This window comes from Nicrophorus vespilloides, unplaced genomic scaffold (assembly GCF_001412225.1).
Source record: "Nicrophorus vespilloides isolate i.1.1-1 unplaced genomic scaffold, Nicve_v1.0, whole genome shotgun sequence".
NCBI classification, from domain to species: Eukaryota; Metazoa; Arthropoda; class Insecta; order Coleoptera; family Silphidae; genus Nicrophorus; species Nicrophorus vespilloides.
The window spans coordinates 1-57,184 of record NW_017099935.1 but is presented as its reverse complement, the minus strand read 5'-3'; the positions used below and the strand labels follow the sequence as shown (position 1 = coordinate 57,184).

At 31.8% G+C, this 57,184-nt stretch overlaps 1 protein-coding gene and 1 long non-coding RNA gene across 2 annotated transcripts; one reads left to right on the top strand and one right to left on the bottom strand.

Annotated features, from left to right (window-relative positions):
• Positions 1-19,928: 19,928 nt before the first annotated feature.
• On the bottom strand, positions 19,929-21,463 carry LOC108566187. The gene is made up of 3 exons (XM_017925945.1): positions 21,153-21,463; positions 20,739-21,100; positions 19,929-19,980 (listed from the first exon to the last, which is right to left on the bottom strand). Exons 2-3 carry the CDS (start codon positions 21,071-21,073, stop codon positions 19,974-19,976), a joined length of 342 nt encoding a protein of 113 aa, XP_017781434.1. The 5' UTR covers positions 21,074-21,100; positions 21,153-21,463; the 3' UTR covers positions 19,929-19,973.
• Positions 21,464-26,654: 5,191 nt separating this feature from the next.
• Positions 26,655-43,885, top strand: LOC108566188. Its single transcript, XR_001891201.1, has 3 exons — positions 26,655-26,955; positions 38,851-38,902; positions 43,794-43,885. It is a non-coding gene; the product is annotated as an uncharacterized LOC108566188 (long non-coding RNA).
• The last annotated feature ends 13,299 nt before the right edge of the window (positions 43,886-57,184 follow it).

Genomic DNA, 57,184 nt, shown 5'->3' with positions numbered 1-57,184 from the left:
TGGCTGTAATGCGCATTCGAAATTTAAAAAATGCTTAAAAAAGCAGTCTTTTCACATTTCATTGATTTTCTCGAAAGCTATAATATGTAGAATGAATCCAAAAGATGCATATGAAAGCGGAATGTTTGGGGAATGTAACAAGTATTCATATATTTCTGTGGTTTTATCCGTTTGGCTGTAATTCGCGTTCAAATTTTAAAAAATGCTTAAAAAAGCAGTATTTTCACATTTCATTGATTTTCTCGAAAACTATAATACATAGAATGAATCCAAAAGATGCATATGAAAGCTGAATATTTGGGGAATGTGGCAAGTATTCATATATTTCTGTGGTTTTATCCGTTTAGCTGCAATTGGCGTTCAAATAGATAGAATAGATCCTAAAGATGGAAATGAAAGTTGTATGTTTGGGGAATGTAGAGAATATTCATCTATATAAATAAATAAACAAACAGAAGAAAACACTAATGATAATACGTTAAGTAATGGAGTGTGTCTGGGTTGTTGTAATTGGTTGATTTTGTTCTTTGTCACCGGTACTTCGGCGGAGGCGCCGGGCATATCGAGTCCACCTGTTGCCATAGCTACCGCAGGATGTCGTCCTTCTCCTCCACCACCCCCACACCTCTAATCCTGCATCGTCGTTACGGGCGTGCACGGGTTTTAAACCCTTGCGGAATATTCGCGGATACGTATACAGTTTAATATGGTTACATTCAATTTGGCCCACGGCCGTCTCCGCATTAATATGTGTACCTGCAAATATCGGCCGCCGTCGGGCGAATTGTGGCTACATTATTAATTAATTAAATGCGTTGCCCCGCAAAAATGAATTAATTATTTTGCGGCGTGGGAATTAGAAGTGCGGGAGAAAACAGCTGTTTGCATTAGTAAATTTCATTCGAACATTTATAGAATAATCATAGTTTTGTATGTTAAATCGTGATTATACAGTAATTAAATCAAATCAAATTATAGAAAAGTGAAATCTACAGATATTATTAATTAAGGAATGCATTCGAACTGCAATTAAGGACGCATTTGTCGGATTCTGTTTGGAATCTTACGTGCATGAAATCAATAAAATCAAAATATGGATGCGAAGAATTAATCTAGAATTGGAATTCCTGAGACTATTGTTCGGAAAGCTGAGGATTGAATTAACCCCCGAAAACCCGCTAATTTTTGAGTATGCTCAGCGTTCAAAATATTTCTAATTGATTGGGCAAATATTGAAGGACTCGTGGAAAGGATCGACGAGAAAAAAAAATGGATATAAAAAAAATGAAAGCATTTGAGGGGTGATGGTAGTATGAAATACGAGAGCGAACTCTAATGGAGAGTAAATTAATTACGCGCAGATAGTTTTCGTGACTAATTTTGATGCGAAAATCGAAAAGCAATTAATTTCAACTACAAAACTTAACATCAAATTGAATCTAAAACTAATAATTACGTAGTTTATTGTTATTACATTGAAATGTTGTTTACTTGAAAAAAAAATTGCATGTTGAAGTTTGGTTGGTAGCCAAAGGGGGAATTCCGAGCGATGGTTTAAATTTAAACGCATCGCAGTTGGCATGTGTCACTTGTCAAAAATCCGCGACGCGTATATTTCTCAGCGACGCAACGAAGATTTATCAAAAGAATTTTGCATTCCTTTCCGCAATTTTGATGATTTGAAAATCCAGATTTAAATTAATGAAATTGTTTTATTTATGATATTTATATAATTAATTGTACTTAAATTGTTCTATTGAAAGAGCCAAGTTTGCAGGTAACAAACAGCCAAAAATGTAATAATTTTATGAAGGTAGATTAATCTGCATGCAAATTGCTTGAATTGTGCGAGCCAAGATTCTTTAAATTTTGATTCATTCACTTATTTTCAATTTAGAAACTATTCCAAACATTCACGCTCCTCTACATTTCATTTAAAATAAATTCGTTTTAAAATAATCTACGTTCTAGATGAAATTGAAAAAAAAAACCATCTAAATTTGCATGTACTACATAGTTTTAGTCGATATTCTACAAAATTAGTTATGTTTCTATGAGTTGTTAGTTTGCATTAAAAGTGTTGATTGTATATAATTAATTTCATATAAATAATGTTAAGTTTTTGAATAATTTGAACAATATTAGTTAATTTGTTTGAATTGATATGGATGAAACAATGATTTTATAGTAAGAATGTTATGTTTAATAGTTTAAAATAATTCAATGTATGGGGAACAACTATTGCCATCTATGGGCGAGTAGCCAGAAGATTTGTGTACCAAGCACAGGTATCTTGGATCGAAGGTGAGTACCTCTTCACCAGATGCACCCACCGGTATGGAAAACAACAAAATAAGCGCGCGCTCTTCTCGCAAAACCGATTTCGATTCAATTAAGCGAAGATTTTATGCAAATAATTAATAATAACTCACTCAAATAATACAGCTCCAGGCTGTCGAGGTCGTTGGATTTCTTCTCCGCAATCATGTTTTGCCACACTGTTAAAAATGAATAACAACAATGATCTTATGAACTTATGATGGTTGAAGGTAATTACGTCTCTTCAGGCATCCTAGGAATCCTCCAGAACCGTTGGATCTCTGCCTGCTCCGCTTCTTATCCTTAGACTTGGAGGACTTCGAGTCGACATCATCATCATCATCATCGAAGACGTCCAGCTCTATCGAATTCGTTGCTCCCTCTTCGCTGACGGCGGCAGTCTGCAAATGTTGCGCACTCCATGTTTCTCTGTACTCTCTTTCACACTCTCGATTTCGACTGGTTTTTCTTTATTTTCATTTACTTGAAGTTAAGCAATTCTTGGATTAAAACTACTCACGTTGCAGTTCATGTTCCGTGTCGTGGTTTTTGTTTACGATCTCGTCGCGTTTGGGCACTTCGGACGCATCGCCGCTCGTTTAACATGTGTGTGTATGTGACACGGATCCGCACTCAGGTGGTATTTTGGCACCGGACCAAGCCTATTTCGGAGAAGAAGACGAGAGAAAGAAAAAAGACGTGGAAATGCCTAGGATTACAATTATGTTGATTATGATGATGATGGAGTTAAGTTGCTGGGATTAGATTGGAAAGGAAGACCGTTCGGATGGAGATCTCGCATCGGACTCCTCCGCAACGTGCGTGTCTATCTGTCTACGTCCGCCTGGCCGTGAGTGTTCTGCACCAGCATTAAGACTATAAATAGACGAAAACTGGGGAGTTATTTAAAATAGGATTTATTAATACGTATATATATAATATACAACGCTCTGTAACCCGCCTGATATGTACCTGTACATCAAATAAGATCGCCTTCTTCCAAGCCTCATCTTCTTCATCATCAGCATTAGCATCATCATCATCGAACCTTTAAACGAAATTAGTGCGCTAAGTAGAAGGCGCCGCTCGTCGAAGCGTGTGCGATCTAAAAATATTGTATTCCCAAATCCATTCTCTCTCTGACTCTCACTTACACTCATTCCCAACCTACTATTTTTTCTTTCTTTTGCTAAATGGCAAAAGCGATTACGACTAGAAATAAATACACCGCGTTTCCTCCTACTTCACCGTCTCCCTACCACCATATTCCTCCTCCGCACTACTTATTTTAAGTTTAATTGCCCGAAGACTCAATCCATGTTTCCCATCCTATCAAAATATGCGAGAACAGTCTAATAAACATGCAATAAATTAATACTAAATCTTTCTGCCGAACATCCCAAGCCAACTAAAATAACTCCAAAATCACTGTAACAAAATCAACAGTTTTACGCTCAATTCATTCTCATTAATTATACTGAAAGACAATTTCTGTTTGTTCCTTCATTTAATAATAATTATATGAAATTCAATTTCAATTTTAAATATTTGTAATTTAAAAAAATGTAGAATTGTATGGATTTTGAAATATTTAAGGAATTCGTGGTTGTCGTGTGACCATCCAAAATTAAATCGATCAATCAGTGCCGGAGAGGCGCGTGTTTTTCTCTTCTCGTACTTCTTCCTTGATTAGGTCGAAAGGCTTAAAATAAAACTACAGGAGAGAGGAAAAAAAGAAAGATTGCAACACTCGTGGATGGAAAAAAAATAGTCTTGATCTCTCGTTGATTATTACAGGAAAAAAAAAAACTAAATATTGTATAGTCCGGAAGCCAGATGATGAAAGCTTCTATAAAAACTAAATATAATTACATAATTCTTGAAAAAAGAAAAAATTTTACCTTAAAACTTAGATAATTGATTAAAAGTTTATAATAATTAATTATTTCAATGATTACGCTACTAATTAAATAATTTAAATGTTTATGTGAATTGAAAATGTAAAATTTTGAGAGAAAAAAAAATAGTCTTGATCTTTCGTTGATTATTACAGAGAAAAAAAAAACTAAATATTATATAGTCCGGAAGCCAGATGATGAAAGCTTCTATAATTCTTGAAAAAAAGAAATATCTTCATAATAATTAATTTTACCTTAAAACTTAGATAATTGATTAAAAGTTTATAATAATTATTTATTTCCATGGTTACGCTACTAATTAAATAATTTAAATGTTTATATGAATAGAAAATGTAAAATTTTGAGAGAAAAAAAAATAGTCTTGATCTTTCGTTGGTTATTACAGAGAAAAAAAAAACTGAATATTATATAGTCCGGAAGCCAGATGATGAAAGCTTCTATAAAAACTAAATATAATTACATAATTCTTGAAAAAAAAAATGAATTTTACCTTAAAAACTTAGATAATTGATTAAAAGTTTACAATAATTAATTATTTCAATGATTACGCTACTAATTAAATAATTTAAATGTTTATATGAATAGAAAATGTAAATGTTTGAGAGACGAAACTGAGATTCGTGAAGAATTTAATTAGACAAATTTATGGGAGAAATGTTTTTAAAAAAAAAATTGAGTGTTTTGTAATTTGATGGATTAATTAATTAGTTACCGAAATGGTCAGCGCGAGATAAAGGAGTAATGAAATCAAAGGGAGGGTAGACCAATTACGGAATTAGTTGATACGGAAAGAGAGAATGGAAGAAATTAAAAGTAAGACGAAAGAGAGAAGAGTTTTGTGTATAATTTTATGATTCAATTTTAATTTCCCCCCGCATCGAACGGCGGGGAACGTTTAACGACGCAGTCGTAAATTGTCCAGAAATAAATTTAAAAAAAAAATAAAACGAAAGGAAGAGGAAGAGATGAAGAGATTTGGGGAGCGTGTGATCCAATTACGGGCGTCTCCAACTAACTAGTAAAGCTGCAAAAATTGCGGTGGTGACAAAAAAAGCAGATGATTTTTGTTGGAATAGTCATCATCTGAGTGTGTTTTTTTTTTTGGTTTGGTTTGGGTTTGCTCCAAATAATCACGTGCACATACGCCACAGGGGCTGCTGGTGCGGCGGCGACGGCCCCGGATCGGAATGTCTGCAACGGGTTCTTTGATCCCGAAAATCGTCCGGCGCAAATACCCTTGTTTCCAGCTATTAACACATATGTAATTATACACAAACACACATCGCCTTTTTTTTTATAGGTGTGTATATGAGAGAGAGTGTGTGTTTGGGATGAGTATGAGGAGGAGGAGGATGTGGATGAGATGATGAAGAAGAAGGTCGGACCCTCGGGGGGACCTTGGGACCCCTTTTCAATGGGAGCACAGCCTCCGCTGTGTGCAAATATGAACCGCCTTAATTTATGATCCTCGCCGCGTTTCGTTCAGGTATCTCCACTCTCCTCGTTAAATCCTTTCTCGGACGGATGGAAGGACGGTTGAAGGAGGAGAGGAAGAGAGGCGCACCGTCGAAATTACAGGCCAGATTATCGGCGATGACAGGGAGGGGTGAGAGATCGACGTGATTCATACACGGTGTTCCGATTAGGATTCGTGTCGGGGCGACCGTTTTTGGGGCAACGGCGGCGGCTTCGGCTGCAGCGGCGAAGAACAAGTGGATGAGGACCTCCTCTCGGTATCCTTTGATAAACAGCTCGAAGCTCATTCAACACACACACACTCATCCGAACATCATATTTCAAGGTTAATCAGACCACAAATTGGTGCGGCCCACCTGTAATACCCGAGCCAAAAAGGAGGAACGAATACAACAACAACAAGCGGCAGCAACAGCAGCAGCAGCAACAACAACAGCGCCAACTGAAAGAAGAACAAAGGGTGAAAGAAAAAAGCGCGGCCATTCAAACGCGAAAGAGATACGAACTGTTAAAAATATAAATTAAAAACCAGTTAATAAATTTTCATCCATCCATCCATACGAGGGTTATTTTTATGATTGAGAGCCGGTCACAAGCATGTGTGTGTGGCCGGGCCGTCATTAAAGAAGAAAAGAGGACTCTGGTCGGTTCATCGGGAGGAACATTTAACGAAAAGAAAGGAAGATTAACCACCACCAATGAAGTGGATGAAGAGCAGCAGCAGCAGCATTTCGTTTCGGAAATGCGGTGTGTGTGTGTGTGGTGGAAAAAAGCGCCGATATCTATTTAACAACTTATTCGACTCTTCTTCGCGTCGTCCGTCGTCGTCCAGCGAAGAGAAGAACCCATAAAGTTAATAGCCTTTTCCTTTAGCTTCTCCACTCCACTCTGAGACAAGAGAACAAGACAAGACAAGAGAAAGAGAGACGGCGCTCTCTCAACCCCTCATACCGAACATTCTCAATCGACGGCGATTCGAAGAAACGGAACACACACTTAATATTACATTTGTAATAATTTCACACACTACCTACATCAAAGAAAACGTTTCCATTCATCCCAGGGAGCTCGAGCGGCGAAACAATGTCTCGTTAAGACCATAGCAAACTATCACTGCTTCATTTTTCCTATTCTCTTTTTTTTTTACATCTTCTGCATATTCTTCATCTTTATATATCATTCTGCAAAAAGAAAATGTTCTCTATCGTTCCTTCGTTTACATCTTCATGTATTCTATATTCTTCATCAAATTCTGCAAAAGACAAACTATCTTCATCACTACTTTAATTTTTAGTGTCCTTCTTTTGATTCATCTTTATCAATTTCTTCGGCTTCATTTTGCAAAGTGACAAACTATAACTGTTTCATTTTTCTCTTCACTTCAGGTTACAATACATAATTTATGTTTTCTTCTTTTCTTTAACGTTCCTTTATTTTATTTACATTCTTCATAACTGTTTTAGTTTTTGTGCTCTTCCTTTTATTCATCTTCCTCAATTTCTTTGTTTTCATTCTGCAAAGAGACAAACCATCTTTCTTTCATTTTTACTCTCTGCTTATAATTCATTATTCTCTTCACTTCACTCTACAAGAGATAATTTATGTTTTCTTATTTTCTTTATCGTTCCTTCATTTTTTCTACATTCTTCATAACTGCTTTAGTTTTTGGTGTTCTTCTTTTGATTTATCTTTATCAAATTCTTCGGTTTCATTTTGCAAAGTGACAAATTAAAACTGTTTCATTTTTCTCTTCACTTCAGGTTACAATACAGAATTTATGTTTTCTTCTTTTCTTTAACGTTCCTTTATTTTATTTACATTCTTCATAACTGTTTTAGTTTTTGTGTTCTTCTTTTGATTCATCATCATTATTTTCTTTGTCTTCGGTCTGCAAAGAAACAAACTATCATTTTTACTCTTTGATTCTAATTCATATTTCTCTTCACTTCACTCTACAAGAGATAATTTATGTTTTCTTCTTTTTCTTAATCGTTCCTTTATGTTCTCTATATTCTTCATCATTGTTTTAAATTTTGGTGTCCTTCTTTTTATTCATCTTCATTAATTTATTTGTCTTCGATCTGCAAAGAAACAAACTATCATTGTTTCACTTTTACTCACTGCTTATAATTCATTATTCTCTTCATTTCACTCTACAAGAGATAATTTATGTTTTTCTTTATCGTTCCTTAATTTTCTCCATATTCTTCATTACTGCTTTAAGTTTTCGTGTCCTTCTTTTTATTCATCTTCCTCAATTTCTTTGTTTTCATTCTGCAAAGAGACAAACCATTTTTCTTTCATTTTTACTCTCTGCTTATAATTCATTATTCTCTTCACTTCACTCTACAAGAGATAATTTATGTTTTCTTTATCGTTCCTTAATTTTCTCTATATTCTTCATCACTGCTTTAAGTTTTCGTGTCCTTCTTTTTATTCATCTTTGTTTTCATTCTGCAAAGAGATAATCTATCTTTGTTTCATTTTTAGTCTCTTCCTATAATTCCTCTTTCTCTTCACCTAAGTCTACAATAGAGAAATTATATTTTCTTCTTTTCCGTTTCTCCTTTTTATTCATCTTCATCAATTTTTTCGTCTTCATTCTGCAAAGTGACCAACTATAACTGTTTCATTCTTGGTTTCAACCTTTTATACATTCATCTCAGTCTGAAAAGAGTAATTATGTTGTCTTCTATTCATCATTTTTGATCTTCCACTCTTTCTATATTATCGTTTTCATCTTCATCTTTCTCATTCTGCAAAGAGACAAACTATCATCTTTTCATTTTTAGTCTCTTCTAATTTATGTTTTCTTCTTTTCTTTATCCTTCCTTCATTTTCTCTATATTCTTCATTACTGCTTTATTTTTAGTGCACTTCTTTTTATTCAACTTCATCAATTTCTTCGTTATCATTCCACAATGTGACAAACTATAACTGTTTTATACTCATCTCAGTCCGAAAATATAAATTATATTATCTTCTTTTCTTCATTCTTTAACTTCTACTCTTTCTATATTTTCATATTCTATTTATTTCATCTTTGTCTTCATCTCATTCGCCAAAGAGACAAATTATCATTGATGTCTTCTTTACAAATTCATCATCTTCATATATTCTCATTATACAAAGAAATAACAGAGCTCAGAGATGTTTATCGGTGGCAAATCAACGGCAGACAGTGGCAATTACCGAATTTGCATATTTCGCACACTCCTAATTCGTGTTTACGTAGAAACATTGTAGCAGAACGTGCAATTTTCGGCACGGCTTAATTGCCAATAAAGATATTTAAAAATTTCGACACGTAACTAATCCACGACAACAACAATTTAATTTAAATATCGTTTAAAACGTTTCCCCTCAATCATTATTTACAAAAAAAATCAATGATCAAATTCGCAACTGAATCATTATGTAATCATTACTAATTACTCCATAATTTCATCAATACAAAGTACTAAAAATATGACTCGTTGCATTAACATCAATGAATATTTAAAAAATTAATGTTGTCTCTTTTATGCAGCATGTTAAAATTTAAATAAATAATTAACGGTAGTCTTTCGTTCGATTCTTTCTCGCCTATATTAATTAAGTATGATTTATGTACACCTTCTCAGTTTAATTGTCCATAAATCATTATAATATAAACAACGTTTACGCAAAAGAAAAACTTGATCATAATAATAATTATGCACTTGCAAAAATAAATGCGTAATATAGAAGTCATATTCTTGTCAAGATTTAGTTAAGATCTTAAAATATTTCAAAAGTAAATCTATACAGTTATTCAAAATACTTATATCATTCGTTAGTGTTTTAACTGAAATTTTCTTATTTACTAATTAGAATATTTTCATTAATTTTCATAAAAAAAAATCTTGGAAAATCAAAGACAATAAGTTTCAAATTTATTGTAGAATTAGTGAAAATTTATAAGAATCATTAAAAATCTACTATATTTATATCATTTGTTACAGTTTCAACTTCAATTTTCTTATTTACTAATTAGAATATTTTCAGTAGTTTTCGTAAAAATCATAAAAAAAATATCAAAGACACTAAGTTTAAAATTTAATGTAGAATTAGAGAAAATCCATAAGAGTCATTAAAAATCCAAAGAAACTAAGTTTTAAATTCGATATAGAATTACTGAAAATCTATAAGAATCATTAAAAATCTACTATACTTATATCATCTGTTACAGTTTCAACCTCAATATTCTTATTTACTAAAAAAATCATAAAAAAAATCAAAAACACTAAGTTTCAAATTTGATGTAGAATTAGAGAAAATCTAAAAGAATGATTGAAAATCTACTATACTTATTTCATCTTGTACATTTTCAACTCTAAATGTCTTCTTTACTAATTAGAATTTTTTCAGTAGTTTTCGTAAAATTCATATTAAAAAATCAAAGACTAAGTTTCAAATTTGATGTAGAATTAGAGAAAATCTATAAGAATCATTAAAAATCTACTATACTTATATCATCTTTTAGAGTTTTAACTTTAATTTTCTTATTTACTAATTAGAATGGTTTTACTACTTTTCTTGCAATTAATAAGAAATCAAAGATTCCATTTTGTTTCAAAATTGATGTAGAATTAGAGAAAAAAAATCTATAAGAATCATTAAAAATCTACTATACTTATTTAATATGTTACAGTTCTTATTTACATCTTAAAATGTTTTCAATACTTTTCTTAAACTTTAAATCAAAGTTTTACAGTTAATGTAGAATTTTTGAGTAATTCATGAAAACCTTTAGACCATAAGTTTCACTTTTTATATAGAATTATAGAAAAAACTATAAGAACTATACTTTATCTGTAATTAGTTTAACTATCATATTTGCATATTTACTAATTAGTATACTGATCTTGATTTTCGAGAAGTTAACTTAAATCTAAATATTCTCACACGCGAAATAATCACAATCAAAATTAATGTATGTAAATGCAAATTCTTGATACAAACGCAAAGTTCTAACAGGAATATTCGTATTTGACCTAATTTTATTCTGAAATAATGAAACTATTACTATTCATAACATAATTATAGTGTTACCTGACTTATCTACAATCAAATGTTTTATTACTATGTTTTATTTATATTATTTCCACTTTAATAATCAAAATTTTAAACAAAATTGAATCATCAACAAAAAGTTGGAATTGAAACTAAAAATGTTTTATGTAAAATATTAATTTCTTCTAATTGATTATTGAAAATTTGTATTTGATTTTCTTTAATTAACCTTATGGATTTGCATTAACTACTGTTAATTAGATTAAGATTTCTTTCTGTTTTTTTTTTGGAGGATGATTTGATGATAAAGTATTGTTATTGCGCCGGATTACGGTTTATTTTTGGAATATGATTTTCCACTAAATCTTCAGTTTATGAATCGATTGTGTATGATTTGTGAACACGCCGCGAAAGAGCTATATAACAGCCGATGGAACTTCTTCTATACTTCAACCTTTTCTACCGTTTATCGTAATTGCAATTGTGTGTATGAGTGTGTTTTTTCTTTCCCATTTTCTACTGTTGTACACTTTATATATATAATTTTTTTGTTGTTGTTGTTGCTGCTGCTGCTGTTCGTCCGTTTGTTTGCTCGTAATGGTAGTCCATAAAAGGTTAATTGCGACGCACTGAATAATTTGAATTCTTACTAATAAATCTGGGACGACGTTGTGAGGCAACTCGGATTTATCTGTCGCTCCGGAGGCGCACAAACACACGCACACCTGATGATGATGATCCTCGACTATAATTAATGAACAATTAAATCTAATTAGTGAGGTTGGATTACGGATGGACAACGAGTCGAGTATGATCTGGGAATCCGAAGAAGTATTTTTATATATATGTTTGTGTGTATGTATATATATATATATATATAACAACAGCAGCAGTAGAAGAAGAACGACCGGATTACTTATTAAGCGGCATGAAGTATTCCGGCGCAAAACTAGTTTTCGACGAGAAACCGAACGACGGCGAAAAGAGAGGAAAAAATTCAAATGAAGAGACAGAGAGAGAGGAACAAACAAACAAAACAAAACAAAAAGAGACAAATGTTACGTATGCAACGTGTAGTGTGTATACGTTACATTACACAAAATGGCATCTCCTCTCCTTTCAATTTCGCCTCTCTTTGCCTTCTTCCAAACACACGCCATTTTGTCGATCAAATCCTCCACCTCCACTTCTTTCTCTTTCAAATCACCCATCCAAATATTTCTTGTTACCAAACGTACAACAATCTCTTACAGCATACAAGAGACATAACGAATCACTCTTTAAATTTTAACTAACCTTATTTTGATGAAGAATCTCTTGTTAACTGAAACAGAAAGTAATTGATGATTGTTAGAAAACGTTATTTTTCAATCATTTCGAGTTTCTTTTTCGTTACAATTATAACTAATCTTATTTAGATGAAGAATCTCTTGTTAACTGAACAAAATAGATTTAAAGATTTTCGAGAAAACTATAATCAAATTTGATGTACAAAATAAACCAAGAATCTATCAAATTGAAACCTTAAAACAAAAATTAATTTTGCAAAATTTTAAAACTGAAATTTCTTCTAAATTTTGCAATTTTCTTTTATAAGTATTTCATTGTAAATTAAGAAACTTTACTTTTGATATATCGATATTATAAACTTAATATTTCTAAAAATAGAAAAATTATGTCATCTTTAATATAACTAAAAGATTAAGTAATTTCTATTTATAGTTAAATTATGCTGATCTTATATATGTATTAAATATTATTTATATAGCGTAAGCCGCATTAACGTTTACTATCAATAAACTTATATACATAAATTAGATCATAGATGATTCATGATTTGTGCTACATCTCATTTGAAAAAGCCACGAAACGTGTTCATAAATATGACTGCATTCTTAAGATTCGTTGTTTCAATCACTGTGTTGAATCAATTTGGTAACTATAGTAACCGAAATTGATTACTATAGTTACCTGAAGGAGTACGTAATAGTTTTGAAGATTCAAGTGTGCGGTGCGCAATTATGATCGACTATGAAGACGTGTTTAATTATTATTAGTCAATAAAATATGACGCAGTGTAAATGTTTTGAGTCGATTTAATGTGCAATACATATGTTCTTTTCAAGATTAACATAATTGTGTAAATTTATTTTATAAGTTTATGTTAAAATTGTTTATTTTTTTTTATATTAATACTGATTCGGTTTTTCATTACTCAACGATCACAAATATTAATTGGATCATTGTAATTTGAAGGTAAAATTTCTGACAAATTTTTTGCTTATGAATATTTTCTTTTAACTATATTCTTTTTAATTGTAGTTTTGATTGAGGAATTAATTTGGATTTATGATGGGAGTAATTTGGTAACTATAGTAACCACAGTTAATTACTATAGTTACGCAATAATTTTGAATGTTTAAGCAGTAATTAAAAACGACTATAAAGAAGTGTTTAATTATTATTAGTCAATAAAATGCGACGCAGTGCAAATGTTTTAATGTGTAGTACATATGTGTACAAATTTTGCTTATTTTCTTAAAATGTATGGTAATTATAATTTGTTTCTTTTGATTAAGAAATTAACTTAGATTGCGATGAAATTAATATATGGGGATTTTTGTGTTTGGAATCTGGATGATTTATGATGAGAGTAATTTGGTAACTATAGTAACCACAGTTGATTACCATAGTTACCTGAAGGAGTGCGCAATAATTTTGACGGTTTAAGTGTGGTGCGACCGTAATTAAAGCGACTATAAAAACGTGTTTAATTATTATTAGTCAATAAAACACGCAGTGCAAATGTTTTGATACGTACTACATATGTTCTTCAAAACTTCAATATAATTTGTGATTGTGTAAATTTAATGTATTTGAGATTTTTTGTAATACTGATTTGGTTCTTAATTAAGTTTTGTTTAATTACTCAACAATCACAAATGTTAATTGGATCATTGAAAATGAATTTTAAAGTAGAATTCTAGCAAATTTTGCTTATTTTCTTAAAATATATGGTAATTATAATTTGATTCTTTTGATGAAAGAAATTAACGTGGGTTGCGTTGAAATTAATATTTGGAGATTTTTGTGTATGGAATCTGGATGATACTGATGATTTATGATAGGAGTAATTTGGTAACTATAGCAACCACATTTGATTACTATAGTTACGCAATAATTTTGAATGTTTAAGCAGTAATTAAAAACGAATATAAAGAAGTGTTTAATTATTATTAGTCAATAAAACACGCAGTGCAAATGTTTTGATACGTACTACATATGTTCTTTCAAACTTCAATATAATTTGTGATTCTATAAATTTAATGTAATTGAGATTTTTTGTAATACAGATTTGGTTTTTAAATTAAGTTTTGTTTAATTACTCAACAATCACAAATGTTAATTGGATCATTGTATATTAATTTTAAGATCGAATTTCTGGCAAATTTTTGTGTATGGAATCTGGATGATAGTGATGATTTATGATGAGAGTAATTAGGTAACTATAGCAACCACATTTGATTACTATAGTTACCTGAAGGAGTGCGCAATAATTTTGAAGGTTTAAGCAGTAATTAAAAACGACTATAAAGAAGTGTTTAATTATTATTAATCAATAAAACACGCAGTGCAAATGTTTTGATACGTACTACATATGTTCTTTCAAACTTCAATATAATTTGTGATTGTGTAAATTTAATGTAATTGAGATTTTTTGTAATACTGATTTGGTTCTTAATTAAGTTTTGTTTAATTACTCAACAATCACAAATGTTAATTGGAATACGTAATTTGAAGATGGAATTTTAGGTAAATTTTGCTTATTTTCTTAAAATTTGTTTGGAATTAACTTGGATTGCGATGAAATTAATATGGGGATTTTTGTGTTTGGAATCTGGATGATTTATGATGAGAGTAATTTGGTAACTATAGTAACCGCAATTGATTACCATAGTTACCTGAAGGAGTGCGCAATAATTTTGACGGTTTAAGTGTGGTGCAACTATAAAAACGTGTTTAATTATTATTAATCAATAAAACACGCAGTGCAAATGTTTTGATACGTACTACATATGTTCTTTCAAACTTCAATATAATTTGTGATTGTGTAAATTTAATGTATTTGAGATTTATGTATTACAGATTTGGTTTTTAATTAAGTTTTCTTTAATTACTCATCAATCACAAATGTTAATTGAATACGTAATTTGAAGATGGAATTTTAGGTAAATTTTGCTTATTTTCTTAAAATTTGTTTCTTTGGATTGATTAATTAACTTGGATTGCGATGAAATTAATATATGGGGATTTTTGTGTTTGGAATCTGGATGATTTATGATGAGAGTAATTTGGTAACTATAGCAACCACATTTGATTACTATAGTTACCTGAAGGAGTGCGCAATAATTTTGAAGGTTTAAGCAGTAATTAAAAACGACTGTAAAGAAGTGTTTAATTATTATTAGTCAATAAAACACGCAGTGCAAATGTTTTGATACGTACTACATATGTTCTTACAAACTTCAATATAATTTGTGATTGTGTACATTTAATGTATTTGAGATTTTTTGTAATACTGATTTGGTTCTTAATTAAATTTTGTTTAATTACTCTACAATCACAAATGTTAATTGGAATACGTAATTTGAAGATGGAATTTTAGGTAAATTTTGCTTATTTTCTTAAAATTTGTTTGGAATTAACTTGGATTGTGATGTTTTATGATGGGAGTAATTTGGAAACGGGGGGAATGCAGATTTCTGATGGCTCTATTCGGATGGACGTTGGTGAAGAGAGAAAGAGTTCTTCGGCAAGTGTAACGGAGTGTCGCGTTGGCATATTTTTGCGAATGTTCGTCCGCATGTAGCAACAAGCAAGCTGCCGAAGAGATGATAGCCGAGACGGGATGAAGAAACGAAAGGAGAGTAAATTGCCACGGAGCTATGCGAGTTGTCGTAAATTTTGCAAAAGGAGGCATCGCTGAGAGGAAGAAGGACTTGGCATGACGAGGGAAAAAGAAGCGGACGTTTGGTAAAAACCTCGTCAATATCCGGAGAATGCAAGAAATGTCCTGGGCGGCTCGACGGGGCCCCGCACACGAAGACATATTTGGCCGCCATCGGAGCTTATGCACAATATTGCAAAAAAGCTCCTCGCTATGCTATGCTCCACCGAAGAAGAGAAGAGAAGAGAGAGTACGCTATGCCCGTAGTCTTCCTCCTTCTCCTCCTCCTCCGCTCATCCTGCCGCAAACCAGGGACGTAACCAGAAGAAGGGTGGTCTCATCCATCCGCAACCACCCATCACCATTCGGTACAACAACAGCAGTCCGAACAACCACCCACCCACCAAGCATCTTTCATCATCCTGCAAACCGAAGTAACCAAATAACTAACATTCCCTGAAGACATCGTGGGCTGGTTACGTCCCTGCGCGATAAACGGGCAGCAACAGCCCCCATCTGCGGACCTCGTCCACCTATACCATAATTGAAACGCTATGCCAGCAATTGCATAAACTCTCAATTATACGGATCTCCGGTTTATTAATTAGAAGATTTATGGCCTTCGAAGGTTAAAGATCCCCCCAGCTGCAGAAGCAACAGCAACATCAGTGCAAGAAGAAGTCGGCGACGAAGACGTTTATGATGAGAGGATGAAAAAAAAAATTGGATTGTAAGAAGATAATGAAATCTATCGAGACTTGCTTGATTGATTCGACAGTTCCGAGAAAAGCGACGAAGGTGCTAACAGATTTCTTCTGCGCCTTTTTGTTGCTGTAACTTTAATTTATAAAATAATTGAACGAACCCCGCGCGCCCGAAATAGAATACCTCGCGCGGCATTCCCAAGAAATCCGATGCGTTTTCCACGAATTCCGCACCATATTTCCGGAAATATCATAATTATATAATATATATAATAAATATCAATTCTCAGAGTGATCTTTGTGTGTGTGTGTGTCTATACACATACATATATACAAACATCAAGTGTAAATGTGTGTGTGTGTGTGCGTCTGGGCGTGCGGGATGGTCAATGTGCGGCTCGCGCGGCACATCAATCATCATCATCATCATCACCATCAAACGGCAGCATCATCTTTTGTGGTGGAAGAAGTAGCGATTCTCGGAACACTGACGTTGCGTGTACCGTTTTGTATTCGTTACCCGAACCCGAAACAAAAACACACACACACACACAAAATAAAAGGAAAGAAAAAGAAAGGGGGAGAGAGAGAAGGGCACGTCGAAATGGTGGTATTCAAATTAATAAAAAGAAAATTGAATTCAGTGTTCGCGGTGAGAGTGTTCCGGTAACGGCGTCTCCAAAAAAAACATATATATATTGAAAAAAAAATAAAGATTTTACTGTTGTAGGTGAGTACACTTCAAGTACACCCCCATTCAGCTTCGACCACGACACCTTAATTAAAGCCTACTTAAAGCCGAGAGACTCGTAACTATAACGACCGTCATTATTTACAATTTGTTTAACAGCCTCCTTCGTCAACGACGACGACGCTTATTAAACGCTTGTTTCTATGGTAACGTGAAATCTGATACGCTCATTACGACATTTTCCGAGTCGCATCCTCCTGACGCGTCAGAAACATTCATTTCATACGTACAAATTGCTGCGCGAAATATTCACATTATACACATTCATATATATTATATAACGCGTTATAAATTATCATATTTTACACGTTACATTTAATTGCAACAAACGTACGAGTAAATTTGAAATGAGAATAAATAAATGAACATTAACATTTTGGCACAAAATAATAGTTTGTATTAATAAAATCGTCATTTGTTTGCAATTAAGTGATTACTAATTTTCAATAAATTATACTATATAGTTCATCACTGTATAACCAAACTGTGGCTCGCGAGCCTCATGCGGCTCTTCAAGTTGTGGCCACAAAAAACGCAAATATTATATATATTTTATATTATGAATGAGATTTTTCAAAAATTGTTATACCAAAAAGTTTAGGTGCGGCTCTTGTTGCAAGAAGTCTGGCCACCCCTGCTATATAACAATAAATCACGTAGAAAGCATCGATTGTTTAGGTAATAAAGTTTCTGTTGCGTTGTATTGTTGTGAATCTTTGATTTCGTTCTATTTTTAATGTAATGCACAACACGCCGGTAGTGTATCGATTGTGAGGGCTAAAACATGCAAACCACCACCGGTCGACCTGGATCCGTTTTTCACTACAAAACTACCCTCAAGTTAATCTACACACTGCAACTACTAAATAAAATGCAGAGGTCGAACAGTTCTCTTTTCTTCCTTTTCATACACACACATATACCATTATCGACGTTACAGAGAACCGGAGTCTATTTTAAAAATTAATGGTTTCACGCGAAGCTCACGAATAAATAATGTATTGAAGGAAGGAGCTATTGGATTCGTGAGTGGAGCGAGAGAAAGAGTGAGATGAAGAGCATTTCCTTATAGGCGCAAGAAAAAAAAAGAATTATATATATGTATATGAAAATTAATAATCTGAATGAACGGAGAGTTTTATTTGCGCTTTTAATGGCTTCTGGATTGGCGGCGATCGCTTTAACTGTCCTTCAAAGAAGCTGGACGCAATCGCGCGTTCTCCTTAATCCCATAATAATAATAATGCGATCCTCGCACGGAAAAACGTATCGAAACACAGCAATAATCGTAATGCGTTATTATTATTATTATATAATGAAACGCGAGATGCAAATCGCCGCTTCACGGTGCCTTACCGAAGGGGACCCACCGAGATGATGCTGCACGGAGATGAATTGTATAGATTGAAGAAAGCGGCGCCCGCCCGACGATTGTTTATTTATATGGGATTGATGTTGGTAGGTAAGATGATAATGATGAGAAGAAAGAGATAGAGCAGCAGCATCTTTTTACCCTTGGACGTGTCTTCTCATCTCATCTCATCGCATCTCATCTGAGAGCGTCCATCAAAGAAGCATCACGCAACAACAATCCGAGATATGTTCATTGTCTCCGGGGCAGGGCATAATTAATTAAGGCAATTACGAATTTTATCGGTCCGGAATTCATATGGCGACCGAGATTAAAACACAATTAAACAAGGGCAAAAATCACATAATACGAATTGTTCTCGGGCAATCCGTTTCAAGGATCACGACCAATTTGCGAACTCTCCTCTCGATGAGATACGGATGGATGGATGAGAGATGGACGGATTGATGGCATCTCGATGTATTTTATATCGACCAGAGTCGTAAAGAGTGACGACCGTTGTAAATATACGGTAACTTACGTCAGCGACGACATTTCTATCATATCGCCGTCGTCCGTCTCCATTCCTCCCCGTCTCCAACATCATCCGTCGCATTAAAGACGAATAAAATGTGGAATGAAATGTATATGCAAGAGGTAATCTTTTCTCTCTCTTTGCGAAGATGAAATTAATTATATTCTCTCCCTAAAACAAAAAAGAAGAAGAAACGTAATGAAATGTATCGAAAGAGTATAGAGAATTGCAAAAGTTGAGAGAGCAGTGATGCGCGAGTAGGAAAGAAAAACCGAACAAGTGGATGGATGATGGCAAAAAAAAAGGCGGCGCGCGGCTCGGTTAAAACTAACTCGCGTGTAACAGTAAATAAAATTAATGTCAACCTTTATGGTCACTTAATATTGTTTCGCCACAATTAGCCGCAATTAGCTCTTTCTTATCAACGAGTCTTCTATTAAATTCGTATTACCTTAATCGACTCCGTTCTTTTAATGCTTAATCGCCTTTTTCTTTCTTTCCATCTTTCTCTCTTTGTCTCTTCATCTATCTCTTGCAGCAGTCCATACGGGCTTTGAGGAAAAAGCTCGAAACCACAAGCGCGCACACAACTCCTTTACAGTTCCTATGGTTACGGTTAATTAATTGCGAACCGCCGATTAGAGGCGAAACAACGTTACCTCTTGGTTATTTCGAGTCATTTCGATTGAAGATGGCCGTTTAACTGTGCCTGAACCATCATCGTTATCCGACGGCAAAACATTCTGTGGAAATCAAACAGACTATAGCTACTAGCTCTACACACAAACACACAAACACATACCTACTACAGCTACTAACGTCAAATCTCTCGTTTCCAGGAACGCTCATTGTGTTCGCGCCTTGGGAAACTAGTTGAACGCGAAACGGTTTCTTCTATTTCACATATATATAAATATATATCATATGTACCAAATACTAAATACTGTAGGGAATAAATAGATTATATCGAGAGCACCGGTTATGGTATTGCAATTAGTAATTTGTGAAAGTAAATTGTTTCCAAGTAAGATTCAATTTATAATTTAATGAATAAATAGAGTAGTTTCAGGTAATAGAAGTATGGTGGATTAATAATTGTCTTTAGCTTTCGAAAATTTCAATATTAATTTAAAACTTTAATGAATAAATTGAATTTGTTTTATATTAATATTACAACTAACAGTTTCAAAATGTAAATTAAAGTGTAAATTGAAAAGTATAGTAATGAAATCTTCACTATTCAAATTAAAGTTTTTGTATGAAAATAATTACAAACAAGAAATTCATTGTTAAAATAATTAAGTAAATAGTGTAATGACAATGAATTATAAGAAATTCATGTATTGTGGTATGATGTAAAGTAGTCTTAAACGTTGTATGAGTATGAGAGAAGTATGCGAGGAGAGTGAGGGTAAAGAGGAGGTAAAAAGAGAAGAGAAAATAATAAATTTGGCGTTGATTGATCGATGATATTCAGGTTCTCGGATTTCACGATGGCGCGGCTCCTGCTGTTGTTGGACGATGAAACCGAAAGAGGAAGAGAAGATCGGGGCAGAGAGAAGAGCAGCAGTATAATCCGAAGAAGAGGAGCAAAAGTAGCAGCAGGAGAAGAAGAAGCAGCAGCAGCAAAATGGAGGCCAATAATAATAAAAGGCAATTTGAATTGGTTATCGAAATTCGGATCCGAATCTTCTCTCTTACCTTCTCTGTTTCTCTTTCGCGAATCCACCCATATCATCAATTCGGTTTGCGAATCGTGCGAAAGAGAGGCTGGATCTGCTGCAGATCAGATGGAGATGCGGGAAACCACGGGCATGGGCCCCCTCATTCATTGGACGCCTCGGTCTCGGTCCATCCAAACTGGTTATATACTCTGCTGCATTTGCTCTCTCTTCGACTTCTTCCTCCTGCTCCCGAGGAGAGATGAAGAACCTAGGCTCGACCCACCCGAGAGGGTGGTGGGTGTTCTTCGTCGTCGTCTTTCTTATTTTTATTCCTCTCTTCTCTTTTCCTCCTCGCCAAAACCGCCGACTCATCCGTAATATGAGACGATGCTGCTGCTGCTGCTGTGATCACCATTAATTTTCGATTTCATGCAAAATGGAATGCACTCACTTTTAAATTTTTATCATCATCTTTTTTTTTGTCGTTTATTACTGCTTCTTCTTCTGATCCTACCACACTTGTCTTCTTCCTTCATTCATTCTTTATGCTCCGCCAACAATGAGATTCCTGAGACGTCCGTTGCTGCTCCGCGCATATTGTCCTGCAGACGTAGAGAGAACATCGAAACGACGACAAACAGGAAGAAGAAGAAAGAAAAAAAACTGTAACGATAACGATTATTGTTTCGAGAAGAATGCCTCAATGCAAGAATATTATTAACAATTTAACACTTCGCATTTCGTAATTGAAATCCATCCAATACTCACCCATAAAACATCAACACATCAATTTTAATCTTTATACATTACCAATCAATAATTTTTACACACAATGATGTAATTATTTTAATTGCGTAATCATTTGTAAATCTATGTTAATCTTTTTTCAACTACAATTAGAAGTTTTATGTGCGTACGCCTCTCTCCAAAAACCATATTTTTTTTATGAGTCGTAAAGCACTCGAAAACCTCTCTGTTAAGTCGGTATAAATCTGTACGGTCGGAGCAGCTCTAATTTCCTTATTTATTACATTTCACACGTTTAGCGACAGAAAATCTCTTTCTGCTCTTTTCTTTACTGCACGGGTTTAACTTTATTGCTTGTGATTCATCCCACAGTCTTCATCTTTCAGCTACAAAATATGTAATTTTCTTTGATTATTATCATTTGATCGATTTTGTATATAATTAAATAACATTATTAAAAAGTTAAACTAATAATTTTTGAGATGTTAAAATAAACTTTTCTTTTATGATGATGTGAAATGTGCTAAAAGGAATTTGGCACAGTTATCAAGTAATAACTGCCTTACAAAATAAAATATTAATTACGTAAATAAAGTGCGTTTTTTCTTGTTGTTGTTGTTTTTGTTGTCAGTCAAGGTCACAACTAATAAAGTCGCTCTGTGAATGGGACTTTTGGCTCGGGTACATCGAATCTCGTAGTCGTTTATTCCGGGTGCGTGACAAACGCGAAATAATTATCGTCGTCGGAACAGCCAAAAACCTATTCTCGTGCTCTCGCCTTTTGCTTCGCTATATGTCGTTTCCGCAAACGCGTTCCAATGCGTTGCATAACAACATTATTGACCCAATTCAACGCCAATTCATATTCCCATTCGGTTTGGCAAGAAGCCAAAGAAGAAATCTCTTCCTCATCATCACCATCATCATCATCCAATTCAATTTCCCATATTGTCCATATTCAAATCGATTGATTTTCTTCTCCTTTACGAATAATACATAATGAAATGCATTGTCGATGTATACATTTTCTTCGTGGCGCAATCTATAAGTCACGAGTGGATTGATTTATAGCAGGAAGTTTAACGAAAATCTCGCATGTTTATTATTAGCATTATGTAAGCACGCCGCTACTTTTAAATCTTTTAAATTTTACGTAAAAATAAACGATCAATTTATCGTCTTATTTATTAATTAGTTTCGTTTGATCTTTGAGAACGCTATAAGTAATTAGTGTATGATATATCTTGCTTTGGGAATTATAAGTTTTATTGCCATTGGAGTTGTTGTTGCTGCAATGAATGCATTCTTTATGGTATCATTTCAGTTATGGTTACATCACGTTTTGTATAATTGTAATTTGTAATGCGAGGTAGGTGTAGGTTTTGAGGAAGGTTTTGTGATGTAGTGAAACATGGCAGGTCGATGTTAATTGCAGTTTGTTTGTTTGCGGTTTCGCGTCTCAAGGAGAGAGAAGAGCGTCATAGAAAACAGATAGATGGAATTAGGAAGACTGAGAGAGAGAGAAGTGATTCTGGAAAACGTTGCCGAGTATCGCGGAAAACGCGATTCCGTGTCGCCGCTTATATGTTTATGAAATGCAAACGAGGTGCGAGAGAGAGAGAGTTCGCATTATTGTGCGATCAGAAGGAAGAGGAGCCAAGTGGGAGGAAAAGAGACGGCCGAAGGTCTCTCACGCCGACGCTAAGTCGAAATTACATAACCGTGGAAGTGTCGCTCGGGCCCATATAGTTATAGTTGTCGGGGAGAGCACGGACAGCGATAGTCAAAGTGATTTTATAGAAAAAAAAACAAGTGAGTGAAAACAAAAACAAAAACAAACAAACTGGAAAATTTCTGCTTGCAGCTAACTATAAATAAATATTGAACAGCTGATTGGAATATAGCTGTTACATTTCGTCGGGGCGACTGTGCGATGTGTGCCCAGCAAATTAGAGACGCACGAAAATCGTACATTCCTTCGGCTCCCAAAGACTCATTATTATAAGCAACTTTGGTCTGCAGCAGCAGCAACAACTAGGTGTGTGTTTGTCTCTATCTGTATTTGTTACGTTCACGTACATACATATATGTGCGTATGTCTCTGTGGGTGAATGTGCGAGTTCTTTCGGAATTCGTGTCAAGCGCCACGTTTAGTGAAGGCTCTGCTGCTTAGTTGTTATCCGAGAGTGGCTGTCGGTTGTGCTGTTAAATAAATTTGAGAAAGACATTTTTTCGCACCTTAAAGACAAACTCGAAAGAAGTCACCAGAAGGTACGTTCCCTAAAAACCCTACGAAACCCTCAAACAAAACGTTTAAATTCCATGATGTAAACTTCTACATAATCCAATGCTGATATTTAATAATAAACCCATGGTCAATTCCTAGAGAGAGATAGATTTTTTATGAATGAGCGTACGTTTTCATAATATTATTTTTTTTGTGTGTGTATCGTGGGCAGACTCGACCATACGTTTATTGTCTCTACGTCTACTCACCTCTCCTCTCACCTGTCTCGCATCATTCCAAGAACACGTGCCGATTTACCAAGTATCCTTGGCGTGCTTTACCAGAAACGGGGAATCCCCAACAATAAAGCATTATATACAAAAAATCCAATCTGGGTTAATAATACGGGAAATCAATGGACGGAGGCGCCTTCAAGTCTGCAACGAAAAAAAAAAACGTTCGATCGTTAAAAACTACCCACTTTATTTTAGCTGCAATGTAAACTATATATATATAAATATCAAAAGTACTTTTAAATACACCTTATAATTAGCGGAAGAACAATCAACTTTTACCTGACTTTTTGACCTTATTGTTTATGTTTTACGAAAATTCTCGAATTTGCACAGTAATTTGAAGAAGTAATCCTAACACCAGCTGAATTTAAAATCATCGCCACCTTTAGAAATATCAATAACTTAAACAGTTGATAAGTTCAAATATTGACCTTTCCATTTATCAAATTGAATAACTCGACCTCAATAAGCAACTAAATTCACACTTAAACCGTAAATAAATTAGTCACTTATGGTGTCAAGACTTTTAAACCCTAATCAATATAATTAATAATCTTATTATATTTTTAAAATAATTAAATTTTCCTAATTATTTCTCATCTCGTAATATTTGTCTATAATTAGATAGATTATTAATTTAAAGTGTTTAAGAATTAAAAAATAAATTATTTCTAATTTCACCACTGAAACTATAATAAGTTATAATTCAATAATTTTAAACTTTTTTTGAATTTTCAACTGAAATCAATAAAAAGTTTCAGATTATTAAAACTGCTTAATTCATCTATAATTTTTTTTTGAACCTGCGTTTGCAAACAAATCTCTCCAATGCAAATATTTAGTTGAAAGTCTATAAAAATAAGGCATTACAATTCACCTAAAGTTAAAGTTTACTTAAGCACAATCAATATTAGCTATTTCACGAAGAAAGTAAAATTTTAATATATTTTTTTTTTATATATAAATCAAACAAAACTTGTATTACTTCACACGCTATTAAAAAAGAAAACTACCAATAGTAGCGAAATATACTTTTGTTATTATAAACATCCATTAAAGAGTAGTAACGTTTTTTTTTTTTTTGATGACCTGCGGTTAATCAAATCTCGCCGCTGCTACAAATATTTACGTGTTAGGTAATAAAATGATAAATTTTTTATTGGTTTACTGTGAATCAATACCAATAACACAACTGCCGAATGTATTTTGGAAGCTCGTAAATTTTGATTGTTTTGCGGTTACGACGTTCATTTTATTATTAACTAAATAATTTACGTTACGTTACGTTGCATCTAATATGCAGTGATGATGATTAATGCGGAATTGATTATACGTATTGGAGTTGCGCCTATTTCTGGGTCAGAAGGTCGGTTTGCTAATGAGCCTGGTCTATTTTGAATACACGCTACTTACGTGCATACATTTAGTAGTAATCAATAGTTCCGTAAGTTACGTTACGTAACGTAACGTTATATATTTTTTCATTTTAATTGCTTCTTTGAATGAAATTAATTTAATCTAAATTTAATTTAATTGTTTGTTAATTTTTTTCTTGAAAACTATAAAATACTAACATAATTCTGTGTATAAACATGCAGTTAAAAAATGCATTTTATGCCACAAACAATGATAATATTTAATAGTTCTATTGGTTTTTCCCTTATTAGCGCATAGTTCCAACGCGATAAGTAATGAATACAAAGTGTAAGTAGTACAACTGTTCCACATACATAATTATATAACGATTCTTATAAAAATATACCAAATTGCGATTTTCATTATTAATATAGAAAATGTCCTTGTGGAAATGTTAAGGTTCACTGAAGAAGTCTCAAGAGCAAGTGCGTCAGATACATTTAGAAATGTTTCATGGGCTCCGACCTCAGCAGCTGAGTAAACAAATCCAATATGTGGAAAAATACATAAACACAAAAACCGTGAGTTTATTGACTACGTAACAGGAAAAAAAAGACGTCCAGTCCAGTCGGGCAAAAGCAGAGAAGAAAAGTGTATTTTATGTAAGGAAGCGAAAAAAAAACCGAAGGAATTTCATTACAAAAGAAAAATGCCTTGAAACGTGCTTATTTTTGTCCATTTTTTCATAGATATTTAAAAAAATTTAAAAGTTTTATAACAATTTCCTAATAGTTTCTGAAAAATTGTGATGAAATTGTTCATTTTTATATTAGACCACTTCAATTAATGAGAAAAATATTGATTTCAGTATTCTCATTTTATTATGAAAAGTTATTGATTCTGTACACTGAATGTAATTTGTCTGACGTGAATAAATGTTATTAGTTGTTGGAGCTCTTCAGTTTCTTAGAAAATTGAAAAAATATTGATTTCAGTTTTCGTATTTTAATATTACATTATGTAAAGTAGAGCGACGTAACGTAACGTAAGAAGTATTTGAATTTATTAGAAACTTAAAAATTATTGATTAACTATTGTTGTTCAATTATTTCCGATATAAAATGATTGTAAATTGATTTGATATAAAGTTTTCAAACTAAAACTTATTGATTTGGATATTCCCAGCTGTTAAACTATGATAACCTCCATGTATATCGCATTTCGTACTAACTGAAAAACTATTAACATTAGCTTTTTTTCTAAACACTTTTGTTACAGATAAGATAAACCGAACGAATATCTCTGTGCACATTCGCGTTTCAATTTCAGTTTGTGTTTGTGCGTGTGTTTTAATGTACGTTTGTGTCGTATATTTTCGTCCTTAAATTAAAAATCGCGAAGCATAAGCAAATGTAACTCGAAACTACTGCTGATATCACAATAACAATATCACTAACTACAACAAGAAGAAAAGAAATAATTGATAACGTTACGCAATAAGTAGTTTATGAGTTCATTGCTGAAGAAACTAAATCTAAAAAATAATAAAAAATTACTGTTAAAGTTGATAGAAGATTCCAGTTAGAGAAAGAAAAAAAGAAGAGTTCTAATGACTGAAACGTACTGAGGTGAGTGTATTTTTTTCTTTTCGTTTCGAGATCAAAAGATCTCGTGTTTCGGGCGAAGGCATTCCTTTGTAGGCAAAAGAGGTTAAAAATATAATAAACGTCCTTAAGGGAAAGCAAACGGACATTAAAAAAAATAATAGTTGAGGACTCCGACAGAAGTGGACTAGTTCCATTTTTTTTAAATTTTTTTTTTTGAAATTTATTTATTTTTATTTCACAAGATAAAAGTGGTACGTTCGAGGCGCATCGAGACAATAAATCATCTAATTATGTTAATAAAAGAATGAAATGAGATGAAGCCCTTGAGTGTGGAGAGAAGAGATCAAAAGAGATCACAATCTTGGGAGGCCCTAGCTTTTCTCTGCACTGCGTTTAATTGATGTTTTAACTTTTGAGGAAAGAAACGGGACTAGTTTTCAACATTTCCGGGAACGCGCTAAAAGAAAGTACAGTTATTTTTTTTTGTTAAATATTTCTTAAAATCTCTTAAATTAACAGATTTTGGTTGATCATTGGTGCGTGGATCCTCGAATTAATTGGAAGAATTGGTGAACGGGCGTAGCCGTAAAAATACCGCGCGCGTTAATGGAGTTGCCTATAATCCGGGCTTTGTACATTCCACACTTAGTTTCCGGTCTGCGAAACCTACGCACTTTATTTTTACTTGCAATGAATCAGATTTCGGAGATGAATTAACTGTTATTATTATTAATTTTTTTATATATATATACATGGGGGAGACGACAGGCGCCACTAGGTCGTGACTCAACTGGCGCTTAAATAACCATCAATGAATGTGTGAATGATGATCCAACAGAACGAATGACAAATCGTTGTTAGAGCGATGTGCGTTATAATTTGCGTAGACCGCATGCGAATTCCGGGTTTTCGTTGCATAACGCACGACGGGAAGCGGTGGTTTTCGCAGTTCCGATGATCGCAGAAGTCTGCGGACGTCTTCGGGTGTTTCTTGGTATCTTCATCGCAATACCAATCAGAAATTGAATCATTTGAAAAACTATTATATTACGTAACTGAAAAATAGTGTAATATTAAATATCAATCGAAGAACAAATCTTATTTCCATTCATCATTTTTTGGTAATTGAAAATACTTTAACAAATCATCTTCGAAAAAAATCAATTATTTCAAGTTAATTAATTTTTACAAATTTGGAAAGTAATTTTTTTATAGAATGTTTAGTTTACTACAATTCAACATTAAGTTTCTTAGAAGTTTGAATTATGTTGCTTTTTTTTTGTAAATTTTAGTAAATATTTTAATTAAACAATTAAAATATTGACTTTTTTGCATTTAATTTTAATGAAAAGTTTAAATCTTTAACAATTTTAATATAAATTTTAGTTTATATTTAAATTCTTTCCAATTAGCAATGAAAATGCTAATGATTAATTAATAAGATTTGTGTTTAATTGTAGTTAAAAAAAATTGATTTGTGAAGGAAACGCACTGATTTTCGTGCCCATTTTCGATTGGTGTAGATTTTGATAAAAAAGAAACATTTTGAAGATTTCATCCGTTAACAACAAAAAAATGTACAACCAATGCGTATAGACCCGACCGTTAGAACCAATAGGAATTGTTAATAACGAAAAGAGTCGGGGGTTGCCGATCCCTCGTCTAGCGTTCAGCTATATGATTTGCAACTGCTGATTTTTTTATCGCGACGCAAAAAAAAACGTTTTCCTATCGAAATCGTCCAAATTTTTATTACTTTCTTATCTCTTATTTCCTTTCTTTTCGTGGCCCAATAAGAATTGTTCAAACGCCCATAGCAAACGTGATTCGTCTTGTCAATAATCACTTCATTTTCATTACTTTCTTATCGAAAATCTAAATGTTTTAACAGTTTTAACTGGATGAAAACGTCGAAAACTTAAATTTTGTATATGTATACAAGTTATAAAGTGTTCATTGTTCAATTTAATAAACTTAAGATTTATTACTAAAATTGTGAATACGAAAGATCAATATATAAGTTTGTCAATTGAATTAACTAAATTTAGTCTTCCAATTAAACTTAACACCGTTATGATTACTATTATGATTTCCTCTTCTCTCTCTTTCTAATTCAATAAATAATTATAGCTAATTGAAGTATAATTTAACGTAATTTAGTGTAGCATTTGTAATATATAAAAAAAGCGTATTTTCTTTGTCCATCATTCACCATTCTTTTCCATCAGAGACGACGGAGTTTCTAAATAAACGTGGTATAATTTGTCAGGAAAAGTCTAATTAAAAATTTATGTAACGTATTGTACACTAAACACACTCACACAAACTATGCAAACAAGAAAAAAAAATAATAGAAACTACGACAATTAGTGGAAAATCGTTATGTAAAGCGATAAAAATTCTCGACAAATTATTGTTTCCTTCAATTTAAAACTAATTCAATTACGGCGGAATTTCTTCATTTTTTTTTTTCTTAAACTTTAATTTACTTCTTCTCCGCGTCTCTGCATAGTTTCGTTTTGTTGCGCTTTCATTGCTAGCAAATCGTTAGAAGTAATAGTGTTTTTTTTTGCTTGTCGCGAGATGTTTCTGTGTCTCTTTGGGAATGTTATGCTTCGAAGCTAATTGTTTGGGCACACTCGAAAAGTTGCAGGTTTGAGGAGAGAATAAATTAAGATGCAGCCAAAGGAATGAAAAGAAGAAAAAAAAAACGTAGAAATATTTGTAATTTGCATGTGTACACTGTTGAATATTTAGTGTATGCTCAGCGCATATTCTCATTTCTAGTATTGTTATTATTAAATTCGTTCTCGGTGTTAATCACCGTAGGCTGCTGTAGAAACAACGTGATCCTTGTTTAGGTGGCTGGCGTTTATTCTAATTGCTCTATCTATAGGAGGAAATCCAAGGATTTCGTTCACATTTATTTCGATTTTATCCGCTCCGAAGGTTGACGCAACTTAATTCAATCCGATCATTACCTAATATCGATCGCAACGAATTCGCAAAGATAATTACTAGAGAAAGAGAAGAATTGAACGAGATATTCAATGGATACAACTTACATATTTCATTCTCCGCGCAACTGACTTCAATTTCCATATTTAAATTACAAGCTATAGACGCACACTTTAATCTACATATATGTTTACAATAAGTAAAATTTGTTACATTCGCGAAACACTTGAAAACTTTCATTGAAATCTTGCAAACTAAATTTCAAAATTCTTGTCTGTATTCTATTTTTTCTGATTTCTATTAAATTAATTCTATTTTAATTAGTTTCAAGATGATGAATAATAGTAAGTTAAGATAAGGTTAAAAGAGATTCATTGTTTCTTACGTAATTTGCGATCGGTTCTTCGTGATCGTCGCCAGAGAGGTGGCGACCTCTGTCGTCGAACGTCCGAGGTCCTGTCGCGCGAAACATCGCCGCCGCCGTCGCCGCCTCCACCGAAGTCACGCGACTTACGTAATAAATAGACGTTCGTCCGGGAGAGTGACCCAGGCGATGTGGAGGGGTAAGAGGGAGGGAATCGCGATAGCGAATATTTGGGAACCCGCAGAGTTATCGCCGAATCGGCATGATTCATTTCGCATATTCACAATTGAAAAGGATCCCCGACGATCGTCCTGTACCGATAAAGGATTCCGAAGGATGCGGGACGGCAACAGACCAAACGAGATGTAGAAGAAGAAGAAGGAGGAGATTTACCTTCTTCGTGTCCTTTTCTTTTTTTTCTTCTTTTCGTTTCGAAGGCGCCTTCTTCTTGTTTTTTGCCAAAAAACGAGGAATATTTCTCCGGCTGCATATTTTCCCCGTCATAATAACTCCCCGACATTCTTCGGATTGGCGCCCCGGAAATCCATCGCATGTCTTTCGCATCGCAGGTGGTTTTTGGTGGAACGGTCTCCTCTTCGCGGCGCCTTTACTATTCATCAATATATAAATACATAAATACAAGAAACAAATAAATAAATTCGATCCTCGCATCCAACAAAACGACCAAGGTCTCACCCATCATCATCATCCATGCAAATCTACCTACTTAATTCCGCTCATTACTACTACTTTACTATATATTACAACTACAACTATGCAAACAGTTCATCCCAATTTCCCACACGCTCCTCTGTAATTCCTGCTAACGTGAGTGTACACGAGCCGGCCACTATTATCCTGGAAATTCGGAACGTTGACTAATCGTTTAGCTTTTCGGTGCATGCTCTCCATCCAATTTAAAACTAATTACTTAATTAAGCTTAACTTAGTTTGCGGCTTCGAATGATTAAGCAGAATCCTCCAAAAAAATTAAAACGGACCAATTTCGCAATGACTCAAATCTTCCTCAAGATTTCATTTAAAACTTAAAAATAGATCACTTAATACATTAACTAATTACTTTGTTATATAATAATTAATTATATAAAATTGTACAAATTCAAGCAAATATAATCAGTTTGAGTGTAATCGAAATGGGTCAGAGCTTGAATTGGTAAACCGTTTAGGAATTACTTAATTATTCGAGAATTCGCGGAAGGGAAACGATTTGAAGAAAAAACGATTATGCATACATGCGAAATTACTCTGAACTTGTTTTATCACTTTTTGTTCCGGAGCGAATATTATTTCCTTCCATCCTTTTTCCCGTTTCTTTATCTCTCGTCGTTCTTCACCACTCTTCCTTCTTTCTTATAAATGCGAACTCCTACAGTTATTGTAATCAGTCATTTCCGACCGTCTTAACCGCAACATTTTAAATACTAAATGATGGCTCGAATTAAACCCAATTAATTATCTGCAACAAACAAAAAAAAACAAACAATAATCAGTAAACGCAAACTTTGTAGTAAATAAAACAATTAATTAATTTACTAAATTAATTAATAATAACTTAATTAAATATTGAAGCAATACTTAAATCAGTTAATTATTTTAGGATGTTTTTTTTTTAATTAAATGTGTAGAAACTTATAATAAACAAATTAAATTATTTAAACATAACCTCAAATCCAAATTAATGGGGCTGAAAGAAAATAGTGAAGCTTCTTTTATGACGTTTCATTAATTATAAGTTTTAACTATGACTTATGTAAATAGATATTAGATAAGTAACAAATGTAAAGTAAATTTTGATAATAATTGTATCAAATTGTTTTCTAAAAATGGTGATGAAACAATTTAGTAAAGCTTTTTTTTTATGATAGAGCACTTAAAGTTTCTTAACTTTAAGTAATAATTGTCAGTTTATTATTTCTTTTAAATAGACTTAGATGAGATATAAACTAATGTAATTATTATATGCATGATATAAATGAGAGTTTTTTTTTTTTTATGTGAAATAATGGAAGTGAAGCAAAAGTTTTGTCCCATGTTTTGCGATGCAGATAATATGCATATTTGAAATAAATCTTCTGCTATATAATTATGGCGAAGCAATTTGATATTTTTATTGTGCTCAGCTATCTGACGGGAATCAAATGGGTCACAAGTGTATATAATATTGTACACGAAGCTATGTTTGTGTTTCCGGTTATTGTACTTTAATTTAAAATGAAGAGAAGTAGAAAAAGAATATAAAAACACACACATACACTAACTCACTAACCGATGTTCGTATGTGTGCGACGTATTTATAAACTTGTATTACATACGAAACATTGTTGTAATATATTTTTAGTTCTTCTCGAAGTCTCTGTGTGTGTGTGTGTTTTTATTTTGTGTCCTGTGTGATCTTTCGAGTCGAGAAACTCGTATTTTTAATTAATCCGGTACGAAAAAAAAATAGAGAGAGAGAGAGCAGAAACAAAAGCGATGGATGGTAGAAACAAAAGATGATGTGTGTAAAGGAGAGAGAGATGATGATGGTTTGATGGATGGATGGAAGAAGAGTGAAGAGGTCGGAGCTCTCGATTTTTCGTAATAAAATGCGCGGCCTCCGCCTTTATTATTATTGTTTCAACGAGGGGGATCACATTGTTTGTTAAATGAGCGCTATTTTATGTGCGTTTTATGATTCGGGATGGCAGTTATAAATGAGAAATGCATAATAACCTTGGGGTGTAGTGACAATCCGTCTCAAAAACACACAGCGACGTGTGCGCCTCTTTCTTTCTTTCTTCCTTTCCGTCTATCTTTCAGTCTTTCGTTGTATCTTTCCGTCCTTCCTTCCCACCAGCGCCGCAGGTCTCTCTTCATCCACGATGTCCACGACTATGGTTCAAGAACCATCATCCATCCCGTGTCTGCCCACACACAAACATATGCACGCAAACACTCGTATGAATTACACCAACATATACACTAATACGCACACCTCCATCCTTCATCCTATAGATGCTCCAGATGCTGCGGTATCAGTTTTCATCCAGTTTCCCGAAATTCCACCTCGCATTCCTTCGCACACTCCATTTCCCACACGCTCGTGTTACCCATTTCATTCATAAACACCTCCGATTTGCCATCTTCTCACTCGCATTCGATTTGCATTACTCACCTCAGGATTATATCATCATCATCTCCGAAGCCTTCCAGCGCTTCCTAAGCGTGCTCATAGTTAAATTACGCTTCGTTCCAGGCTGCCACGACGACGTAATTATCTGCAAAAAAAGAAAGAGCAATTTACAAACAAACTAAAAAATATAAGATGCTTGATTAATATCGGAACGGCATTTTTGATTTCGTGTCTACTATTAAGTAATTATTCGCGTAATTATCGACAATTTTCATATTATGCAGCGCAATTATCTTCCCTTCCAATCCAAAACTATTTTATACATCCGCACTGACTTTTCCTATTTCTAAACACACACACATACAATTAAAAGAAATTAATTAATTACACATAAAAAAATGATAAATTTTGCGATCCAAAAAAAATTCTCACGTCGCCGCTCTTAATCTTCTACTCCATATATCTTCTGTTGTTGTTTTTTTTTCCATCATAATCATAGCTTTTATCTTTGTCTGTCTTCTCATTCGTACATGTTTGTTCCTCTTTTCTTGTTGCTCCTCTTGTTCGGCCCATCATTCCCGGTGTTGTGTTTGTTGTTTGAAAAGTAAAATGTAGCCTAATGACTGCAATCTTTGCATCCCGAATCGGCGGTGCCGTGGAATGTAATGATCAGCTAGGTCTCCGCAGTCGAACTAAATGAATAATAATTTCGCAATGACATGAATGCCGCAAGAACATCTTTCTGCACGGCATAAGCCCGATACTTATATAATACACCTGTCCGTCTCACTTTCTCACACACTATACTACACCCTTCCTACCACTTGAATGCATAGCATACACACGTCCAAATAAAACCTATATATCCCGTATCCCATTCATTCATTCATCCTTCTCCACTACATGTATAGTCAGTACATTGAAGAAGAAAAAAAACAGATGAGAGAAAAAAGCAAAAATTTCGTTCCGTGATTGCAAAAATAATAACAACAATAATGATGATGTTTCGCCTTCAATCTTTTTTCCTTTGCCGACGACGACGACTACTACTTTCGGACCATAATTCCCTAATTGCCAGTTTGCTAAAGTAAATTGCGGGCAAATTGGAAAACCGCACGTTTCTTTCACAACTCTTTCAACTTTTCTTCTGCTCTATATAATAAATATTAACATCTACACTTTAATTCACATATTTATTTAACAACAAGAACAAAACGAATCCTCTAATTGTATCAATTTCAAAATCATCGAAATTAGTCATCAAAAAAAAACCTTGATTTTTCATTAAGAAAATCATTTATAATAGATTTACATACGCAATATAATTTATAATTGAATTGAATAAGAATTTAACCTTCGAATAAATTATTTTAACAGTTAAAATAAAATAAACTATCTTTTCATAATAATAATAATTACAGCAATTTTACAAGATAAATTATAAAATTTCTGTTTTTGTTATAAAGTTTTTCCTTTTTCATCAAATCAACAAATTATAAAATTTTGCTTATTTTTCACTAAATTTATAATTGAATTGCTTTTCGAAGGTTAAACTTATTATAATAATGCTAATAATAAAATTAAGTAGCTTTTTTACAATAATAACACTTGATTTTCGTAATTATGTTTTTGTTGTGATTCGATTGCTTGTATAATAAACATACAATTTCTTTCAATACTGAAATATTTGGAAAATATAGAAAGAAACAATATTCCCTATAAATAATTCATTTGAACTACTCAAATTAATTCAATTGACTTACGCAAGTTTTTCTTTTTAAATTACATAGAAAAGAGACGCCCAAATCAATTGGAATTATTGCGATTCCAAAGTACGAATTAAATCCACATAGAAATGTGACGATATAAAAGGAATTACAATAAAAACCAGCTCGAAATAGGGAAAATCCGCTAACCTTTAGAGAAATTAGAAGCACGGAATGAGCTTCTATTTTTAGAAATTCAGAAATAAAACAAAACAAAACAATGCGAAAACAAAAACATAATAGAATAGTTTTTTTTTATTTCCCCGGCGCATTAGTAATACCGATTTAGGATGAAACGATTGAAATTTCCATAAGCGATGTCTCATACAACCTATTACATAAACGCACATTTTTATATTGTAATTTATATATAAAAAGAAATATACAAATTACAAATTGTAGCACATAAAACATATAATAGAAAGAGAGAAAAAAAATTCATTGTTAATTGCGCATTATTTTGCATTTCAATTGATGGCAAAGTTCATTGAAACTTCACTTATTTATACTAATTTACAAATATCATTTGATTAACCTTAATAGCATAATATAAATAAGAGTTCATCTCGGTTCTTATTGCAAAAGTGACCATTACCATCAGCATCAATTCATAATATTATGATGGTTATTTGAAAATACTATTAATAAATATATTTTATGTTATTGAATTGATCGAAGTGTGTCGACGGTCATTTTTCACGTCTTCTGAGGACGCGCAATAAACAATGTCGACACGCGTTGTCATGGTAACTGTAAACAAGTTACACCATCTTGCCACTGAAAGTAATACGTTTTTCTTTTTAAAATAAATATATTCATATATTTGTTGTGTTTATGAATCAATTTGTGAATCAATTATGTGCAGAGTTTTTTTACGCGAATTTTCATTCGTTGCGTCAGTTGGAATTGCGAAGAGTTTTCTTCTACGAATTTTTCGGATTCGATTTTTCCGCACGTATTATTTCCGATACATTTATATACGCAATTAGCGGAAATAATGAACGCGGAGGAAAAACACACACAGACACACAGAGAAACGAGGTGAGTAAAATAAATGTACTTACGATTTGTTTTCCCGAACTTTCCGCGGATTTCCCCCGAGAGCGTTCCGCTCGAACCGCAACAAACAACACCGCTTTAATTTGTTTTGTTTTTTTAATAATGCCAACATTCATTTATATATTGCAGTGACACTAACCGAAAAAACAAAAAAATTAAATTCCCTGCTCTAGTCAATCCATCAAAATAACTTTAAAACTTTTTAAGTTTCACTTTTCACAGTTTTTCGTCAATTGCTCAAGTATTTCGTTAAATAATTACATCATCTTATACTTAAATTAAATCGAATCCACTCACAGCTTTCTGCTGTCATCCGTTAGTGTGGTATGAACTGTCAAAAATGTCGTTGCTGAAAATGCACAGCCTTCACGTTTTCCAGGATCAATTCCAGGATAATATTACATAATTTAAACAGAATCTCTGAAAATAATCTAACTTTAATATTTCGTTTGTGCAAATTTGTGGAGTTTTGTAATGAAAAACAGTTTTTGATTAAACAAAAATTTGTTTATTGTTAATTACCTAAACAAAGAAATAACGATTTTTATAATTTTCATATAATTCTCTCTATATATATACATATGTTGGTATTATGCAAATCTCAAGTAAATTAATTTTATGAATTCAACAACTTTTTCAAAGTTGAAAATTTATGGAAAATATTATATTTTTAACCAATTTTTGTAATTAAAACTTAGTTATTTTTAAATTGAATATCATCATCAAAAGTGTCTTTACTATTAAATTTCTCGATAATCACGAAGCTAATTAAAACAATTAATGTGCAAATTAAAGACAAAACAATTGACTTTCCAATGAGCCAGCTTACTACAATGTTTGTAGTTTCAACCGTTTTCTTGTAATAAGTTATCAAATTTGAGCAACATTTTTTTGGCGATTTCTCATATTTTTTTATATTTTTAATTATAAAACTTTTCTTATATTGACTATGTAACAAAAAATATTTCTTGTTAATAACGTAAACGAAGAAATGACGATTTTTCTAATTTTTTTATTATTATTTATATAATTTGTCAATATGAAAAATTGAAATTTGTTAAATTTATTACATATGTTGGTATTATGCATTTCCTGCAAAACTCAAGTAAATTAAATTTAAGAATTCAACAACTTTCAACAATTTTTGTTATTAAAACTAAGTTTTTTTTTATTAATTAATATTGAAATACACTTTTAATTTCTTTAAGTTTGAATATCATTATCAAAAGTGTCTTTACTTTTCTTTAAATTTCTCGATAATCACGCAAGCTAATTAAAACAATTAATATGCAAATTAAAGACAAAACAATTGACTTTCAAATGAGCCTACTACAATGTTTGTAGTTTCAACCGTTTTCTTGTTTTTTTTTTTTATTTTTAATTATAAAACTTTTCTTATATTGATTATGTAACAAAAAATATTTCTTGTTGATTACGTTAACGAAGAAATGACGATTTTTCTAATTTTTTTAATATTGTTTATATAATTTGTCAATATGAAAAATTTGAATCTGTTAAACTTTATTGCATAAGTTGGTATTATGAATTTTCTGAGATTTTCAAAAGGGCAGATGACATGTGTCACCATCCATCGCACACTTGACATTTCGAGGTGCGAGAGAACAAAAGAACGTTAATTGAAGATCCGCGTTAAATCGAAACGGCGTAAGCGATTTTTCGGAACGGACATGACATTTGCCGACGTGATTCAACTGTTGAAGCCATCATCGTTAGAACAAATCAAAGGTAATATTTGTCGGTAAACCGTCGGCACGACACCAAAAAAAAAAGGATTTTTTCCAAAACCGCAAACTGTACATTATACAAACAACGAACGTACGTTACATACAATATCATCATCATTTTTTTATTCCATTTATCACCCTTTACTTGTGCCTGTCTTTAAGTTATGAAACGTTTCGCGGAAATGAAAATTCGCCGCCAAGTTTTTGGGTTTTCGGAGTTACGGAGAATTCCGGTTACTTTTTTTTTTGGTAACACTCTTTCTCGATTTTTTTGGAATGTTTCGTGACGAGCCTATGGGATTAGTCATCCATCTGGATGTGTACTAATGTTGTGCAATTTGCGTTGGGAATTTCTCTCGAACCGATACAGCTGTAGTAGTAGCGAAGTGGCACACTTACGAATCCGATCAAGTTCACTGCTGCTGGCTGCCCGGATTCGTGGAAAGTTACAACGAATTCCGGCGAACGGATGCCCAAACCATGAATAATGACTGCATCTCTCAATTTTACATCATCATCTTATCTATTACATTCTAAAAAAACAACAAAGAACATACATTTCCTTATTTGTTTTGATGCAGTTCAATGTTTATTTACTTTGCAATTAATATTGCAACGCGAAGATTTTACATGTTTTTTTTGTGCGTATTTTAGTTGGCTTTGAACCAATTTCCGATCTATCCGAGTTTAGTGCAGTTAACCCAGTTTACGAATTGTAACTTACAAAGCTAATACTAAATCTCGCTTCGTTACATAACATTATACAAATTAATTCAATACTTTATTATTATTTTGTACATCTTTTAATTCAATATTGACATTATTAATGAACCTATACAATTTATACATAAATAACTTAAAATTAAACATATTATTTTTTGTTTGTTTCAGGAAAATTCTAGACGAAATCTTCATCTCAATTCATCCCATCCAAATTTTGACTGTAAGTATATACATTTTTTCAATCTATAATTTCCTCTTTTAATTACCAACGCAATTTAATTGCAACTATAAACTTTAGATGTCGTTGACGTCTCTCAATTAATCATCAACGGAAAAAAAATCGCTTCGATTTACTTCTTGAAATTCCTATAGAATAATGCAATTTTAATTATTACCTGCGTATGTGTTTGTGTGATTCATTATTCAAAAATCGATTATGCGTTGCTTTTTTAACTTTTGTTTTTTTTTTCTTCTTGTCACTCACCTTATTCTAATTACGTTCACAATATTCGAACAACGTGAAATAAATTACCGAACGCATATTTTACACGTTACTAACATACAGTTACACATAGTTTATGAATGAATGTCAGTTCAATTTTATTAAATCTATATTTCTACAACTTTTTTTGTGATCTAATTGATGTATTATGAATGCAAACATTTAAAAAAAAATTCAAATATGAATATGTTAGTGAAAATATTAATTAAATTTGTTTTTTTTTTCTAAATTAATATTGAAATGCACTTTTAATTTTTTTTAAGTTTGAATATCTTTATCAAAATTTAAGTGTTTTTAATTAATTGCTTGATAATCACGTAAGTTAATTAAAACAATTATAATGAAAATTAAAGATAAAACAATGGACTTTCTAATGAGCCTACTACGATATTTGTAGTTTCAGCCGTTTTCTTGTAGTAAGTTATCAAATTGAGCAACATCGATAACATTATACAATGTATTATACAACAAATGTATAGTTGCTATAATAGTTGATATAGTTGAAGAAGGGTGCAATTTCAGAAGACGATATTTGTAGTTTCAGCCGTTTTCTTGTAGTAAGTTATCAAATTTGAGCAACATCGATAACTTTATACAATGTATTATACAACAAATGTATAGTTGCTATAATAGTTGATATAGTTGAAGAAGGGTGCAATTTCAGAAGACGATATTTGTAGTTTCAGCCGTTTTCTTGTAGTAAGTTATCAAATTTGAGCAACATCGATAACTTTATACAATGTATTATACAACAAATGTATAGTTGCTATAATAATTGATATAGTTGAAGAAGAGTGCAATTTCAGAAGATGGAAGTGCGAGAATGAAAAGAGGATCGAAGAATGAGTAGAAAGAAAGGAATAAAGAAAAAGATGGTCATCAGTACAGCGAGGAATAAATCACGAGGCCGCTAAGTAGTGGAAGCTCATTAATATTTTAGGTTCATTTTTCCTGTCTCATTGTGATTAGCGACCACACGTAGAATGCTAACGTCCTTAGGCATCGCAGGCAGCCTAAAGGCACTCTTCAACGTCCACGTCCACTGCTGTGATCCGTCGCACGTTCCCATCACAACAATAAATTAGCGCCTCCATCCAGAAAGGGGATTCCTCTTGATCTTGTTGGAAGAAAAGAAGGATTTGTTGTTCGATTGAAAGGAGAAGCAGTGAATATGATCGAATTAATGGTATAAAAATCACGTATTCCGGCAATGGCAATGGATTACCAATTCTCGTTACGAAATGCGAGCCCGCGCGGACACCTGTCGTGATTCATGGATCCGAGCTGCATAATGTTAAGGTGCGAGTGTCTCTGTATACGTATACGTAATACGTGTATGTGTGAGTAAGTGTGAACGTATGGTCGAAGAAGGTGCGTAGATTTCTGTGGTTTCGTACGGAAAGTAAGTAGGTTGGCACACATATCCAAAGTCCGCGACGGAAATGCCGTTTGGAAACGTATAACCTCCGCATCCATCGCCGCTCTCTGCATACCCAGGCGTGTTTGGAGGAACAGACGACGTGAATCATTTTACTTTCGGACATGAATGAAAATCGAAACGGCGTGTGCGTATATAACACAAAAACAAAAACAAAACAAAACAAAAATTGATAATCGTGAAGAAATACGCGATGACGGTCTTCGACATCATCGTGTCATCCTTGCAGCAGCTTCCAAGAACTGCGGCGGATTATTGGAAACGATCTTTCGCGTCAAAGGAATTTCTGTTTCATAACGCCTTAACGTGGAGCGAGAGAAAGAACAGAACATAACAGAGAGAAAGAACAGCAACAGCAGCAGCAGCAGCAGCACACGAACCCAAGAAAGGAGGAAAGTCCATTCATATGAATTCATTCATAAAGGATAGAGTTTGTTGTCGCGCGACTCATTTAAATATGTTTAAATTCCCGAAAAATCGTATCAGAAAAGGAAAATTTGTATATTCATTTTTTCGATCGCATCATCAAAGTGATCTGCAATCTCTTCGACTTCATCCAATTCCCTTTCGCAATCTCTGCATATTTTTCTCTCTCCTTCAGGTTTCGCATTACCAACAATATTTAGATATGCAATACTTCCAATTCCGCTGCGTCCGACACTTTTCATCCCGACACACACACACATTAACAGAAGAGGTTCATTGCTCAGATTCGTAACCAAGGTTACCTTATTATGATCAGAGCTCAATGACACTCTCAGTCGTTTCTCCTTCTCTCTCTCTTTCTTCCGTATTGCCTTTTGTTTCTTCTTCTCAGTTTGTTTCGTTTACGTAACAATATTGGTCCAAAAGCAACGATCGTGTATTTGCATAAACTACGAGCGCACCGACAAATAAACATGAGAGCATCGAGGAATAAACAAATGCAATTGCAAATGTTCAACATTAATTCATAATTTTATTTAAGACTTTCTTGCTTCATCTAATTATTAATTGTGAATAACTTAAGAAAGTAATCATTATTAATTTTGGATGAAATGAAAAGAAAGTGTGAATAGAAACGGAAGAATATTGTTGTAACCATAGCAATATTAAATAAATCATCAATTTCAGCATTACGTATTGAATACTTGCAATTACATAATTCTGAAAACCATAGCAACATAACTACAATAATTCATAGCACTGTAGATATAAATTGATTGACTATGATAATTAAATAAATAATTAATATTTCCCATCACAAAAACACATATTTTTAGCATTTAAATGAGATGAGATTGGAATGCACAGTACACTAGATAAAAAATTAATTGTGAATAACTTAAGAAAGTAATCATTATTAATTTTGGATGAAATAAAAAAAAAATGTGAATAGAAACAGAAGAATATTGTTGTAACCATAGCAATATTAAATAAATCATTAATTTCAGCATTACGTATTGAATACTTGCAATTACATAATTCTGATAACCATAGCAACAAAACTACAATAATCCATGGCACTGTAGATATAAATTGATTAACTATGATAATTAAATAAATAATTAATATTTCCCATCACAAAAACACACATATTTTTAGCATTTAAATTGAATGAGATTGGAATGCACAGTAAACTAGATAAAAAATTAAGTAGGTCAGACACGCACGTCCAAAAAAAAACTGTCTACAGCTATTTCCAAAAAAAATGTAACAAAAAAGAGCAAAAGACCAGACGAGAGAGAATAGACTTTCATTGATAAAGCTGTAATTTATTCACGTCTCGGCTCGTTTATTTACTACGAGTTGTTGTTGTTGTTTTTTTTTTATCTTTTTTGGAATTCGTAGTGAACGTGCGTATCCAAATTTTGTTATGAATGAACGTATCGGAATTTACTATTTGTGGTGGTTTCTTTTGATTTCAGGAAATTGCGAACCGCGAACGTCGTTTCAATTAAATTTGATGACAATTAATTAACGTCGTGCGTAATTTTATAATCAATTACAAACCATTTCCGGTAAATTTGCAATAATTTACTTTAAAATTGAATTATTTTTTTGTTAATTAAACAATTAATTAATTTTTGTCAAATTCTAATGAAATATTTGATCAAAATTCGTTTTAAAATAACATTTGATAGTTTGGGAAACACTGATATGTACTAAATGTGCAAAAAAGTAGTCTTATTTCTATTTCAATTACTAAATTCTATGTAATAAAAGTTATAGTTTTTCATCGAGTATTAATAATAGCGATATATGAGAGCTATTACTAAATCAATGACACGCCTAGGGATCTATAAATAAAAGTATGAATTACAATTTCCTCTGAGAGAGCACGTTCATTGAAGAAAATCTATGAATATGACTCAAAAACGCGTTGGTGCTTAAGAGCAGAACAGAAAAATTAAAATAAAGAATAATACAAAAAAAAATAACGTAATAAAAATGAAATACTTTCATACTAGTATCACACACGGTGACTCAACGAATTCTTTAATAATTGCATTATCGAATTGGAATTCCATACAAAACAAAATAATTTACTTGCTAATTAAGAAAACTTATTTAATTTCTATACAGAAATTCATATTTTAATCGTTAGTAACATATGTTTATTCCTTAGCAACGAATGTTTTATTCCTTAGCAAAGAAATTGTTTTATTCCTTAGCAACGAATGTTTTATCCCTTAGCAACGAATGTTTTATTCATTAGCAACGAATTAGTAGTAAAAGTAGATTATTGAAAAAGATTCGATTCAATTGATTGTAATAATTTCTTAATTAACTGAGTTTGTTTATGCAGGAAGTTTTTGTATTACCTAACTTGCAATATTTCTGTGTGCATTTTTTTTATTGCACTTTTTCTGGGTTCGTCCTTTTTACCCGGAACTACGTCAACTCGAGATCCCTTCGTCTCCGTTCACCTGTGCCAATTAAAAGGTGTGCTATTGATAAATTCGTTTCCGGCCTTTATTTGCTATAAAAATCGGATTTCTTCGGAAACTAAACTTATATTTATATAACAATACACATGATCTATTTATATAAATAAACTCGATCTATTTATATAAAATAATCACTGTTTTTTTATATAATAAACGGAATTTGTGATTTATATTATATTTATTTATTTTTTTGTTGTTGTTTCGTTCGTACATGATTTTAGTATTTCGTCTGTTGTTGCAGGAGTCGCAGGAATCCGCTGACTTGTCCAATATTCACACTTCCCGGAAGGTAAGTCTTTAAACAATATTATCGTCCATGCCATCTGGGAATGCGGTAACCGAATTCCGATATAAAGTTTATATGTGCATTTTATGTACACTTATACTCGGATATGTATGAGTGTACGTATGTTCGAACACGTAAACACCCTACCATCATCTTTCATTGTTCGAAGCGCGCGCGGGGGCGATTATTCTTCGGACGAACAAAAGATATTAAAATTTATTTGTTTATCTCTTCTCTTTCCGTCCGCTTTCGAACCGCAAAATCGACACTTAACCGAATTGAAGAAAGGGGGGAAAAAGCATATTTATTTCTTTTCGTTTTTTTTTTTCGTTCGCTGTGGAAAGAATGTATCGGCGTTTTTTCCGAACCACCATAGAATTACCCACTCACTTGCCGTCATGTTTTCCAAAAGATTACGATTTTTCTGCAGAATTACCGTCACGATCATGGAAAATTCTTGATGAAGAGAGTGTGGTCTATGCTGAATGAATAAGTTTTGTATATGTATTTCAAGATTGCAAAACGAAATGAAAGAAACGGTAATCAAGTTTAGAAAAATCAAATCAACTTTGATAAAAACAAAATCAACTATAGTAGAACAAAATCAAGTTTCTCAAAAACAAAATCAACCAAGTCTTATTATTTTCATAGCAATTAAATGAATTTAATTGTAATATTTTCTTAAGGAATTGCGCGAATTTAAGTTTGTTTTTGGCAGCAATTAACTTTAGTAAAGTCAAGTTTAGTAAAACAAATGAACTTTATTAAAACAAAATTAACTTTAGTAAAAACAAAATCAACTTTAGCAAGAACAATATTAACTTTAGCAAGAACAATATTAATTTTAGCAAAAACAAATTCAATTTTAGCAAAATCAAATCAACTTTGGTAAAAAGAAAATCAACAATAGTAGAACAAAATCAAGTTTCCCAAAAACAAAATCAACTTTAGCAATATGAAATCAACTTTAACAAAATCAACCAAGTCTTATTATTATTTTCAAAGCAATTAAATTAATTTAAGTTTGTTTTTGGCAGAAATTAACTTTAGTAAAGTCAAGTTTAGTAAAAACAAATGAACTTTATTAAAACAAAATCAACTTTAGTAAAAATAAAATCAACTTCAGCAAGAACAATATTAACTTTAGCAAAAACAAATTCAACTTTAGTAAAAACAAAATCAACTTTAGAATAAATGAAATAAAATTTAATAGAAACAAAATCAACTTTAACAAAAACAAAATTAATCAAGTTTTATTATTTTCAAAGCAATTAAATGAATTTAATTGTAATATTTTCTTAAGGAATTTCGCGAATTTAAGTTTGTTTTTGGCAGCAATTAACTTTAGTAAAACAAAGTCAAGTTTAGTAAAACAAATGAACTTTATTAAAAGAAAAACAACTTTAGTAAAAACAAAATCAACTTTAGCAAGAACAATATTAACTTTAGCAAAAACAAATTCAACTTTGGCAAAAAAAAATCTTCTTTAGCAAGAACAAAATTAACTTGAGTAAAACAAAATCAACTTTAGAATAAATGAAATAAAGTTTAATAGAAACAAAATCAACTTTAACAAAAACAAAATCAACTTTAGTAAACAAACTCAACTTTAGCAAAAACAAATTCAACTTTAGAATAAATGAAATAAAGTTTAATAAAAACAAAAGCAGCTTTAACAAAAACATAATTAACTTTAGGAAAATGAAATAAACTTTAACAGAATAAAATCAAGTTTAATAAGAAAAAAAACAACTTTAGCAAATCAAAATAATTGAATTAAAAATAATCAGTTTATTATAATTATAAGATTTGATTAAAAATTTCACATTAATTCTATATCTATTTAATTATCTACCTAATTTTAATTAGATAGATAAGTAAAATACTATATTTTTCTTTATTTTGGTAAGATTCGAACCTGTTACCTTCATATCGGATATAATAATTATATAATTTGCGTTTATTTTTTTTCTTTATAAAGACAATTGAAAAGTTGTTGAATGATCCTGAACGCACGTTGCCTTTAATTTCTTAATTGTTCGCATCGGTACGTGCATGTCATTTTGGTGCATCGTTCGGAATTCGCAAAAAAAAAAAAGACAGTAATGCCGACCGTTCTTGGGTGCATAATTAATTCGCTAATTAAGTCGTTTACGGTAACTATGGTGCTGTTGCCACGGTTACCGAGTTTCACCTTAATTTACACGCTGCAGGACGATGAAGAGAGATGATTGTCGACGATAGGAGCAAACACACACACACTTCGAGTCCTCGGAGGCAATTTGTGCAAGTTTGTTGTGCTACAGCAGCAGCAGCAGCAACAGCAACCTCGTGTCCTTCCTTTTTCTTGTTTCATCTCTTATATTATATTTTTTTTGTTTCTGCTCGTTTTGCCGGTGTCGCCTCTGTTATCCTTCCTCTCCTTCCTTTGCCTCCATCCATCCTCTCTCTGTTTTCAGCTTTTATTGCGAGCGTTAATGGCGAGGAACGACACGTAATAAATATGCAAATATAACGAGAGCTTGCAAGGTGTATGTATGCTTGTATGTATGTGCATGCAAGAAATATCGAAGCGTGGATATAGAGAGAGAGTGAGTGTGAGTGTGAGCAGCGCGCGGTGGCTCGGAGAGGCCTTTCCCTTTCATTGCCATAATTTATCCGAGTGTGTCTCAATTCATGAATGAACTGAACTTCTTGTGAGCTGCTAACAGAGCCAAAGAGAGATTGTGTGTGTGTATGTATATGTGTGTGTGAGAGACAGAGAGAGAGAGTGATGAAGATGGAGAGATGATTGTGGAGGAGCGAGAGTGCGAGTCCGTTCTGAATCAATGGGTAAACATTGAGGGGGCGAAGAGCGGCGGACACCGTCGTCGCCTACGGCCTTCCAGGCGTTTCCGCTTGTGAACATTCGCAAATGCATGCATACCCGACCACATGCACAGACAGACACAGGTGAACCCTAATAATGAGTCAAGACAGGACGAGAACGCGAACTGTAAAGTCTGGGATGATGAGCGAGTGCGACGATGTATAATATTCCGCGGATCATGATGATGATGATGAATGCCGAAACCGCAGGAATGTCCCTTTTCGAAATAAACACTTAATTCGGAAATGTAAATGAGTCCGTCCGTCCGCAGTAGCCTTCAAAGAGTCCGGACTCGAACCGTTTCGACACCCGTTACCACCCCGAAAACTAAAAGAACACATACAAAAGAGACAAAAGTGAGGAGAAGAAGAAGAAGGATAAAAGGGACGATCTAGTAGAGTAGTAGGCATTTCCTTCGATCGTTTTGATGTTGTTGCGGTCGTGTTGGCCGTCGTTTTGCTTGCTTTTGTTGATGTAGCTTCTCGTGGTGATGTAGCTTCTTAAGTTGATGGTGGCGCGCACCGCCGCTCCTCACGTATATATGAGAACTATGTAGAGGAATGTGAACATGTTAATAAGAATGACTAGTCCCAAATTCTTATCTCCGTTCAATCTGTGTAAACATTATTCCCAAGGTTTTAACAACTACTCCACCAGTCCTACCCGACGTTATTTATGGGGGTCACTAGTCCGTCCGTCCAACCGCACAAAGTCTCTCCTCTTTCTTTCTCTCACTCTCTTTCTCCTCTCGCCAAGAAAATTATATCTTAAATTCAAAATGAAATATATATTCGTAATAAATGCGTCTCGTCCTTTTCATCCTCTCCTCTCTCTTTCTCTCTCTTACACATCCTTCATCCAAGACGCGTGTAAAACCGCCAGGATGATCTTTCCACCTCATCTCTTTCGCTCCACCTGAACCTTACTGTCCATCCAACGATATTGTCTCGCTTGATCATCATCACATATCATAATCATAAAGAAAAAAGAAACTTTAATGTTCATTACGTGTTACTATTTCGATCCCTCACCAACAACAAACAAACCTTTTTTTTTTATCTTACCAACATCATCATTCCTGACCACCGAAAACGTTTTTCCTCTTCCTCCCCCAAAACTTCTCTTCAGACCACCAAAAAAAAAAAATAAACACAGAAACATTTCTCTAATTGTCTTTACAACGTTCCATCCCTTAATAAACGCGTAATTTTCGGTTCTAATGAAGCAATTAAAAATGCTGTTAACCACAAAACAGTAACCACAGAACAGTTATTCAACGCAGACACTTTTTTTCACTTAAAATTTAAACGACATTCATTAAAGAATCCCAAAAAAATATATTGTTTATTCAATCAATTATTAATTATCTAATTGATTTCGATTTAATCTAATTAATCTATATAGATTTTCATAAATTTTGAAAGTACTCTTAACTAATCAATTTCGAATTTAATTACGAACTAAATTATGTTTTGAAAATTGTGTTTCTTTATCATTATGAGTATCAGGCAAATACTCTGATTCATGATTAGAATGAGTGGAAAAAAAAACAATAATATTTTCGTCTAGCGTGGAAATAGCGCGTAATCACAAAATCTATTTCCTCTCGAGACTCATTCAGCAGTTATGAATGAGTGCGTTAGTGTCAATAAACATTTCTAGAAACAATCACAGGTTTTCCCAGAAGAGAGACACACACTAAACAAATTTGGCACGGACCGCGTTGCGCAACATGACGACACGCAACCAACAAGATCAAGAACACACACACACACCATGATCATCATCTCGTAACATTCCACTCACAATACAAAACGGATCACCAATATTTGAAAGAAAAAAAGTGTGCACGTGTCATTTATAATTTACTTGCAATTACCATTACATAATTACCAAGAACATTAACTTAACGGTCAGCTAATAGATTTGAAGTAGAATGATTTATTCGGCTTGTAACTCGTTAAAAGTTTTAGTCCTGAAAAATAAGGAATTAGATTTTAACGGTGCGTCGTAAAATGTCCTCTTTTTTTTTTCTTCTAGGTAATTAATCCTTCCAAAATTTTTCGTGAGATTCCATAAATCTCACGATTTTATTGCGGAATAAATCGGGGCGAGAAAATGAATAACTTTTGGATGTTACTTTTTTTTTCGTGGAGACAAAACCATCAATTTGTATAAGGTGGAAGGAGTGAAGGAAATTTTTTTAATGTTATTCCGTGTTAAAGGGAGATTTATGTAACCGCTTTTATGCGGTGCATAAATTAAAGCTTGAGAGAGAGAGAGAGAGAGGAACGTTATGAATGTGTTTGCGTTTTAATTAGTGTGTAATAATTAGTCGACCGTAATAAAGAGGAGTGCGGATTACGCGATGAAGTTAATTAATTTATGAAGTGTTTATGATATTTATCGGGTCATTAGATGAGCAGAGTTAAAGCGTGAAGGAAAAGGAACTCTGTTTCGGTTTGGAATGCGGAGAGATGAGTAAGAATCGATTTAAGCCGGAATAAGAAAACCGCAATTATTCAATAGGATATTGTGTTCACAAGTTATTAAGTGCATTCTAAAGTATTCGAGAAAACAAATAATTCATATTTTTTTTTTAGTTTATTTTACATTTTATTTAATTTTTCAATAATTGAATACACTAATTAGTTCATTTAATGTGTATATTAAAGAAAAAACTATAACCTTTCCAATAAGCCTACTACCAAATTTGTGGTATGTTTTATTCTTCTTTTATAAGTTGTGAAAATTTACACAATTTATGGAAATGAAAATTAACTCGAAAATTACTTTCACTTAAAAAAGTAATAATTAATCAAGTTTTCTTAGCATTTCTTAATTGATTTGTTAATAACAAAAAATAGAAGTTACTAAAGTTTTCGGAAAAACTCACTAAAACACAAACGAAAGAGGATCTTTGATTTATTTTCGCATTTGCGATTTATGGATTAGGGAAAAGCATTTTTTGTTTGTGATTATTTTAATTAATTAATTTTAATTAAATTTAATCACTAAAAAACAAACATTAAACGATTACCAATTGTTAAGAAATAGATAGAAAACTTTTTTTCTTATCCATATAAGCAATTTTTTTGAAATAATTAGTAACCGAAATTTGAAGAAAGATTAATTAAAAAATAATGAATCAAGTTTTCTTTGCATTTTTTGTTTGACTTAATTGATTTGTTAATAACAAAACAATAAAAGTTACTAAAGTTTTGGGGAAAAACTCACTAAAAAACAAACGTCAAACAATTACCAATTGTTAAGAAATAGATAGAAAACTTTTTTACACATTTTTCTTATCCATATAAGCATTTTTTTTTGATACAATTAGTATCCGAAATTTGAATAAGATTAATTAAAAAAAATAATTGATCAAGTTTTCTTTGCAATTTTTGTTTGACTTAATTGATTTGTTAATAACAAAACAATAAAAGTTACTAAAGTTTTGGGAAAAAACTCGCTAAAAGACAAACGTCAAACGATTAGCAATTGTTAAGAAATAGATAGAAAAAATTGAGGTTTTCGGATAACCACGAATGAGGATCTTTGATTCACTTTCGTATTTGCGATTTACGAATTAGGGAAATGCATTTTTATATAATTAGTAATCAAAATTTGCAAAAAATTAATTAAAAAAATAATTAATCAAGTTTTCTTTGCAATTATTGTTTGACTTAATTGATTTGTTAATAAGGAAACAATAAAAGTTACTAAAGTTTAGGGAAAAAACTCACTAAAAAACAAACGTCAAACGATTACCAATTGTTAAGAAATAGATAGAAACAATTGAGGTTTTCGGATAACCACGAATGAGGATCTTTGATTCACTTTCGTATTTGCGATTTACGGATTAGGGAAATGCATTTTGTTTGTTTTGTGGGAAGAATACCGTCAAACGAATGATTAATGCGGTTTTGGAAAAAAATAAATAAATAAAGTCCATGTTCAATAATTTTGTAATAATAGTGGATGTGCAATTAAAACGATACCGACGGCATGAAATTACTGGGAGAGAGGCAAAAGAATGCACGCAACGCACCGAATGATTCATACGCATTGCTTTAATAATTTCTATTTTAAATCAAAATTTAAAGTTTTTTTCTTCTCATCGGGATTTAAGTTGGTATTTGTAAAGTAACTAAACTCAATTGTACGAATTATGCAATTCCATTTTATTAACCTCAATAATATAATATAAATATTGAAATTTCAAACAATTTGTTATATAAAATATACAATATTATCAATTAATAAAATTTTAATTACGATTCAATTAGTGAAATAAAAATATTGGTTAATTTAATTATTTAACGTTGGTGACATTTGGTATGAACCCAAAGTTGGTATCGCCTCAGTTTCAGTAATGTCAAATTAAAGTGTTTATTTTAAATATATTTTTTATTAATTTTTTACATCATTTATTTATAATGTTTTTACACCGAAAAGTGCACTTTCTGGGAGTTTCATTGGTATAGAGCGAAAATGGATGCGGGAGCAGCGAGAAATCACGTCCTGATATGATTGATGCACTTGAATCAAGCAGGTAATTAATTTAACCTACAAATTAATTAATTTCGAGAATTCAACTTTTCTTATACTTCTTTTATTATTTATATCATGAGTATATTTGGTTGCATGAAAATTCAAATTGAAAAGTGATGAATCTTTACAAAGAAAATAATTTTTTGAAGTCAAATATATATTTTAATTAGATATAAAAAAAAATTGTAAGAAAACTTATAACGTGATTTTTTTTGTGTTTTAAAATTTTGATTATGCTTTTGGAATTATTCGAGTAACGCATTGTTCCTGAAGTACAGTTACGTAATTACTGTTGCAAATGTGCATATTTTTTTTCTTTGTTTCGAGTAGCATTTGTCGAGAGATATGATTCGAAACTGGCCGCAATTAATAAACGGTTCGGCAGGACGACATTTCTCATTAAACGATGCCCACCCGTACGGCGAATATTAATTGCACATCAATTGCAAACGATATTAACGACATAATTACATAATTATTGCTGCAGAGAGCAAAATAAGTAAAAAAAAAAATAATAAAATTCCCTTAATAACGAGACGAAATCTTTTGGATAAGTTACAAGTAATTAAACAATTGTTAAAGTTTTCGAATTTTCCAATCGATTGGATTAACTATTAAAAAGTGATTAGAATAGAAGAGATTTCTTAAATTCTCACGTATTACTTTTGAAGACTACTCGCGTTTCTTCACGTAACATTTTCTATAAATACTCATAAATTTTTTTTATAGTTTTCGTTTAACAAGTTCAATGTATTCAGGTTAAATTTTTTATTTTTAGTTTCTTATATTAGTAAAATTCAAGATCAAGGTTAAATCTGAAAACAAACAAATAAAAAAACATTTGAAATTCGTTTGTAAACTAAGTTTTAATTAGTTAATGTAACGTTTCGCGTGTTTAGGATTTCTATTTGTTTGAATCGATTTCGTGCTGGAAATCTTCGGCTTGCAATTTGCGTTAATCGTTGATGAGGGTTGGGGCTTTGGCAAAAACAGTTGATGAATTCGGGAGAAATTTAAGCGCCTACTTAGAAGAGAGCGCCCAGAATTAGTTAGTTAGTTTCCATTTCGGAAGCATTAATCATCACCGTTCGACGTAAATTTAACAAAACTTTGAGTCACACTTCGAAACGAATAAAACAAAAAAAATAAAGATAATTACATTCCAGATTTACTATGTACGCAATTCCGTTTTATTTTTTTTCGGTTATTAAGCGTAATTATGTTAACTAATTTCTATTATTACATAAAACTTAATTTCATTACTTTTTATTTGATTAAAGTTAAACAATTGAATGGGTGATTATATTAATTATTTGTTTAAAACTTTTAGTTGTTATTTCACTACTTAATAATTGATTAAAGTTAAGCACTGAACGATGCGAGATAATAATTAAATGGGTGATAAATAATATGAATTATTGAACAAATACTTTTCAATCATGATTTTAACAAATAAGTTAATAATAAATTTGTATTATATAATTGGTAATTTCCAATTTTATTGCGATTTATGATTCGTGGTAGTTTTTTTTCTTTAATAGGAAATCGTGTACTAAAAGCCGCACAAATAGAAACTCCTGAAGATGATGATGACTCTTGATTCTCTTACGCAAATCGATTGACGTCCGGCGTCGTGTGTCGTGATTCATTTGTTCTTTTGGTCAGCATCCGTATTTCCCCCATTTTTGTTTTTGTTTTATTCATCGCCATCTCATCTCATCTCTGCTTGCATTTGAATGTGTCTATAAATAAACTTAGAAAATCTATTTTTAGATTATTATTATATAAAAATCAGTGGGAGTTATTTTAAATTTAGATTTAGAAAAAAAAAACTAAATCTTATACTAAAATGATTATAAAATATGAATTGTAATTAAGAAATTGTTATAGAAAAACTGAAAATATTCATGAAATTTCTCAATGTAATGTAATAGTATTTTTTTTATGTTCGTTCATAAATTATAGTAAAATTTCTGTTGAATTATGTAAATCGATGAAGATCAACTAATACATATGTGTGTTGTGGGTTTCTCGCGTTTCGCGCGAATGAGCAATCTTGTGTAATCCTTCGGCATTCCTCGTAAATGAGTTTTGTTTGGATTATTTTTTTTATATAATATTATTCGTTTCCCAATGACACGATTTTCGAACTCGAACTCTCGGCTTTACTATGTCTCGAGGTTAATGAGTAAACAGGTGTTTATTTGTTTGTGTAGCTTATTTAATCTACTATAAACGTTTTCACTTCCTCAAAGCATTAAATCCAAATCGTATAATCATTAATTAAAAATATTCATTCACAAAATACATATAAAAAACAACAACAATCAATGTTTGAAAGGGAACTAAAATATAGTTGCAATAAGTTAAGAATAAATTAACGAAAATTATATATTTTTTTTTAATTAAAATTCGTCACATTCCAAAGTTCGTGCATCATTTAGTCACACTTTTCAACTAAGCGTCAAAGTACGTGTTAATTAATTATCCAACATTACGTTTTGTTTTAACAATTTTTTTTCTTAAGTTATTACAATTACTTAAGTTGTCTCAAAGATTAATTTTTATACTTTTTGAAACATTGTTCAAAGTTACAAAGTTTAGAATCTATTCGTTAAATTAATTAATATAAATTTTATAATTGTTTGTCCATTTTTCCTTAATTATTAATTTGGCAATGTTTGCTACAACCTAAAATTAATTTTTATAGCAAAAATTGAAAGATCACCCATGCAATTATTATTATTGCTTTATTTCTAAATGTTGCAACAGTTGAAATGATCGATTTCTTCATTCAAATTTGCGTAAATCGAATCACAAAAATCCCTGTTTATAAATGAAGTTATACAAAAATATTATGGTTTTTTATACTATATGCTGCAAAAGAGTTCTTTCCGAATGATGCAACTATGTAAGAATCGATCGATTTCTTCTAATTTTGTTGTTGTTTATGTGTAATTTATTTTTTGGATAAAACGAATTGCGTAAATCGCAAACTTTTCTTTATTTCGAAATGTTGCAACTGTTGAAATGATCGATTTTTTCATTCAAATTTGCGTAAATCGAATCACAAAAATCACTGTTTATAAATGAAGTTATACAAAAATATTATGGTTTTTATACTAAGTGCTGCAAAAGAGTTCTTTCCAAATGATGCAACTATGTAAGAATCGATCGATTTCTTCTAATTTTGTTATTGTTTATGTGTAATTTATTTTTTGGGGAAATCGAGTTGCGTAAATCGCAACCAGAAAACCCCTGATTCGATTAGAAATTTCAATGTCGAAGGTATCGAGAAAGAATGGGGAAAAATTGTCGTTCTTGGAATGCGGGGAATAAAAAAAAAATGTTGCTGCGAGTAATACTGTATCACACGAAACGAATTTCGAAAGCACCGCCGAACCTCCTCTCCACTACACTACACAGCGTTTACATGATTTTTCGACGATTGCATAAATCTCGAGGTCGCGTGAGGTAAATCACGATTTGTGCGAGGAGGGAATTCCCTAACGCGCAGAACGAAAGAACTGCTGCTGCTCCTCTCCTCTACTTGATGGAGATGAGATGCGATGAGATTCAGAAGGAGAGAGGATTTGAGTGCATGTAGAATGAGAGAGAACTGCAAATTGCGAATCTTTTATGCTTGCTTGCTTGGTGGTAATGATGATGATCGTGATAATGTGGGTAATGGTCCGTAGCATAAGCGTTTATTTATAACGCTTATAAATTTGTCTACATTAATATTATATGTTTGTTTTCATTTCGACTCAATTGAATAATTCACAATCAAATCCGATTACTCTGCGCGATTTTCTCCAACCAAAGAGGAGAGAGAAAAAGAGAAGCACTTATGATTTATACGCTCTACATTGACTTGTTGTACAACTCTTCAATTTGATTTATTAAAGTTTTTAATTTATAAAAATATTGATGTGAGAATACAAAACACCTGTGAATAATTTTATTTACTTTCACAAATACTTCATTATACAAATTATTGTTTGTTTGTTTTATCGAAGATACGAGAAAAGAACAAATCGTAATTATTGCTGTTGGTTGCTATAAGAATAATTGCATTTTTTAAATTATTATTTACATTTATTTTCTGCACATTCCCTTTACTTTTATATAAACACGGCATTCGTATTCCTCAAGATCTATACTTAGTTTATGATCAAATCGATTTGGTTTCATTTATCTCTTCATTACAAGCAGTACGAAATTAATTGAAAAGTTGCACAAATAATAAGATTAGTATTAAAATAATTTAAAAATATTCTTGTAAAATAAAACAAAAATTGATTTCTTTTATGATTTAAAGTAGATTTACAATTAAATATGTTGTTTTTATAATGATAATAATTTTTGATATAAATTGTTCTCAGAAAATACATTTATTTTTTGGTGACGTTGTTAAACCGAGATTACAACATGCTGATTCTTTTTAATCAACGTCATTTAGATTTTGTAACCTAATTGTCGCTAAAATTCATTTAAATCTATTTCATATTAGTTTCCTAAAATTTTGCAATTTGATTCAAATCGATATTGAAAATTCATTGAATTTTAGTTTTTTTTGTAAATAATTTGGATTTATTGAGTTTTATTATTTTCGTTTTAAATTAAAATTTTATGCGTTTGGTTTAAATTCGTTCATTGTTTGATGTTGTTTTACGATCAATTAGTTTTAATTGACTCGTGGATCAATGTGATCTATTGATTCGTTCAATCAATTTCTAAATACATTAATTGAAAAAACTTATTTTTATATAAAGTAAATTATTTATTAAATGAATGTATACATTTGGTAATTAAGTGTAAAAAATCGTGAGAATGTAAAGTTTATTATTATTTAGTACAAAAATGATTTTTTTATGCAATAATGCAAAATTAATTGTATGTTGTTAAAAGAAAAAGAGACATATTGTAATTGTAAGATTTACAACTTGTTGTAAGATATTAATTTTAATGCACACTTAATGTGTTTTATTATGCATGGTAATTGGTAAACCTCTGTTTAAGTTAAGTGCTTTATTTATAAAATAATTTTAGTTGATAAAATCATAAAAGTAAAATTCAAAAATTTTAATATTTTCAAATTACACAAAAAAAAATAAAACTTTTTTTTAACTCTGTACAATATATTGAATGTATGCGAATTTTATTAGTTGAAAAATGTTTTGTAGTTTATTAAATTTGTAAAAGTTTGAAACAAATTGAAAATTGTGAAAAATCAGTTTATGAAATTTTGTTTAAATGTAATAATATAAAAATTTATAAAATATAAAGTTGGTAATGAGAATTTAAAATTTGATATAAAAGTCTGAAAAACAACTAAATTCTTATTAAATTTATACAATCTATATGAATTTAGTAGTTGAAAAATGTTTTGTAATTTTGTAAAAGTGTGAAACATAAATTTTGGAAATTCAGTTTATGAAATTTTGCTTCAAATGTAAATGTAATAATATACAAATTTATAAAATATGAAAATTTTAATATTTGATATAAAATCATAAAAGTAAAATTTAAAATTAAAATATTTTCAAATTACAGAAAGTCTATACTTTTTTCTAAGTCTGTACAATATTTTGAATGTATGTGCATTTTATTAGTTGAATAATGTTTTGTAGTTTATTAAATTTGTAAAACTGTGAAACAAATTAGTTTACATTGAAAATTGTGAAAAAACAGTTTATGAAATTTTGTTTAAATGTAATAATATAAAAATTTATAAAATATAAAGATGCTAATGAGAATTTAAAATTTGATATAAAAGTCTGAAATTTTTATTAAGTTTATACAATCTATGTGAATTTAGTAGTTGAAAAATGTTTTGTAATTTATTAAATTTTATAAAAGTGTGAAACATAAATTTTTGAAATTCAGTTTATGAAATTTAGCTTCAAATGTAAATGTAATAATA

Excerpts from the sequence above, each read along its gene's own strand:
- LOC108566187 (XM_017925945.1), bottom strand. The coding sequence starts at position 21,073 with ATGAGTCGGCGGTTTTGGCGAGGAGGAAAAGAGAAGAGAGGAATAAAA.